This window comes from Anser cygnoides, chromosome 3, assembly GCF_040182565.1.
Source record: "Anser cygnoides isolate HZ-2024a breed goose chromosome 3, Taihu_goose_T2T_genome, whole genome shotgun sequence".
Lineage (NCBI taxonomy): Eukaryota > Metazoa > Chordata > Aves > Anseriformes > Anatidae > Anser > Anser cygnoides.
The window spans coordinates 68278122-68350210 of NC_089875.1; positions in this window are offsets into that span (position 1 = coordinate 68278122).

Here is a 72089-nt window from a genome sequence, read left to right on the forward strand (position 1 = left end):
CTGGTAATCATGGTCTATAATTATGGAACTTGATTTATCCCCCAAAGCCTCCATTTAAAATTTTGAGATCAATGTAGAAAACAGAGAAAAAATAATGTTGAAGGAGATGAGGTGACAGAGGAGAAATTGATATTTTCCCTTTATAAAATTTCAGCTTATGGATAAGTATCTCACCTTCCCACTTTCTTTGCTTATGTTCACAAAGCAAAACCTTCTGCATGTTGCATTTTCAGCCAAGTAATTTTTTTTCTCTACTGAGCAGCACAGGGTGTTTCCCATATTAATTATACCCTTAAAATTCATTCTCTTTGTTTGCAGAGCTTCCCGTCCAAACTCTTGGACTTGCATGAAAAGTCGTTTTTATTGCTTCATGTTGCAGCAGACTCTGTCACATTTGTGGATGAAGACATACCAGAGTGAGGAAACTACCTCTGTTTCTGTTTCCCTGTATGCTGCCCCTGAGAGAAGTGGAACAATAATTAACAACCTGCAGGCATCTGAAAAGCCTTCTGCTTCACTCCTTGCTTATTTCAGCTTCTCAGGAAAGCAATTGGAAGAGGCTGGTCCCAAACCAGCCATTTTCCCCTTTCATTTTCTGCTGCGCGTATGTGCCAGCTAACACCACATCTATTTTGTACTTCAAATCCAGTGCACACACAGTCACTTCTGGTGTTTACTGTCTCCCACACACCCCTGGGGAGCATGCAAGGAAGAACACAAAATCACCAAAACTTAATGGTGTCTGTTTTACTTATTTTGCTTACTGTAAATCGATCCAGGGATTTAACACACACACACACACACACATACACGCAAACAAAAAAAAAAAAAAAAAACACTTCAGGACTTTTACAAAAAATCATCCAAGAATTTCTGGGGTTTCTTCACTTCTGTGTGCAGAAGCAGCATGTAGAGAATCATCATCCCTGTAATTCAAATGAATGTTGGCATTCACTCTTCTTCCTAAAGGATGTTATTTCCAGGGTCCATGTAGGTCCATTTCCAGGGACAGTAGGCAGGTCTTTGCCTTTCACTGGGTTCCAGTGCAGGGATGGATCGTGAGACTCCCTCTCTGGAAATCAAAAGCTATCGAGTTATGTTTCAGGGTTATTTGAAAGTTGAATACTTTCCTGACGAATTGTTTCTGCAGTGATTGCCAATTTTCTGCTTGAGAGGTTTATGATCAAATAGTTTCTGGCAGGAGCTTTTTGTTGGGTTCATTCAACTGCTGGTTTTCCGAGGACATTTGTTAGTGAATGTTCAAATTTTTTCTGCCGTTTCTGTTAACATTTACAGAACAAATTTCAGCACCTGCTAGAAGATGTGAGGCACTGATAATACATAGATGGAGAGGATATGGGATCAGCTGTGGCAGGAAATAATAAATGGAGTACTTTGACTATGCAGCAGTAGATAAAGGTATGAATCCAGTGGTAGATGTTAATAATTTAACATTAAAAATAAAAGTCTTGATATTTATTTTACACTAACTTCAAAAGGGCTCCTCAGGCTGATAGGAGACATCTGTCCCCAATATGATCCCAGAGCAAGTCCATTTCCAGCATAGTTTTCAAGAAGTATATGTTGAGGTCATTTTTGGACATCTGAGCATACCTGTTATAAAAACAAATCTAAACTATGATATTTATGCCGAAATGCACTTGCAAAATCAACTAAATCAATTAAAAATGCACATAGTTAACACACATAAAAAGCTTGCATATGCTGGGAGAGTCAAGATGAACACATTGAATAATCTGATGCTTGCATGGGGCAATATGATAATATTAATAACTATTTTATTCCTCTACTATATGCAGCAGAAGGCTGAGTAAATGAGACTCACTTAAGTTAATACTCGACATAAAAATAAACCATTAAGAGGCCATTCCTATATCATTTGCATTTACAAGGAAAGCTGTTTTAAAATATATGTACTTAGAAAATTGATACTCACCATGGAGACTTGAGATAAGCTGAAAAAAAAAAAAAAAAGTAGTTAGCATTATTCTCTCGAGATAATCCCAGCTGATGAAGAAGTGGGACACCCATTACAGTGGTAAGCAAGCAACTTTATTCATAGCGGATTCTTCTTTTTGTCATTTTTTAAAATTGGTTTTGGTGTTCTTCCTAATTGAATGTAATGCTTGTGAGAGTTGGGCTGATAGCAATTGAAAATTAAGTCCAATATGTTCCTTCCTAAAATCAGCACAGCACAGCAAAGACAGAAACTGTGCAGCCTTGCCCAGCTAAATATGCCCTCTGTGTTCCTCTGTTGGGACCTGGGGGAGAAACCATTAGCTTTCCTATTTTCTGTGATGAAGGTATCTTGATCCAGCAACTGCATTAAAACCATGTATTTACCAGGTAAATATAGTTGTCATTCACTTTCAAAATCAATTACATCTAACCTAGAGATCTATCTCTGAATCATTTATTATTATTATAATTATCAACATTATGTCTATTATTGTTATTATCACTCTCCTCAGAGCCAACAGACTACTTTGTGATGGGCTACATACTGTGTGTATATATTTAGAGAAAAAACACATGGGCCACATTTAAAGACAGGTCCCACACTGAGGTGGGCTGAGACCACAGCTCTAGCATTCTCTGCCAAGGAAACCCATCACACAGGTGAAAGTCCTTTCTCAAGTGGTTATGATTTCCATTCGTGAATGAGATAGGTGACAGATTAAGCAAGACCATTTTAACAAAGACTCAAGACACAAGCCAATAAAGTTAATTGCCAGCACTCATTTTAAAATAAGGACTATCATGCAGCATTTTTGGAGCACCATAAATAGCTATATCTATTTTGTTAGGATCTTTCCCTCTTTCTGTTTTTCTTTCTGTTGATGTGCAGCCCTAATTTATATTGCATACTGTGCTCCTTCTAGGATGGCAACACCTGACAAGTGGGGAGAGTTGGGTAGATTCAAATGACACTGCCTACATCCCCGCACCTCCTCTGTTCTCTTTTGCCTGGTAAGAGTATCCCTACTGACAGCCTCTGTGGGGAGTCTCCTCAGACAGAAAAAAAATCACTCTTTGAACTGTTTTCTCACCTGTGCCTTAGTTAATTCTTTTCTTCTTTCCTTCTTCAATGCACACTTTCATCCTCCCCATGCCAACATTGCCATATAAAGCAGAAACAACTCATTTTATTCACCACCATTCACTCCTTCTTCCTCTTGTTCTGTAGTTTCTCTGCCCACACTATGGAGAGATATATTTTAATTTTCTTGTAGCCATCACTTACTCAGAAGGTTTAGTTTCTGCATCTTGTAGGAATCTGTAGTTATTAGTTACTATACAGTTTCCACATCATGGTGTCTCTTGATTTGTTCAGAAATAATGATGATAATTACCACTACAACCCTGAAGTGAGAGATCCTCTACCTTACTGCAGTTTACATCTTTCCAATATATGTTATGTATTGTTTCTAAGTCTCCATTCACAAGTTTTGTCTAAGCCAAACTGGAAACAAAGATAAAGCAAATTAATGAATTGGCATAAATATAACACTTGCACTTGCTGTGTATCTTTTTAAAGCTGCTGGGTTTTTTTTTGTTTTTTTTTTTTTTTTTCGTTTTTTTTTTTAATGAACCAGAGGGAAGATAACTTGTAAATGCTAAAAGATAATTGGTGACAGGGCAAAGAAGACAGGAGGACACTGAGCTTTTACAGCAGGGGAGCAAACATTCCCTTCCGAATAAAGGCTGAGGCAGTATTTCAGATAATTCCACTCAACAGTGAAAAATCTGTTCAAAATAAGCCAAACAAGAAGGCACTGGGTCTCAGATGAATATATTTATTACATTCTGTAACCTTCTCAACAAAGCTATCAAGGCTAATAGTAGCATTAATAGGAGAATGCAAATCAAAAGCAATCCCTGGAGTAATTTATATCTAGTCAGCATGAGGGAATGCAAGCTGGTCTCTGAAAATTAACACTTTATCAGACAGGAATAATGATGAGAGAAACTCAGGATTACCATTTGGTAGTTAAAACATATATACCAAGACACTCTACTTTTTTTTTTTTCTTTCATTTCTTTTTTTTTTTTTCTTTTTTACTGATTTCCTGTTACAGTCCTACAGCTTTAATAAATGATCAAGTCAAAGGTCTGTCCATGCTAATTGGGATATAGGCACTTCCAGGTCTGCCTGCTGCAAAGAGTCACTAATTCTAAATTACTGCTTTTGAACTTGATGTTGGGAGTCATGGTTACAGCACCACATATGGATTCCAAAGTTTCAGAGGAGAGCACCTATGAAATCTCCTATAATGCACATACCAGTGTGTGTGTGTCGGGGGGGGGGAGAGGGGTGGGGAATAGTACACTGTACTGCATATATGCTAATTTTTTCATAGTTAGATAGACATTATGCCACTACTCATGGGAACAAGAAAAAGAAGCTTCTTAATGGCAGGGGTCTTCTAATAAAACAAAACAGATATGTGTTCTGTTCTGGGAACACAGAGGTGAGTGTCTTAAAATTCATTGTTGCCAAATAATGATAGTTTCTTTTTGAATTAGAAGAATTTATTAAAAGTATTATGTGAAATGCTACTATTCTGGCCATGATTTGAAAAAAGCATTTTGGTTTACATTATAATGAAGTATTCACACTTAAGGACTGGGACAAGGTCTGTAGCACACTGCAAAACTGAGCCAATAATCTGACATAACAATAAACATTCCTGTGTCACGACATGTTGCAACTTATATTTTATGAGACTGCCAATCCTTTTTACTTCTGTATTTCCCCTTTTCTGTAAGTTAAAACCCTCCTTCCTTCCCTTTAGAGAGCTGAACTAAGTAACATTTTCTATACAAGCCTGATTATTGGTATTATTAGTATCACCACTGAAAATACATACTTTCAAGATGGCAATGTGGTAAATCATTCTGAAGAGATGCCACAGGTGCATTTATATTCCATGTATACACAAAATACAGAATTTTTTCTCCACACAGAAATTTTGGCCTATGTCTTTCTATCATAGAATCATTAGGGTTGGAAAAGGCCTCCAAGATCATCTGGTCCAACCATCCCCCTACCACCAATATCGCTAATCCTATCGCTAGTTACTTGTGAGAAGAGGCCAATCCCCAGCTGACCACAACTTCCTTTCAGGTAGTTGTAGAGAGCAATAAGGTCTCCCCTGAGCCTCCTCTTCTCCAGACTAAACCACCTCAGTTCCCTCAGCTGCTCCTCATAGGACCTGTGTTCCGTGCCCTTCACTATCCTACCACTTATTACCACATCCTACCACTATGCTACCACACTGGGCAAGGAACACAATTTTGTCTTCTGCAAAGGTGAAACAACACCTTCATTACCTTCCATGAGGAGATAAGGAAGATAGGGAGATAAGGAACCTCAGCCTTTCTATGATTCCATGAAATTCATATCCACCTTAAAATGCCCCATATTATCTTATGCTATTCATTTCAGTACATACAGTCTGGGCATATTTAAAGCAGATCTTGAAGCAACGTCCTTACACTACCATGTAATATTGTCCAAGCAATATGTTTCTCTGTCCTTACTGGGTCCTGACATTTTTAATTGGATTTTGGGTGTCCAAAATCTACATTTCAAGTAGGAAGGATTTGTAGAAATATCAGAAATATTCAGGAATACAGAAAAGAATTATATTGACAATTCTTCCACTGAATTTGAGGGGAATCAGTGAGTTCTGAGATACGGAGAACAGTTTTCCAGACGATAAAAAATAAAGCTCTTTAAGAACAGGAGTATTTACAATTAGAATGATCATTTACATTAGTAAGGATGGTAATGATTTTATAATAGGTATAGGCCTCTAGAAATCATACACTATTGTGTTAGACATGTTGTAAACTAGAATTAATGTTCAAGTCAGATATGAGTATATCTACACTGCAAATAAAAGAGACCATGGAATGAGGCTGAGCAGAACATACCTGAATTTTTGAAGTACATCATCAGTTACAAGCATACCTCTACAGAATGAAGGAGAGGCATTGATATTCAGTCAGTGCTTTTGACCCCAAAACCGTCCAGCCAAATAAGATGATAGTGAGGAACTGACAAGAAGCTGACCTTATAACAGAGAGTGTTTTACTCATATTGAATCTCATTTAGTGACATGACAAGCTGGATTGAGGCAATTTCAAAAAGCACAGCATGCAGGAGGGAAAGCAAAGGAAGGGGTGGATGAGTGTGGTGGATGTGGTGAAGCTCCTTACTGGGCAGAGAACGCTTATGCTGGGTAGCACTTATAAGCTTATAAACATGACTGGCAGTGTAAGAGTCAAAAGAAAGCAACAGAAAAGAAGGCCCTCTTCTAAGGAAAGGTAAGCACCAGGACACAAGAAACAATAACAGAACCCAGTGTGATACAGACCTAGAGGGTGTTACACATGGTGCACATGGCAAATAAGCTCTGGAAGCAGTTAGCCTTAACTGGTGTGGAGATATAGCACTTAACCTCATTGCCATTGACTGTTTCTATTTTGGCATAGAGGGACAGATTGCCAGGACAGAGAGACAGGGAGATGAAGGAAGAAGACAGATAAGGGGAAGAGGAATAGGGGAAAAAAATTAGAAAAGAAAGAAAGAAAGAAAGAAAGAAAGAAAGAAAGAAAGAAAGAAAGAAAGAAAGAAAGAAAGAAAGAAAGAAAGAAAGAAAGAAAGAAAGAAAGAAAGAAAGAAAGAAAGAAAGAAAGAAAGAAAGAAAGAAAGAAAGAAAGAAAAGAAGGGAAAGGGAAAGGGAAAGGGAAAGGGAAAGGGAAAGGGAAAGGGAAAGGGAAAGGGAAAGGGAAAGGGAAAGGGAAAGGGAAAGGGAAAGGGAAAGGGAAAGGGAAAGGGAAAGGGAAAGGGAAAGGGAAAGAAAAAGGAAGAGAAAAAGAAAAAGAAAAAGGAAGAGAAAAAGAAAAAGGAAGAGAAAAAGAAAAAGAAAAAGAAAAAGAAAAAGAAAAAGAAAAAGAAAAAGAAAAAGAAAAAGAAAAAGAAAAAGAAAAAGAAAAAGAAAAAGAAAAAGAAAAAGAAAAAGAAAAAGAAAAAGAAAAAGAAAAAGAAAAAGAAAAAGAAAAAGAAAAAGAAAAAGAAAAAGAAAAAGAAAAAGAAAAAGAAAAAGAAAAAGAAAAAGAAAAAGAAAAAGAAAAAGAAAAAGAAAAAGAAAAAGAAAAAGAAAAAAGAAAAAGAAAAAAAAAGAAAAAGAAAAAAAAAGAAAAAGAAAAAATGTGGATGCAAAACACAACAAGGACTAATTTCCCCAGTGATGCTCATATGTTTAGAAAGGTGCTAAGTCTTCACACACTTTCCAGTTTCCAGATGAGCAGACAGTGATAACAGGTTGGTTCTCTTTCCTCTATGTCTGTCAAACACAGTCTTCTCTAACCTCTGAAACTGTAATTATGGCCAAAGCTGAAGGTTACTTGGTCTTTTAAGATGTTATCCCCTGTAGGCCAGCTTCCCTGATGTTGCAATTCAGTACAGACCAGGTTCAAAAGACTTCAAACCACGAGGAAAGACAATAGAGAGAAAATGGAAAAATAATGAAGCATTTATAGTGTCAAGCTGAAAGAGCAGGAATGAGCAAAAAGCATGGATATGCTTTTGAAAGACTGCAATACAAATACACAAGTCCAAGTACAACACTGCCTTGCCAACAGACCTACTCAGCAAAGTGTGCTGTAAAGACCTGTGAAGGTATGAATCCTGTTTGTGACTGTGTATGATTCAGTGAGTAGAAGAATTTTTAAGATGCTCCTGTCAGGCAGAAAAAACAAGGCTTAGCAAGAAAAACACCTAAAGAAAAGCATACAGTGCTGGTAAATAAGATTACTGAATGCCTTAAGGTTAAGTTTGTATCTAGCTTAGTTTTTCATCAGTCATCTGATGCACCAAAAAGTCTGGTGTTTGCATTTCATTTTCAAAATTTTGACTTTGTTGCATTTAAACCAGCTCTAACTTGTGCAAACATTTACTTAATACCTACCATAAATTGTGAAACAAGGAGTACTTGCGAGGTAGTTAAAACAGAGCTCCTTCTCTCTAGGGATGCCATTACTTCTGCAAACATGGATTCAGCCTCTCACAGTATGTGGAAAATATGCCAGAGAAATATAGTTAAATGCTAGATTTACCCTCTGGTGACTTTCTCCTGCATATTGTAGGAATAATAGCAGCCACCAAGGAAAATAGAAGAGGTACTAAAATATTTATGTCACTTATAGAGCAGGAACGAAACCTGGCAGCAATTTTATTGCATTATTCTGTTAAACAAGAGACAAACAGAAGTGCTTCATCATTTTTGGCTGCACATGCTGTATTAGCCAGATGGTATCAGATGTGCAGCACCACTGTAGTCCTCATATTGCAATACCACTCTAGTCTAATATTTGTCTGCATTCCATTCACACCTTTATTTGCTTATGGCATAACTTGCTCAAAATGTTCAGTTTGATGTAAATTTTCCAGATTTCACTTTCTCTACATTTAAGAATAGACAAAAGCAGATCAGTCATTTGGAAAGAAGGGAATGACAAATTTCCAATGTTGTGAAAAACTATGTTAAAAATATTGAATACTTATGAATGTTTGATCAGATTTTAAAACAAAACTGAAAAACTAAAAGTTAGACCTTTAAGTGCACTTGCAATGTTTTAAAACATCATTTATATGCATGTTGCTTACCTCCCCAACCCTTGTGTCTAGTTGTGGGACTGGGACTTTCTTTTCTGTATATATCTTTTTTTTTTTTTTGCCATAGTGTCTAACTGTTGCATAAGGGGATTGAAATATTGTGTGGTCCTCTAGCACTCAAATAAACAAACAAACAAAGACATAACGTTAGGCATATTCAAGTTGGGAAACATCATCACCTAGAATAGAACAAATTACTTTAGTTATGGATATTTGGTCTCTAATTACAGTACAGTTTTTTTATATCTAAAGCACAGTGCTTCTGCCAGACCTCACCAAAGCAGCTGAGTGGGTTTAGACGGCTGCAAAAAGCCTCAATGAAATCACTATAGCAGGGCTAATAACAGAAAAATCTCACGTCTCTGTAATTGAGGATATGCCTTGTCATCTCAATCAGTAGCTATACAGCACTGATGTCATCTTAGAGACGCTGGATCAGTGTAGTAGGTAAAATGTTTGGGGTTTGGATGTTATTGTGAGGAATACAGAAAACTGGGAATTGATACGGTTTTTTTGGTTGGTTGGTTGGTTTGTTGGTTGTTGGTTTTTTTCAACAAAGTTTCATTGTGAAGATTTTGGTGTTTGAAACATTGATACTTGAAGAAATTTTCAGTTTTTTAAATTAAAAACTAATTTTTTAGGAGAAAAAAGGTTTTGTGACTTTTTTTCATATTTATATTTATAATCAATGACTAGGGAGAGAAAATATTTCTTGTGTAAAAAAAAATGAAATAAAATGTCTCTATGAAAAAAAAATCATTTTATCAAAAGGAAAGATTTAGTTAGATTTAGTTAGATATTTTTACCAGCTCTACAAAGCACCTGTGTAGATCCAAGTTGATCTTAGTGTCAGTGTATAACTTTTAAATGGGTAGAAATTCCTACCTATAATACTGTGGTCCGTGCACTATTTTGTGTAGGCCAGATATACAGAAGTTCTGAAATGTGAAAACTTCTTAGCTGGCTTCCCTGTGTTAAGCCACACTGACGTGTGGGAAATACTCTATTAGCTGTGCAAAAGTACTGGCAAAAGTTAGCGAGTTAAATTAGTCCCCAAATTAAACTTATCTCCCCTTGTTATACTTGAGAAAGTTGTTCCCAGGAGTTAGAAATAAAACAGTAGGGTGCACCACGCTGTAATACACCACACAGTAATTTTACACAGGTGAGGTCTAAGTAAAAATAAGTATAGTAAGAAATTGGTTCTTTTAAAACTAGTTCATAAATGGAAACAGTTTAATTACCACCCATCATTCAATAATCCTGAGGACTACAAAAAATAAATAGAAGTGAAGAGTCCTGGGAGAAAGAAGAGAAAAATTAAATGACAATATCCAAATAGGTCTGAAGGAGGAGAAAAAAAGACTTAGAACTACATAAATTCAGGGTAATAGAAAATAAATAAATAAATATAAAGGAATAATTAAAACTGAAACGAAAGACAACAACCCATAAGATGTAAGGTAATTTACATAAATTGAAAATTATTAAATCCATAGTTTTTATTGGGGGGGTCTAAATGTACAATCTCAGTTTCTAATCAGTGTAGGTGAACTGAGTTCTTTACATTGTATACTTACCTCATGAATTTTTGTTTTTTAATTAGAGCATTCACTTAGAAAATAAAAATAAACCAACTATTTTTGCATACAAATTAATCCTAAGAGAGAAAAGAGATTGATCAAGTTGCTGTTATTATAAGACAGAGAGTTAAATTTTTTTTCTATTAGTATTCCTCTCACTAACAAATATGTATTCAAAAGATAGCAGATCTTCAGCTAGTACAAACTGGAATTGCTGTATAGTCTTCAGTACAGTCACACTGATATACACCATCTTAGCATCTGGCTTGTTGTTTCTATTACCATTTTTCTATTACTTGATGCTGTTTCAATTTCCTTCAAAACTAGAGAGATCTAATAGGCAGTTACTTATACTATTGTTTGAAAATAAAATAAAAAGAAATGTTCCTAATGGCATTTAATGGGTATGCAGAAAAGCAAAGACAAGCGTGTTACTCTAATGAGATTGCAATCTATGTTATGTGTCAGCTAATACCACCCCCTGTTCAAATTTTCTAGTGCTTCACATTCTTAAGTACTTTACCATTTCTACAAACTGTTTTGCCTGAAATGTTAGGAGGGAATAGCGACCAAGAGCTCTGATGGATCAAGGGCAAAGAGGACTTTGCTGAGTAAGCAAAATTTGAAAGAGACTGGGACTAGGAGCTAGTAAAGGACAGAGTTGCTTGGTTAGCGTAGACAAACAGCTGAAAAATGTGGAGAAGTTTGTTTCTAGAGCTTAAGCAATTTGGAACAACTGCGTAGGAAATGGAGAAATAAAGGGAAGAACTGTGTGAGACATGCTGGGGTTCAGAAATATGACAAATGGACAAAGAGAGGGAGTGAGATTGCTAAAAGAGCCAAACAGGTAGCATGGAGGTGATCTGAGACTGATTAAAAGCTCAGAGAGACTAGGATTGGCACAAACAGGAAGGGAGGTGGACATCAGAAGAGTCAAGAGTGGATTGGCCAGTCAGACTGCAGTGACATATCGACAGAGGACTGATTAAAACAATATAGGCAAAGAAATGGGAGTGGGAAGAACCCAGAAAGGGGAAAATACAGTGACTAAACAGGGTCAGACGAGAGATTTAAGCTCTCCTTGGTCAGCTGGCATTTACAAACCCACTCTGCAGGGGTTGGTGAGAAACATCAACAAACAAAAATTATCCCCCAAATTTTCCCCACTTCCACCTAAATTGTCACTGTGTATATCTCATGCATCCAGAAATTTAAGTTCTGTGAACACAACAGGGAATTATAAACTTTGTTCACTTCTGAACACTGCTCTGGGGAGAGGGAAGTTCTAGACTTTCTTTCTTTCTTTCTTTCTTTTTTCTTTCTTTCTTTCTTTCTTTCTTTCTTTCTTTCTTTCTTTCTTTCTTTCTTTCTTTCTTTCTTTCTTTCTTTCTTTCTTTCTTTCTTTTTTCTTCTTTGTTTGTTTGTTTCTTTCTTTCTTTCTTTCTTTCTTTCTTTCTTCCTTCTTTGTTTCTTTGTTTCTTTCTTTCTTTCTTTCTTTCTTTCTTTCTTTCATTTTCTTTCTCTCTCTCTCTCTTTCTTTCTTTCTTTCTCTCTTTCTCTCTCTCTTTCTTTCTTTCTTTCTCTTTTCCTTCCTTCCTTCCTTCCTTCCTTCCTTCCTTCCTTCCTACTTTCCTACTTTCCTACTTTCTCCCTTCTCTGAAGCTGGATAGTGGTGGATGTACAAGGCTAAGTCTAGAAACAACCTATGGGAAACTCTTTATCACCTCTGCATCTGTAAATAGCCAATACAGTAGCCAGCAGTGTAAACAATTTCACTCTCTCCCTTCCTGATGTTAGCATCATTGCTACTGCCTAGCAAAACAAACAAAATTTCAATCTCTTGGAAAAATAGAAATCCTTTTATATATCTGTGCTCCATCTTAAACTTGGGAACATTTGCAGTTGTGGTCAAACTAACACCTGTGAAAGAGTCTACAAACCCCACAATATTTAAAATGGATCTGTGGGTTGCTTATTACAGCCTTGTAACTATCAGTGTTTAGTGAGCAGCCTGGGAATTACTGTTCTAGTGGAAACAGGAACAATTTTAGAAACCATCATAACAGAATAAACAGCAAGTGAGAGGGAAGAGTCAGTGGGATGATTGAAAATTCATGTGGGAAAAGTGTCTTGACAGCTTACCAGAAAAGTCCATTAAAAAAGATGGCCTTCAGACTAGTTACTTCTACATCCCACTGCTGTGCAACCCATACAGGGATTTCTTTAATTGTCTTTGAAAAAGCATCAGTTCCCACTGAAGCTTTTGTCTTGTTGCTCTGATTTCTTACATTCTTAGAAAATATTACTTTTGAAATAAGTTTTTCTTCTTGCCAGGGGTTTTTGGTGTGCTTTTTGGGTGATAAAAGAAGGGAAACTGGGGACATCTCTGTTTTTTACACAGTAGCTCTGAAATGTTCTCCCCCCAAAATGTCTGATCTGATTGAAATGCCGAGGAGTGGTGTTTGTACTGAAGAAGCGGAGGCTGGCTTGTTATAGCAGTACTCTGTCAGACTCACTTGAAATAGAAGTGCTGTGCTGCCTTTGCAACACCAGTGCTTGAGTGACTGACAAACCTGTCACAGCACTTCAACAAACAGCAGGGAAAGGCACACATTTTTCCTAACAAGAGGATAGTTTTTACAGAAATCTTATATTACAGCCCAATTATCCCCTTTCTTAAAGAATAAGCCCTGTTCTCCAGATATGACTAATACCTCTGAATAGTTTTTGTTTTCTTTTTTTATCTAAAGTTTAATGGCTTCCTCATTTATATTTGCAAGATTCTGTTACATTAATGACAAATAAGGCATCTTCGAGCCACTTGGCATTTGTTTATTATATCAATTTTTAGCTATTTTGCTGTGGAGTGGTGATTTTTTTGGCACAATGTTTCTTGTAAATCCATGTGCAGTCTTTTCATGAATAAATACGATATACAGATGGGCTTGTGTTTTTTTGTTGGTGGTGGTGGTGTTTGTTTGTTTGTTTGTTTGTTTAAAATTACTTTGTGTAAAAAGATTTTATTTGTGAAAGGACTGACTGAAAAGGAGTGGCAGATTAGGAAAAACTGCCATCTCCTTAAAGTGGATTTTTTGGATTTTTGGATGACAGAAGAAAAAAACAGACCTTAATTTCTTTCTGCATTTAAGCTTACTCCTTTTTCTCCCCTCTTTCAATCCACTGCCACAATACTCAAGCCCTCTTGAGTAGTAGGACTACTCTTCTAACAACTCATCAGTCCCTTGCCAAGAAACTAAGGTGGTTTTAAGCTGACATACTTTGGGAGTCTGTTGAATCTATTTGGTCTTTTGACTGCTGCCATGCTGAAAGGAAACTGCACCTTAAAGCAGCTATTGTTTCATAATTCAAAGGCAGTAGAAACTGAATCAATAAATTAAAAAGGTCTGAGAAAAACAGCAGATCACATATTACCCATATGGATAAAAAGTAAAAGAAATTGTACTAAAATACTTTAAAAGATAGGATGGACCTGCTAAAAGCTCTATCAGAGTATCGGAATCTCTCTTGAAATGTAGGTAATAGTGGAAGAAAACTCAAATGACATTTTCTTCTGCATGTAATGAGGACAAGTAAATGGAAGACATCAGATTTTTTTAGTGGTTGGCTGGTTCCACAGCATCTGATGTGCCTAACAACTTGTACAGGAACTTAGGTAGTACTGTTCTTCATTCTAAAAATATATTTCAGATACATCTGATTTTTATCAGAGGAGACTAAGGAAATGTGAGAGAAAAGGAGAATTTAAAACTCATCTGAGGCTTAAAAGTCCACTTTACAACTTCAGAAACCAAGTTCCCAATTGGATTTAGAATAAAATAAGTCAGAGTAAGACTATGTGGATATCAAGATTTCATCCTCTGCCTTTTGTTATACAATGGCAGTCACACGTTTCTGGGTAGACTCTGATCTTCCAACTGTGAGTGGTACTCTACATGTGCATAAAAAAAAAAAAAAAAAAAAAAAAAGAACCTATGGCAGAAGGACCACAAAACTCTGTGTTCAAGATGAACAAAATAATATACGACATGGTATTTTTTCTGACAGAGCACTGGCTTAGGCAATGCCTAGAAAATAGGAAACATGCAACTGAATAAAAGGAACTGCATTATTTCTCAAAATTTCTGAGTACTTGTAGTGCACAGACACAGAGAATTATGGCAACCCTGCTAGCACATAAGAATTCCTCACAGAGCTGTAGACAATGTTCCTGCAATACTTGAGTTGACAGCCCACCGAAGAAGTGAAACAGTATTACTCCCAAGTTAGGTGTTGGCATATAAGTCATCGTGTTGCTATATGATGTTTAGTGATTCTAAAAGTTAAACACTACTGATTCTAGTGATTGTTCTGAACAGTGCAAGAAAATATATATTACTTTTATATATATATATATGATAAAATATGTAACTGCATCTTATCAAAAATATTTTTCCTACTTTAAAATTATGCCAATTATGCCAACACCATGAATGTTCCCTGCGGTACAAATGGTGATTTCAGATAGCTATGAGTCTAGCAAGAGTCTGGGAAGCTAAATGAAGTGATTTTAAAGATGTGCCAGTCCTGAGGAACTGGGACAGAAAAGTGAAAATCCTGGAGACAACAGATGCCCTCCAAGCAGGGTGTTGCAGAGTCTGCTTTCAACACTAATATAAAATGGGTAAGACCACTGTCTTGTGACAGAAGGAATCAAATCTATCAAGGAGTGGTTTGGTGTAAAAACTTCCATATTTGTATATTTGGGTGACTGCAGTTATCTGAAACACAATGAAAACAGATTACCAGTACTAACAAAAGAAACTAGCAAGTTGTCCTAGGAGAGCAAATCTTATGACGTTTGTTGGGGGAAAATAAATAAATAAATAAGAGGACAATTAAAACCACACCACAGAATTGATGTTTTACTCAGTCCTCTACTGAATAGCCATACTGGGGGGCTATCAAGACATGTTTTACATGCTAAAACATAAAGCAGAGGCCAGGACAAGCAGAAGGGTGCATGCTGGTGGTGCCAAACCACAGTAAGTATTGGTACATATACAGGATATGTGGAAAAATGTTTTCATGATTATTATTCAGCTTTCTGTGAAATAGTTTCTTCTGAAAGACAGAGTGACTGTGCCTGTCAAAGATGGTTTATTGTTAGGTGTGGTATACCTGATGTAACAGTAACAATCTACTGATTTAGTGAGCATTAACTTAAACAATTTGCAGTAACATTTATTTAGTTATTTCATGGAAAGGAAATTTCCCAATTTTCATTAACCTCAGAACCCCTGATCTAACAGATTAGTAAATTAAGGAGTAAAAATTGTTACAGAGAAAGATTCAATTTATTTCATTTTTCAGGGGCAGGCTGCATGGCAGATAAAGTGAAGTACTGGTTGCCACCTTCTGACACTCATCGAACATAACATGAGGAAGACGAAGGTCTTTGACTAATATGGGAAAGAAGAATTCAGCATATGCAGAAATGTAAAGAGGAAAAATAAAACACAGCAAGAAGAGTTAGGTCCTGGAAGCAGTGATGACTTCAGGTAAATGATGAAATGCATATTTCCATCAAGTATTGTGACTGCTGGCAATAATGGTTGTCCAATGGCTTGCTCACAGCCTCATGAGGTTGTTATCTCCCCTGGACACATCCTGAGGAGGAACGGACTACTGCACTTTCAGCAGCAAGCAGAAAATAAGAGAAAAGTGTGCTCAAATTTTTGTGCAAAGACAAAAGTTTCAGACATATGGGTAAGTCCCAACACATTATACTGTCAGAACAAATGAACTTAATACCAGAGTCCCAAAAGTTAAGTACTGCAATTGCAAGCATCGTAGAGTCTTGCATCAAATTTTACAACAGAACTTGTCTTTTGAAGCAGAAAAAAAGAATAGCACAAACACAGATGTTTGTTTTAGGTAAGGATGCTGGAAAAGTAAGGATGGGTGAGGTGAAATTAGATCATACATGTACGACTACAAGACCCTCCCTGTCTAAAATAAGATTAATCAAATTAAATTTATGTGCTAATTTTTACTTCAGGGATAAGTGAAGGATAAAACACTGAGATGGAGTCACAGAGCAATTCAGATTTCAGAAGGGAAATATATACTTAGTTCTCAGCCAGACAATTAAAATATATATATATATTAGATAAATACTGAGAAATACTGTTTTGCTGTGTCCCTTTAAAAGAACCACTGTTTTTCAGACATATGTAACACAAAAGGTTAATACATACAAATGCACAGAGGGCTCATTTTAAAGTCTTTTTTAATATTTTCCTTACAGCACTAACAGAAAGTATATGGAGATATTGCTCTCTCACGTAATTCATGGGGTGTTTGGAGGATTAATTAGTTAATGTTTATACAGTACTTTGAAGATCAAAAGCACGGAATAAGCACTAAGTATTATTGTAAGAGGCAACAAGAAGCAGGAAATGAGAAACCTCCATCTCATAAAAGGAAAGAATTTGGTGCTTGTTAGTTATCAAGTGTTCCCCTCATTTGTTAGGTCTTTCATTCAGGGAGACTGTCATTTATTCTTTATGTTGCTAAGGGTTACATTTCAGTGGCTGTGAACTGGAGCTAGTAACACTAGCTCTTCAGGCTGGTAGACAGCTGGGAAGAATATCATAATATTACAGCTACTCAGCTGCACCTTTTGCTTCTTTGCAGCAGAAGGGAAAAGTAGGGGAGAGGATTCAATAACAGCATGTCTTGGATGTTTTAATTCTGCCTTCTATGTAACTATCCAAAAGTCCAAAATTGTGGCAGAAAGTAAATATCACAGTCCAGAAAATGTTTTCAAGAGCACAGTCATCATCAGATAGGGCCTGTAAGTCACAGCTGCCTGTCCTCTGAAAGATCAGGCACAATTTGTTGGCTTCTGAACATGCTGTTTTTTGCCTTTATGGGCATGCTGGGGTCAAGTTCCAGAACTGTGCCTAAGCAGTAACAACAGCTAAGCTTTCTGATCTTTTAGGAAAACCAGATGGTCAGGAAGCTTGTTCAGAATCAGACATTTCTAGGTGGAAAAGGAGAGCTTGTTCAAGCAATCTCAGGTATGGAAGTTTGTTCATTTGTTTTACGCAAAAAGTCAGATTAGATAATTAACATGGTCTAAACTGGCCAGACCTAAGGTCATGTGCCAGTCCTCATGATGCTACAAGAACAGAAATTCATTCACAGGGAACCTTCTCATCAACAGAAACTCAGATCAAGGATCCAAAGCTTTTCCTAGCTTTCTGAGCTTTTTAAATAAAATATTTCAAGAGGTGTCCCTGCTTTCTAATCTGTTCTCGGTGAGGTTTCCCTTTTCATTCTGAGTGTTTCATTCTCCTGGCTCTACTACTAGATATATTATTTTAATTTTATGTGGTTGGGGAAAAAAAAAAAAAAAAAGAATTCATTAACAGCCACCAGCATTTTAGTATTCTGCCTAATTCTGCCTAGCACTACATTCATTCCCAGTTGCATTTGCTACTGGTGGAATTGCAGCCCAGGGTTCTTACATCTTTTATGCTCCACAGTGCAGCACACATACCCTAAGGAAAAACAAAGCACATGAGTTTAAAATGCCTTCAGGGTAGGGTTCAGTACCTCTGTTGAGATATTCCGTTGCTCCACTCGCCTCATCAGAGTACCTCAAGTTGAACTGCTTCCTCTGTAAGTACCATAAAAATCATCACCTTTATCTGAAGGAAGTGAAGATTCTTGGGAAAGGCAGAAGACCATGTGGATCTGACTGACTTTCCAAGTCTCCTAGACTGGGCTGACTTTGGCCTGCCTTAGACATCCTGCATATTTATTTTAGTGCACAAAGTGGAGAATCTGCCAGCCCAAAACCAGTTGAATTCCTGGGGAAAGAGGTTTCTATTTAGCAGCAGAATGGGTTTCTGTCAGGGAAACATTATCCAGAAGCTTCATCACGAATTCTTATTTCACTCTTTACTTCTTGTTTAACAGGATCACTCCAAGAAAACATGGAACTCAGCAGTAGTTATTTCAGTGTTAAGTGAATGGCCCTTAAATTAATCTTTTGAGATACAGGAAACCCTAAACTAACTTGACTGTCATATGCATCATAACTTAGTTCATTAACACAAGAGTATGGCAGCAGAATAGTTGAAGTGGTTTACTTCAGATGTCTGCTTGAGTTCAATAATCCCTGAGAACTGTCAGAAAGACCTACTCCCATTTATCTTGGCAGAAAATAGGTATCTGGTAAATACAGTAGAGATAATTGCTGACCCCATTACTTTTTTGAACATAACTGGAAACAGACACAGTTCTGCTTAACCCATATTAATCTGCTAGGATGACTTGGCTTCAAGCAGCCCACAGGTAGCAGTGAGCCTCAGAAGACTAAATGGGGACTAGGCTCAAAAGTCTCTTTAACTGTTGACTACCCAGTAAACACTGAATTTATAGTAACTGTAATTAACTAGAAAATCTGCAGTGTTTCCCAGACTAAACTTAGATAAGTTCAAAATCTTGTTCAGTGCAGAGATACACTCTAGAAATAATCAATCTTTTCTAATTCTGGAGTTAAAAGACTTAAGGTCTCCTGATCCTCCTCCTCTTCCACCTTCTTCTTTCTTCTTCTTCTTCTTCTTCTTCTTCTTCTTCTTCTTTTCTTCTTCTTCTTCTTCTTCTTCTTCTTCTTCTTCTTCTTCTTCTTTCTTCTTCTTCTTCTTTCTTCTTCTTCTTCTTCTTCTTCTTCTTCTTTTTCTTTCTTCTTCTTCTTCTTCTTCTTCTTCTTCTTTCTTCTTCTTCTTCTTCTTCTTCTTCCTCTTCTTCTTCTTCTTCTTCTTCTTCTTCTTCTTCCTCTTCTTCTTCTTCTTCTTCTTCTTCTTCTTCTTCTTCTTCTTCTTCTTCCTTCTTCTTTCTTCTTCTTCTTCTTCTTCTTCTTCTTTCTTCTTCTTCTTCTTCTTCTTCTTCTTCTTTCAGTAAAACAGGAGCACATCCACCAATTTCTAAAAGCTAACCGAACAACATAAAAAAACATGTTGAAAAGGCAGCTGTGTCTTCTCCCTCCACCCTGAGAAGAGAAAGCTCCTAAAAGGATTAATGGTTTCAAATGGCTATGGGGAAAGCTGTAATCTGTATTTAAATAGAAAGATTACCGAATGCCTGAGTATTCATTTTTCTTTTTATAGCAGGAGGCGTATTATTTTTTATCTGTATATTTTAATGTTAAAAGGACACTGTGGTGCAGGTCTGTGGTTTATCTCACCAGTGCACAGATAGATGGGTGTAACTTAACCTGGCAGAATAATTCTGAACGTTTGTCCTGAGCAACAGCACAAGAAACAAAATATGGCTAAAACACAAAAATGTGTGAGGTTGTTTTTTTTGCAGCTAATATAGGAAGCAAGCATGATGCAGAGGCCAAGTTCATCGTAGCCTAAGTGCTATGGCAGCACTACCAGTATGATTTGGGAATGAGGACCTTGGAAGAGCTGTCTGACTCATCAAATCTTGTCCCTTTCCAATGCAGATGATTCATGCCTTTCTCATATGAGGATGTTACCAGAAAAAAATAAAATAAAATAAAATAAAATAAAATAAAATAAAATAAAATAAAATAAAATAAAATAAAATAAAATAAAATAAAATAAAATAAAATAAAATAAAATAAAATAAAATAAAATAAAATAAAATAAAATAAATCCAGTGACATCTTATTCTAATGTACAGAAGAAATATAAAGTGCAACAAAATCTATGCAATCCCCAGCCAAAAACCTTCATGTGGGGAGGCCACATGAAATTGATAGGCACAAAACTCAAGGGATATGAAAGAATACGAGCAAATTTCCCTGAGTATGTAAAATCCCTCACTGCACTAATGATGAGTTAATATTCAGATAACTATGTCAGGTGAAATTGCTTAATTAGAGCTCTAATTAGTTTCCAACCATTAAGAAAAAAACATTAAGAAGAATCTCCTATTTTAATTAAGCATTCATTTTTGATAAGCAGTTGATTTTATCAGTCACTGACAGCTACACGGAGGACAGCATATTTATGTGTTTATATTTTTGCCTCACTATATATTCACACCCACAATCAGGTTGGATGTGTGACATATTTAAGGCTCAGTTCTGACTGATGCTCAATCATATGAGTAATCCCCTGGGTTTCCAGGAGTAAATGTTTGTGGAGCAGAGACCCATTTAGATTTCATTGCTATTATGTGAATTTCCATTATGGCTTAGGCCCCATGTATCGCGTGTCCTGTATAGACTATGGTTCCTTTCTCTGATGCAATGAATCTCAGACAGCTTATGGGAAGCAAAACTGCTTTTATGGGTATTCTCTGACTGCAGACTACCTGTAATCCTATTACTTATTGCATTATTCTGACAGGTGAGAAATGTGGAGAGAAGTAGTACATGAGCAAGCCTGGCTCTCCCCCTTCTCAGGAGTGTGGTCCTGACACTCTCAGCCAGCCTTTAGGAAAATAACTGTTGCTGGTGCATTTGGCATGGATCCTGGTGCATTTGTTGCTCTTGGTTCTTATTCAATTAGGATCACTTTGGAAAGAAAGGCAGAAGAATGTTTTGCTTGGTACCTTAATTGTGAGCTAGACACAAAACTGTGCAGTAATATAAAAAGCTGATGCTTTTTTGACATGCGTAGTTGTGGTTTAAGCCGGCCGTCAGCTAAACACCACACAGCCGTTCACTCACCCTCCCCCCTCACTCTCTGGGATGGGGGAGAGAAACGAGAAAACTGAAGCCTGTGGGTTGAGATAGAGACAGTTTATTAGGACAGAAAATAAAATTAAAATAAAATAAAATAAAAAATAAAATAAAATAAAATAAAATAAATAAAATGAAATGAAGTGAAATGAAATGAAATAAATAATAATAGTAATAATATGTACAAAACAAGTGATGCACAATACAATTGCTCACCACCCACTGACCGATGCCCAGCCTATCCCCGAGCAGCCGGACACCCACCCCGGCTAGCCACCCCTATATATTGTTTAGCATGACGTCAGATGGTATGGAATACCCCTTTGGCCAGTTTGGGTCAGCTGTCCTGGGTCTGTCCCCTCCCAGCTCCTGCTGCACCCCCAGCCTGCCCGCTGGCAGGACAGAGCGAGAAACTGAAAAGTCCTTGGCTTGGTGTAAGAACTGCTCTGCAACAATTAAAACATCAGTGTGTTATCAGCGCTCTTCTCATCCTAAATCCAAAACATAGCACCCTACCAGCTACTAGGAGGAAAATTAACCCTATCCTAGCTAAAACCAGGACAGTAGTAGTAGCTACACAGAAAATGCCCCCCATAAAAACAAACAAAAAACAGCAACAACAAAATAACCCTGAGACACATTCTATGTTTAAATACCTACTGGGCATGCAAGGAGTTTGTGGCTCACAGTTTTGTATGTGGGTATTTTAGATGACCCTTTAGGCAACTACACTTCTTCTGGATCCAACTTTTTTTTTTCTTTTTTTTTTTTTTTCTGCTATGCAGTACCCAGAAGACATCTAGAAAATGCATTACAACAGTGCTGCAAATTCCCACTCTCCCATTGGTCTTCTTCCCTCCTATCCAAAGTGGCTGGTTTCACCTTCTGAAAAAGCACATCCCAAAAGTTCTGTCGCAACAACTTGGTACAAATTAGCCAAAGTTACTATACTGCGAAAAATAACCCACTTCTAAGTATTAATTTATATGGAAGTCTTACTTTGTATTATTTAAGCTTTCCTTTTTGTTCTTCTAAAGTACAGCATTAATGAAATGATTTAAAAGTTATTCCACTCTTTCCTCTCTTGCTGTTACATTAAATCTGCTTTTGTTAATTGCTAAAACATTTAAAAATCGTTAAAGCAATTAGTTCCTTATTAACAAACATCTGTTATTTCCAAACTTTTAACAGCCTGAAAAATTGGTATATAGTGAGAATGTCAAAGACATTCAGATGTCTTTTACATACATGTTCATCCCAGACCCCAGGCCACCATACAGGCCTTTGTACATGCCATCCTCTTAAATTATTACAGAATTTTCTCCTCCCTGTAAAAGTGCTTTTCCTTCATTTGGAGAAAGTGGTTTCATCCACATTGCTAAGTTTTTGCCTGATCACTGACATGGCAGCACTGAGCACATGTGGGTCAGTATCCCTCTGTAACTGAGCTTGGTGCTTGCAGGTATGAAGAGGTAATGGCAGATGGAGGATTAGACCTAATTACTTTTGTGGATCAATGTAGACTTCAATGGTGTCTGCAGACACCTGATGATCAGAATTGAAGCTTCAAGACATATTCTCAGGCCTAAGAAGAGTTTATGTTCCAAATGCATGGTAGTTTTAATAAATAATTATTAAAATATTAAAAAATCTAAAAAAACTGATTTTAATGTCCATAATAATGAAGGATGTTAGTTTTCCTATAGACAGCAATGTGCAGTAAATGTGCAATTTGAATGGCAGTTAGGTGACAAATTGAGAATTAACTCAGTCTGAAGTATTAAACTAACATTTTACAATAAGCTAACATTAAACCCTCGACTACCACCAGGGTTTGAAGTACAGAAGCTCCAGCTGGGCATTCAAGACACACTAACGTCAAACTTAGACTATGCATTACTACTACTGCATTACTCAGGCTTCTGCCAGAGCCAAAGGAGGGTAAGCATTCTTCTTTCCATTCTGCTGCTTGCAAATCTTCTTTCCATGTTATTTTGTTTTTGTTTTCTTTTTCCGTGATGAAAAATGCTTATATGGGAAACAATGGAAGAAAAGTATAAAAACAGTAAAACAGTAGGTGAGGAATGTAGGAATGACATCAGCCCAAGGTCTGGGCAGATTTTGCTTTGTTGTAGATGAATAGCCACAGTGTTTACTTCAAAATTAGTTTGACTTCAGACCATTCCAAGCGTATGCAATCACATACAAAACAAAATTTCACACAGACACCTTTGCTGTGTGTGAGATGAACAGTAATATTTATTTATCTGTCTCACTGTCCTTGCTAGAACCTCCTCATGTTTACCTAATATAATTCCATTTGGTTGTCAGATCACTGGCCTTCTCTTATCATGATCAGATTACACTTGGAAAGTTTCTATTTTAAAGTCTATTTCATATTTCCTATAACTCTAAAAACATCTCCTAAGCAAAATTTATTTAAGAATTGACTCAGTTTGGAGCCTATCAAGGTGATAGAGCAGTGATGAAGGTGCCAGCTTTGAGTCTTGCTGTCTATGGTAACCTCTGACACTTGCAGCCACCAAGTCTGTGAATTTTAAATTAAGACATGTACTGTGAAGAATGATTTACCAGCTTCTTCATGTACAATATGTATTGCCTGTATATAGGTTGTTTAGTAAGAAAGCTAGCATCCTGCATTGCTCCTGAATACAGCTTGCTAGTTTGCAAATTAAGCCAAAAGAAACAAACGGTATCTCAATTTCCCTACCATTCCTAAGTGATGAAAATGCGAATCTGGCCTTGAATTCTGAATTTCAGGTCAGATCTCTGTATTCTCAGGCCCCAAACACTGGATATCTAACAATGTCATTCACGTATGGGGACTCCTGATAACAGGGCTCATGCTATAATGGTTTTTAGGCCAGCACTAAAGGTCACCTGGCAGGAGAGTTCTAGTTTAGTAGATTTTTTTCTTCTATCCAAAATATAAAGTACTATGGTTTGGTTTTGCTATTTGTCAAACAATCAGAACAGAATGAGCATGTTATTTCTTATCTTCCAATATCTCATAAAGCATTCTGATTGCTGTTTTAAATATATTAATAGCTGTGCTAGATGTTATTACTTTTCATTTTCTGGACATGTTCTCATTTAGCAAAGATAAATGGATTTAGTTCACTCAGTGAAGAACAATATACTCTACAGTTTTTCAAGTACATCACAGATACGCCACATATATGAAATATCTTCATGCTGACTGTAATATACAAAATAGGTTGATTTCCATCTCTTTTACAGTCCATTTATTATTTAAAATGTAAAATGATTAAATTCTATAATGAATTTCTTAGCTTTTATAAAAATCATAACATGTCTATTTTACAGACAGTAATTGGAAACCATATATGAAGTGCATGTAGTCAACAAACAACAAGGAAAATTTTTCCTGACTAACCCACTCTGTCTTTATTATTATTATTATTATTTTTTTTTTTTTCCTTTACAAAGGACAGATTACTGTGCCCTGGGGTAGTGTGCCCTGGGACTCACTTGGCCATGTGGGGACATGAGCTGCAAGAATCAACCACCAATGCAACCAGCTTAGATGGGGTGATCTGATAGTGCAGAAGCCTACTGAAATTACTGCAGAGGTGAATGGACAGAGGTAAATTTTCATGAGTTTCAAGGACTACAAGAAGGGCTTCTTCCAATACATCAGTAGCAAGAGGAAGTCTAGGCCCGCTGCTGAATGAGGTAGGTGCCCTGGTGATGAATGATACACAGAAGGCAGAGTTACTGAATGCCTTCTTTGCTTCAGTCTTCATTGCGAAGACCAGCCCTCAGGAATCCCAGACCCTGGAGATAAGAGGAAAAGTCTGGAGGAAGGAAGACTTTCTCTTGGTCAAGGGGGATCAGGTTAGGGATCATTTAGGCAAACTTGATACCCACAGATCCATGGGCCCAGATGGGATGCACCCACAAGTGCTGATGGAGCTGGTGGATGTTATTGCTATGCCACTCTCCATCATCCTTGATAGGTCATGGAGAACAAGGTAGGTGCCTGAGGACTGGAAGAAAGGCACTGTGTCAGTCCCGTCTTCCTAAAGGGCAAGAAGGAGGACCCAGAAAACTACAGGCCAGTCAGTATAACCTCCATCCCTGAAAAGGTGATGGAACAGCTCATCCTTCTATGATGGAATGACTGTCTGGGTGGATGAGAGGAGAGGAATGGATGTTGTCTACCTCAAGGTAGCCTTCAGCAAGGTTTTTGACACAGTCTCCCGTAACATCCTCATAGGTAAGCTCAAGAAGTGTGGGTTAGATGAGTGGACAGTGAGGTGGACTGAGAACTGGATGGGTGGCAGAGCATTGTGCTCAACGGTATAGAGTCCAGTTGGAGATCTGTAGCTAGTCGTGTCCCCCAGGGGTCAGTACTGGGTCTAGTTTTGTTCAATTTATTCATCAATGACCTGGATGAAGGGACAGCATGCACCCATAGCAAGTTTGCTCATGACACAAAGCTGGGAGGAGTGGCTGAGACACCAGAGGTCTGTGCTGCCATTCAGAGGGACCTGGACAGGCCAGAGAGCTGGGCAGAGAGGAACCTCATGAAGTTCAACAAAGGCAAGTGCAGGGTCCTGCACCTAGGTAGGAATAACCCCAGTAACCCTGCACCAGTACAGGTTCGGGGCTGACCTGCTGGAAAGCAGTTCTGCAGCATTAACCATAAGCCAGCAATGTGCCCTCATGGCCAAGAAAGCCAATGGTATCCTGGGGTGCACTAGGAAAATTGTTGCCAGCAGGTCGGGGGAGGTGATCCTCCCCATCTACTCAGCCCTGGTGAGGCCACACCTGAAGTTTTGTGTCCAGTTCTGGGCTCTCCATTACAAGAGGGACATGAAGCTACTCAGGAGAGCCCAGTGGAGGGCTATGAAGATGATAAGGGGACTGGACTCTTTTATGAGGAGAAGCTGAGAGAGCTGGGCCTGTTAGCCTGGAGAAGAGAAGGCTGAGACAGGATCTTATCAATGTCTATAAATATCTGAAGGGAGGGTGTCAGGATGATGGGGCTGGACTCTTTTCAGTGGTACCCAGCAACAGGACAAGAACCAACAGGTACAATCTGAAACACGGGAAGTTCCAGTTGAATATGAGGAAGAACTTTACTGTGAGGGTGACAGAGCCCTGAAACAGTTGCCCAGAGAAGCTGTGAGGTCTCCTTCTCTGGAGATATTCAAAACCTGCCTGGGCGTGATCCTGTGCAGTGTGCTGTAGGTGGGCCTGCTTGGCAGGCAGGGTTGGACTAGAGAATCTCCAGAGATGCCTTCCAACCTCAGTCATTCTGTGATTTGCAGCACCCAAAATATTAAAATCTTTATAAACAACAACCAAAATGTTGGGAAATGAAACATGCTTTTTACCTGTGAAGGGACATAACCTTCCACTCATTTACATATTCCACCATCACATATCAATATCTGATTTCTTCCCTGATGTGGATGACAGCTTATTCCTTGAGCTCTAAGAATATTACATGCTGGATGTTGTATACTCTGGAGTTTAGTAAACCCCGGTTGAGATTAACAGTCTGTTAAAAGCACTTTTACCACAGCTTGTGTTGAAATTTTCCTTAAAACATTTGATTGTTTGGTATCAAATTGCTATACTCCAAGTGGATATAAGGCTTTGCCTTGTCTTTTAAACTTTGGTATCTGAGTCCATGACTCAGTATGATCTGTTGGAAAAGGAAGTTTTACGTAAGTTAAAAACATATGCATGTTTTATAACAGTGATAACTTCTTATGAAAAAGTGATATATTTTTATTATATAAGAGACACTGCCAGTTCATGAGAGACTCACAATGCTCAGTGATTCAATGCCTGAAATGTACTTAAAATGTTTTGTGGAGTACTTCAGTATGTTTGCCTAAGAAATAAAAATTGCTGTAAAAATGTAAGTTGCAGTAATGGTGTTATTGTAAGACATTTTTGCTAGCTACAATGAATGATTTCTAAATGCCACACTGTGATTAAGCAGTAAGGCACAACAAGTTATATTACAGTGTGAAGCCCTAGGTGTGCTGAAATTACCTTTCAACAGCTCACACGGGAGTATCTGTGGGAGATTATAACATGACAACTTTAACGTTTTCTAAAAATGAATAAATGAAGTCATTAAAAAGCATTTTTTTCCCTGATAAGTGAAGTGCCTTCCATCACCCAGTGTGCAGTCATTAGATGTAATGTGCTTTTCTGCAAAAATTTTTCAAAATGATCCAGGGTTCCCTTCCTCGCAATTGAGGCAATGGGAAGATTTGTTATGGGGATCCTGGTTCTTTCTGAACAAAAGATGTATGCATAGTTACACAACATGCCCAACAGCCAGATTCTGTAAAACTGCACTACCAACAGATCCTCTGTGTTTTCTAAAACAGTTTTGCTCCAAAGCACTTGCTATTTCAGTCTATACATTTTTCTTCCCCATTTCCTTCTTCCAAGAACAATTAATACTAGAGACCTCCCTAACTGACTGCCCTATAGTGTGTCTGAACTCTCAGGAGTTGTTTTCAGTGGACAGCTTTTGGAAAGCTCACAGCAGAAAACTCATTAAGTTTTCATCTTTTTTTTTTTTCTTTTGTCTTTTTTAATTAAACAATGTGACAGACCGGTCTTCCTTTTGCTTTGGGGAATACACACTCTAGGAAAACAAGCAGAAAGCATAAACCATTCTTCTATTCACTTGTATATTGTTTACACATACAGACATCATGCTGCAATGATTCCAGTCCAGCAAACTGTAAGGCCCTTGCAGAAGGTAGGTGACAGCACTGTAGCTCTTTTGTGATCAGGACACCCTGCTATAAACCCACCAGCACAGTACAACATCGACATTTAGTTCAGGTCTCACCAATGTTCCTTGGGAACTACTGAGCTTTTCCCTCTGCTCCAGCACCACAGCACTGCTATCTCTGAGCTGAGCTGAGACCGGAGCCACTGTGGACTAGCAAGCAGCCCAGGTAGTGATCAAACCTCCAACATTGCTTCTGCAGCCTCCAGCCAACCTGGGGCTATACTTAACCCTCAGCAGCCCTGCCAGAAACATCTGTCCTCCCTGCAGCTCCACCATGAAACATCTGTCTTCTCTGTCACTTCACCAGAAAGCAGCCAGCAGCTGGGGAAAATGTGAAGATAAGTTATTTGAGGTAAAGGAAATGATAGTTGAAGGTAAAAGCAAGCTAAGGGGCTGCATATAAGTATGGGAAAACCTAAAGCACCAGGGCAGTAAGTTTGGAGTCTTTCATTAAACTTACTTAAAAAGTTAAAGTCCATCAGGCTTCCCAAGTTCTGCACACGAGATAAACCACAGTGCTTCTATAGCTTCCCTGTCACTGCTTTTTGATCGTCTCAATTTTCATTATACCTGCACGTCAACTTTTAAGAAGAATGCAAGCTCCTAAACAATTAGAATAGTGTGTGTGTGTGCAGTTTGTCCAACACCAGGGAGGTCCCAGGGCACCCAGACTATCTAATGTAACGAGCGATCAGCACAGAGGCAGGAGCGTGGCACCCCCTGTGGGCTCTTGCAAACATGTCCTAACTGGATTCAGTGACCCGTGATTTCTTCAACCCATGTGCAGGGTTAGAGGTACATGGGGGTAGTCGCCCACAGTAGCTATACCTTTTAAACTCAGGCAAATACAACTAAAGTAAGAAAAGTGAAATATATAACACAATCACTGCTTGCACTGTTTCGTTAACCAAAGCTGTGGAATGTTGGCATTTACTTTACATGGTTTGTTCTACAGGTAAATCCATAGTGTTAAAAAACAACCACTGTCTTTTCACAGTACAGATGGCAAGAGCTTATCCTTGCATTGGTGTCAGAATGGATCTTACTTACTGTGGATTGTTTTGATGATGCTTCCCTGGTGACAACACAAACTCCATACTCATTTCAGTCCAAACAAGTTTTTATTTCTACTCTGCTAGGAGGGCGGTCGCTGCAAGCATTTGAGATTTTCTTGCTACAAGAATTAAAGCTGTTTAGCTATTTTCAAAAATCCCTAAATCATCTCCTATAATACTTCCTTCCATTTTACTTGGAAGATATTCCAATTTAGATAAAATGAAAATACTGCTCTGATACAAAAGAACAGCATATTCCATAACACAGTATGTGAAAATTAATGAGACTTTTTTTTTTTTTTGGTCTCACTGTGGCTCAAATGTTGTTGCTAGAAAAATAAAGGTAAAATTGTCTAGAAGCAGAATAAATTTATCCCACTATTAACTACATTCCAGACTTGATTTTGGAAAAATAGAGTTTAGAGATGTTGAAGTATATTACCATATGCAGTTGGATTTGATCATTCTGAAGAACTGTGCCTTTTCACAATTTCTTTTGGCATCTGAATCTGATTGAATTATTTGTTTTGATGGAAAAAGCTGCAAGCAGAAATCCCTCCACTGGGAAGAAAAGAGCTGCCATAAAATTAATGGCATATATGCAGCTCGTAAGTGGAAGCATTTAGTACATTATATCTCTCCCTCTCTCAAGTGTTACAATGTGAGCCCAGTTTTACTAGACATACTGTATAAGCAAAAAGCAAGTGTGTTGTAGCTGTCCTAGACTTGTGGAATTTAGATCTGGAAATGACAAGTTCCTTTTTCTCAGCTGTCCTTCACCAACGCAGACCTCTTCCCTTTACTACTTTCTCAAATGTTTTATCAGACTAATTTTTAAATGGTTCACTGCTGGAGTTTCTACTGCTTCCCTCTAGAGAGTGTATCACTCTGATAGATGTCACTGTTACAAAGTGCATCAGCAGCCAGGCTCAAATAGCTTTTGTCCAGTTTCATCTCAATACAACTTCATGGGCTACATTAGAGAAATCGTCTCCCGCTTTGGCATCCACAATGCTCTTACTTGCATTATTCTAGTCTCTGGAAACTCACATCAGGACTGAGGTCTCTTTGAACCATGTTTCTAGTATAAATGTTTTATAAATTATTGCTTCACCTTGACAGCTTCCAGTCTCTCAAGACAAGTGACTTGGCAAATGTGAAGTGCTAAAGAGACAGACATAATATAAAAACAAGCTTATACAAGTGTTTAGGTACTTATAGACTGACAAGTGCACTGACATTTAACCTACCTTTCCCTCCTTTAAATGTTTGTTTCTCATCAGCCATCACAGGCTTGTTAGTTGCAAATCAGCCAAACTGAAAGTTTTCAAGAGTGATTGACATCTTTCTATATGGCCAGCTGCTGTTTTTTGCAAATATTTTTCTTGTGCAGAAGTACGCAAACATATGTATGTTATATCACATGGTATTATTCAAAGACAGTAGAAGAACCTAAGTTACCTTTTTGATTCCAGTGAAGCACCTTTACAGGCATTTCAGTATAAGTCTTGGCTCAATACGCAATGCTTGTCACAAAAGTTACGGTGGTAGGATAACACAGAAAGGACTAAAAAGCAAGATGAGAATTATAGGGTGCCATTAAAAACCGGTAGTGTCTTATCATTTAGAATCCAGAATCCAGGTCTAAGGATCTCAATGAAGGTAGCCAACGAATTAAGGACAGGAGAAAAATAAAATGCTCAAGACACAGTGAAAGAGTGGTAAAAGATGAACATAAGCAAGATAGTTGATTTTGCAATAATATGGGTAAAATGACACAAGGAAGGAATGAAAAATTCTATGGGGTATAATCGTTTTCAGCCAGAGGACATCAAGGATAAGAGGTCTTAAAAGGCAATCAAATGGTCCTACAGGACTCAAAAATGCATTGCAATTTTAAATTAGTGAACTTTTGTTCACCTTTCGCCACACATCCTTGCTCTTCAAGATCAAGTATTTTCTGTCAAAATCTCAAACTGAACCAAAAATATATGACATATGGCTTTGACAACGTTATCATGGATGCACGTTTTTCAGCAAAAATATAATGGATGAAGTGAAAAATATTCTGAACGAAGGTTTATCAGCCCACAGGAGTGACTTAGGATCATGTCTGTCCTCTTTCATTCTCTAGTACATACAGAGATTTATTTATATATTTTTGTTAATAAAAGAGTTTAATGAGTATTAGAAAAGCCAGCTGAAATGTTTGATTCTAATTCACCAGATGTGCCATGCTTGCAGCAGATTCTCTCAGGATAACAAGAGAAGAAATTTGTCGGCTTGTTTTACCTAATTAAGCAGCAGATCATGCACAGCAGCCAGGACAAGGGTCACTATGGTTGCCACCTGCCTGGGAAAAGCCGTCCCAGAGACCTGCCTGTTAACACTCTAGGGCAGAGTGATGATGGCTTCTCAAACTCTCTCACTGAAGCTCTTCAACCTCACATGAAATTATTAAAGATTCATTGCACACAGATATTCCACCTCTCTAGCAAGTACCCTAGCTGCCACAATGAAGCACCATTCCCAGGGACTCTCTGACCTGATTAATACTTTAAAAAACTTATTCAAAATCAAATACCTCCAGTAAGTGAGATCAAGGAAGACCTGCACTTATGACCCCAGAAATACATTACTGTAGACCTCTCCCAGGGGCTTGGGGATCTTCTTTCCCTGCTCAGAATCAGCCTAGAGTAAATCTGAGCTGGCCTCTCTTACACAGATGTCCTAGCTGCCAGCTTAGGGAGTCATTGATATTCATTTCAGTCAGTTTTGTGTGAGAGTGTCAGTACTTTATACACACTGGAATAAGATCAAAGGGAGACTGAGGGCACTTCAATCAGACCATCCCTCCCCTGAGGCACGGAAAGTGAATTAGAGGGAATATTAAAAAGTCTGGGCTGATACAACCAACAGCACTGTGGGTTTGGTCTCCAGATAAAGTAGATATTGTCTTTCCCAAACCAGCCAATAATTTCTGCCTGAGCTGTCACCTGCACACCCATCTCTAGGGGTAAGAGGGTAGCTCTGGCTTCAGCACCAGTTTCTTGTGACACTGCTTTCCCTCAGTGCCACATAGTGCTGGCTGTGTCAGGTCCTTGGTCTGCACCCTCATCTGGTTGCAGCTGAACTTAAGACTCTAGCAACATTTGGTGCAGGCCACAGAACCAGACCCAGCCAGCTGATATCACCCTAGAAAAAACAGCATTTAATCTAAGGGTTAATGAATTCAATGCAAAAAGAGATCTGTCACTCAGATCCAAATAAGATGATAATTAGGAAAAAAATAATATTTTTTAATAAAAAAATAACCCTTTCCAAAGCTAAATAACTCAAACACAAACCTTAAATACTTCAGAATGAAACATATTGGTTTTGAAGCATTATACTGAACTGATGCAAACAGAAGTTATTTCCAAATGACAAGTTTCTTTCTAACTCTTGTACTCAGAGTTCTTTGCAGGTGAAAGATGCGGTAACAATTCAGTCACCTTCATCATCCTTACACCAAACCATATATGTGGACTCTTAGATACTTTTTTTAAATGCAGTAATTGCAACGGTATTTGTATTACAGCTGCTTTAACTACAAGTTATTACAAGAAAAAATATATAAGTATATTCTTTAAAAAAATTTTTTTTGAAGAACTGTGAAATTAGAGCTACTTGGTGCTATGCTCCACATGATTTCAGAAGCACTGAAGCATTTTTACACAAGCACATCAGAGCTTATAGGAAGGACAGTCTGCTTATTTAAAAAAAAATGCTTTGGTGCTGAAGATGAAACTGACTCATTTGCCACTGACTCATTTCAATGTGGCATGAGGAAGCCACGGGAAAGTAAAAATAAAAACATCCCTACTCTAGGGATGTTGTACTCCCGTACAACAAACTAGTTGTATGTTCAGACTAGAACCATGGATATTTTTGCTTTTATGTGCCTAAAGCTCTATCTGTGTCATCAGTGCCAAAAGATTGCTTTTTGTCATGGTGGATAAACTCCTGCAGCAAATACACTGACAGCTTCCAAGTAAGAGTTAGAATATTCTCTTCTCATACTCTTACTTGTTCACACAGCTTTCATCATTAAATTATCTTCTCCGTATCTCAAAAACCTAGGAACATAACACAGTAAATCAACAGTTAGTTTATTAACCTATTTTGATTTCCATTATTTTCTGTATTTATTTCAGCCTAATAATTTCAGTTAACATATTATAGAATAATTATTTTATTTTTTACAGCAGCTATCTATCTACGGTACATAGAAGATATAAGGTTGACATATACTGCCAGCAACTTCTTATATTGTGCCTTGGCAGAAATTACTGTTCAGTCTGCTTTGGATTGTCTAAGACTCAGTCTTTAGTTCAGCCCCAGCCTGGGCTGTGAGGATGAAAGGATTCAATTCATCCCATTACTCCTCAAAGTGTTCCTAGCATCATCTGTGTAAATGCTTTCTGTTTGATTGCCATAATATTTTGGGGATGTAGAGCAAGAATGTGTGGCCTGAGATTGAATTCATTTTGTAACACAAAGATGAGCACTGTATAGTTTGGAATATACAGGCCATTGTTTTTTTCTTTATTCACACAGGCTAAAATGCAGTGTATTGTAATAACAGAATTGTAGCTTGGATAATACTAGTCTAAACTATTATCTTATATCACAGATTATGGCAAAATATGTTTCAATGAAGAGCTTTAATTAAAATGTGCTTCTCTGGGTTACTTAAGCTTTAGTGATCCTGTCATATGTGGTACTCTGACATTAAAAGTACTTTATATTGTCAGTCAGAAACACTGATGTCATATTCAAAAGTGCTATAGGTGAAAAATTGTTCTCCAGTTTCTAGATGAGCTTTTTGCAAGCATGCCTCAGAGCAAAATCACAAGCTGGATTTCACTGCCAGAGTTTTTCTCCCAAAATCATATCTATTAGTCCACATATAAAACCATGCATGAAAAGGAGCTGACAGAGCACAGTGAGGCATGAATTTCAAGTATATTCCAGCATCAAAGGTCAGAAGCAGATTTCCCATTTGAGTAGCAATTATAAATAGCCATCAGAGGTGAAATAGGATTGCGGTACTGGGTTATGTTGTGCTTCCTGTTGATTTTGAAAGGTTAACAATATGAAGAAAAGAAGAAAAACCCCTATTCCACATCTTAAAAAAATTAAATGCTTTCTAAAAAGAGTAGAAATGTGGTACCAGAGCACAATTTTTCTTCAGAAAGGTATTCAAAGACTGAGTCCAGAAGGAGAATCCAAGGACGTCTCCCTGTTCATGTACTATCTGTTTTCTTCTTCCACACTAGATTCCTCAATACATGCTGCATACCCCCAAAAAACAGACTGCCTAGACTAAGCAGCAAATGGCTGCCGAGGCATAGCCCATGACCGTGCTCTCCTGGTCACTTACAACACAATGAGGCCATGCAAAGTCCTCTGTCCTGAAAGCCTTGTCTCAGAGTAGTCAAATCCAACAAGGACTCAGGAAGAAGGATCTCCAGGACCACAGATTTCCCCAAACATGTACTGCTCTTCCAAGACATGTCTTCCTTTCTGTATCTCTTAAAACACAATCTTTTCAGCTTCTTTTTCCCCCTCCATTCATGGGTAACACTTGATTTGCACACCCTCATGGCAGCTTCTCCTTGGACACCATTCCTTGTTCTCTTTGTGGTCTTCTGTTTCAGCACATCATCCATAATGATATCCTTGTTGTCATCTCCATCCTTATTTCCCATGTTCTTTCACTTACACAAAATATACCCAATTCTACTCCCATATTACCTAAACTCAATAATTATTGCTAGAGGGAAAATAAAAATAAAAACCACTTGCCTGCTCCCAGTACATATTTGGTCGTGTTTTACTACTTTTCAGTGAGAATGCCTGGAAATATTTACAGAACTGAAGAGATAAAACAAGTCAGCAATAGGGCTCCTATTTTATGTGAAAATCCTTGTGATTGTGGAATGTTTCATTAAACATCTGCTGTAATTATCCTGTACTTTAGCATTTAGGAGAAATATCACATAACTGCTTTGCTTAAGCTGACTTTGCATAGACAAACTATGAAACACATCTTTATAAATTAAATGACTTTGACAAGTGACAATCCTCACAGCTACTTTGGCCTAATGCTCTCCATGACGGTCTCTGGATACAAGGTTTATCTAGGTGACATCATCAAGAAGCCAAAGAAGGAAATTAAACATGTCCTAGGTGATTTCCTCTGAACAGGCTTTATATGAAAAGATGATAAATAGAGCTCTGCATTTTGAACAGGAGGTTGCAGCAGGGGCAGTGCTGACAGGCTCCAGGCTCTTCGCCAAGGTATTTATTTACTTGTTGTGTCATGACAACTATTAAGCCACAATCTGAAGTCTTCCCGAGCAGCTAAACCTCAGAGGGGCTGGCACAGAGGATCTTGCTGTGTCTGTGTCCCCTCTCAGCAGGGAATAAGGAGTCCATGTGTTTCATTAGTGTGCTAAACACAAGGGTTTACACTTCACCTTAGGGACAAAAACTATTGCCCTTTTGGCAATGAATACCCAAAGTGCTTCTTTTGTGACTGTCAGATTTGCACTATGCTCCACATTTCTGGACAAGTCCAAAGCAAAACAGTTTTGATTTAACAACAGAAAAATATGTTTTAAATGGTAAGAGTCTGTGTTTGGAAGCAGTACTGGCTTAGATCTCTGCATATCAGGAAATGGCGTCTATCAGACATTTGCTAAATAGAAAATGACACAAAATTTCACAGAATGTTGGTAAAACTGCATGAATTACTACTTAATTAAATGGTTACAGACTAGTGACTGCTGACGTTACCTTTTACTGAGAAGAGCTTTCTAGGTTACAAGAGCAATAGTAAAGAACGAGAATTATAAAATAGATACTTAATGAAAAAAATGGCTATATTCATTTAAGATAATTTACCACTTGTGTTTGTGTAGGCACTGAAAATGGTTTCACTTGGATGCTATAAAAGCATAATTTGGTATGTAAGTTATCAGCCAGTACAAATAACATCGTTCCCATCTTATTCAAGATCTGAACAGTACTCACGGCAATAATAGAAAGGCTCCAGCATTAGGCAGACTCTCAGAAAAAAAGCTTATTTGAGCTTCTGTACAAATCACTGCAAAAGCGTGCACTAAATGTGGCTGTGAGATGAGGATGCAAACTTAAACCACCACTGAAGGAATACAAAAGTGGCTGGATCCAAATCACATTTGTGCACATTATGTACTCAGACACTGGGTCATGAAGCAGTAATTGAAAAATTATGTGTGGCTTTTTTGCCCACATTTGATTAAATTGCCTCTCTTAGTCACTTCAGTAATAGCTCAGTGATAGACTCTGCTACCCTACTTCAAAAGGCTCTGTTTTCTCTCCCTGGTCCTTTGCTTCTGAGTCTGGGAGAACAGTAAGCACCACAAGATGATATTTTGTGAGCCTGATTCTCCACTCCTTCCCCAGTGGCATAATGGTAATATCCTGAATTAATTTTCCTAAGCAAAAGGAAGAAGGAATCAGACCTATTGTCTTCAAAGGAAAGATCTTGTTCCCAGCACCTGCTAGTAAGATACATTTTACAACTTTTGAAGGAACTGTCTCTGTGCCCTAGATGAACACAAATCGTGACGTTTCAACTAATACTTGAAAGAAAGTGAGATTTGGGCAACGAAATTTGTTTTGCAGTGCATAAGATTAAAGAAGGCCCAGGACAAGAAATCAAAAAGCAGCACTGTTGTTTACAGTATCCATAATGCAATTTTCCCAGTCTGAACATAGAGGCTTCGCACCTTCCAATACAATATGAAAAGGCACCCACTTTCCTCCATAAACCTATAGTATTCAGTCTTGGAGCTAGTTTGGATGTTAATCTGCAAACACTATGAATTTGCATCTGGAGTGAGTACAGAAAAGCACAAGGTTGGAGGAGGCTGGCACTTTCAGTAAGGAGCTACAGGGTAGCTGTGCTGCCCTTCTCACTAAATTGTTGTCTCTGCCAGGTAATGCTGGAAGAGAATTTAAAAACTATGAAAGAGCAGAGAAGTGGGGAAATAAATAAATAAATAGAATTAAAAAAAAAAAAAATCCAGCTACAGAGCCTTTGTTGTCAAATGTATTCTGACACTGTTTTCATATTTACAGGAAAGCCAATAGCAGAAGAAAATTTTAACTTTCTACCAGCAACAAAACATCTTTGAAGATGATAACACAGCTGCCTTCACAGTGAACACTACTGTTTTGCTACCTGAATTTCAGTATGCATTATTGTATTGGTCTTCTCCATCCTTTTCCAGGTTTCATTCCAGAAACACTTGTTCAGTCAGTAACCTTCAATTATCTGTGATAAAAATGCAACTTGTGCTATTGATAGTCTTTCACTTGAAAATTAACCCTAATTAGGATAAGTCTTGTCTCTTCATCTGGTAGTTTCTTCCCACTTTAAACATGGAAGAATTGCTTAAAAGTAAACAATCAAAAATGTGCTGTTAGAGATAGGTTAAGACTGAAGTACTGAAGCTTGAAAGATACCTCTGCTAATGGCTACCAGGAATCAGTTGATCTCTCAAGATCTAGGACTGTATGTTTCATAGAGACTTCACTATTGAAACAATTTGTGAGGATTTAGGAGGAAGAGTCTCACAACTGTGTGTGGTAGAAATGTAAAAGTATAGAAATGGAAAAATGTCATTCAGAGGAGATAAGAGATGAGTGAAATTAGGCAGCATTACTGGACTGTGGAGGAACTGAAAGCACAGTGTAAAACTCTCTGGCTCTTATTCTGTGCGTGACAGTCTTTATATTTTAAAATCGAATTTTTAATTCTTGTACTCTTTTATCACTTCATTATAACAAGCAAAGTGACGTGGGACTTAAAGATGATATATGACAAGCCAGTGCCGTCGCAAAGCTGCTCATGATATGGCTGTGGCTTGTCCTGCCAAGCTGTGGGCTGCAGTTTCCATCTCATGCTTGTCCAAGTAAAGGAAACAACATGTGCCAGGCACCACAGATGGGTCAGCAGCTGGCACACGTGATGTTTGTGTACTCCCAGCCAACGAGATAGTTTTGGAAAACATTCAGGGGAGGCGTTAGAAAGCTGTCCAGTGCCATTGATAACAAGAAGAATAATGCTCTACAGAAGACTTGCTGACAGAGCAAAACGTTGGCATGCAATAAATACCACAAAACTTGCAACTTTTTCATTGCTAGCTCACCAACCAAATGCGAACCAAATCCAAGGAGGCTCTCACAGCTGTTTTATAAAAATAGAAAAAGACCCTCAATAAGACTAATAAACTCCCTCTACAATAGGCTCAGTACTTGAACCAGAGCCAATGCTAACAATCAGACCCCAAATCTGACCCCATGTCTTAAGTCATTGTCAGTTTTGATAACATTTTCCAGCAGAGAGTAAGAGGACATTTGCTGTGAAATTTAAACACACAACAGCAGCAACATTCTCCATGAGCTTGCTGCATCTTTTTAAACCATAAAAGTTTTCTGTCACCAACTCACTCAGTATGTCAAGAGGCAGAGAAAGAGGCCAGTGCCATTGTAGGATTATTCAACACTGTCAGTAGCTTTTCTGCAGACATATTAGGTAACATTGAAAAGAAAAACTGAAAACCCAATGTCCTCAGTCTCCAGGACATATGTAAATGCTGTATTGACTGCTCCCATGAGGGACTATCATCTTCAGGCACTTTATTTCATTATAATCTATTAGTTACTGTTGAACACAAGGACAATCTTACCAAAATACTTTGAAAGTGAAGCTAGTGAAGGACACTAGCATATGCATATATCACAGCATATGTTCAATGGCATTTTTCACAAAGTCTGTGTATGGTCCCATGCGCCTCTGACAAAACATTCCTGGGAAGTCTTCTCTGACACAGTCCTCAAAACCCAACTGCAGTTCAGCAGATGAGTCAATGCAGTCACTTTTTTTCTCCACACTGACCACCACCATCTTGCATGTTCATGTACTGCACTTTCCTCCATTATCCATTCACTGCTTACATCTTGCATTTGGCAATATAACCCTTAGAGCAAGAGCCAACCCCTTTGCCTTGCACAGTAGGGCTCTGGCCTCTAGGTGTTACCATAATACAAAGAATAAAAAAAAAATCTATTTTGGGATAAGCAGCCATTTTTCAAGCACAAAGTAAGGGTCTATGCTAATAATATGTAATTACTTAGCATCATTTTCTACAACAAACAGTAGTGGGGTGCTAGGCCGATATGAACCATAGGTTCATATTGCTTGTTCCTGAAAGTGTTTAATTTAGGAGTGCTGGAAGGTTCTCTTTATCACAGATTTTTTTTTTTCTTTTCTTTTTAGGTCAATAGCATGACAGTGGAAATTGCCCAAGGTTGTAACAGAGCCCTAATATAATTGAGAGGGGATGATACAGAGTGTTCTGACAAAAGGTCTTGAACTCCAGAACTTGCTTTTCCTATCCTTCCATAAGGCTTGAATTAGTTGACCTTTAGGTCATGCTATAAAGGATACCTTTTTCTACCAGGTTCTTTCTGGGAAAGCAGGATGAGTGGATTGTGCTGGATGGTGAGCAAGACCTCATTTTCAATACTTTCAGTCCACTTTTATATTATGGCATTGATTTTGACTTGTGTTTTATTTCATGCACTTCCTTACACTTTGGATAGACTTGTTTTTCACTAAATTAAAATAATAAATAATGATGCAGTAGAGTGCTGTTGAAACTGCAATACTTACTTTTACAATAGCTCTAGTAATTTCTGAACAGTTTGTTCCAAACAGAAGTAGGTAGGAGGAGGAGGGAGGGACAGTCTGTCACTCACTATTGTGGTTAAACACAATTTTTCTTCAGTTGCTTGCCCAGGGTGACACTGCAGCTACCTCATGTTGTTTTAGTCAACACCATCCCAGTAGTGCTCTCCAAAGCTAAAGCAGTAATGAACTTGGGGTCACTTTACACACCAAGGAAATTCAGGAGAGAAATCCATGGGAGGTCATATCCAGAAAGAGCTTCAAACAACGTCATTTGTTATACTTCAGTCTGAAAAGAGGTCTGATCCCAGGAAAGTCATAGCTTGTCCTCAGCTCCTAATAGTATCAGTGGGAACTGAGTTGGTTCAGTTTCATCTGCATCCTGAGGCTGGTTATAGTTTGTCTAAGTTGGTTGAAAAAATGCAATTGTATCAGGTTTGCTGGATGAAGTCAAAAAAATTAAGTGCAATAGGTATCTTGCCAAACTGTTTTTTTTTTGTTGTTGTTGTTGTTTTTCAAGAAGAGTTCAGTTAAGGACAGATTACTTTGTTGTGAAACCCACAATGAAGGTGTTTAAATGCCACAGATCTTGAAGCATGTTTTAACGTGTAGGCATCCACTTGAAAGAGCTGAGGAAGCCAGCAAGAAGAGTCCAACATCTTTATTTTATGTAATCTAACTCCCAAACAACATCCATACAAAATGAGCTCTGAAAGGAGTTCATTTTTCTATTTTTTTTTTTTTTGGAGCTTGCCAAGACCACTGGCTAGTATGGTCTTTCCCAAAGACAGAATAGGTTTTTCTTTGTGAAAAAATTAAACTCTATCTAAAATGGTTTGCAATCCCACTATATAAGTGACCTTCTAAACACACACACACACACACACACCTTTTTTTTTTCTTAGGCTGTTCTCTGGTCTAGGGCAAAGCTGCCAATTGCTCTATACATGTATTACTTTAGAGCAGCTGGCACTCACCTCACTGGGAATGACATAATTCAAAAATATGACATGAAGTACGTCCCTACTTTTATTGATTTTACAGGATGATACACTGAGCCAGAGTGCTTGGTGTAGTTGAGACCTATATGGGCAGTGGAAAACTTTTGTCCCATACCTCAAGAGAGAGACTTCCTCCCTCTGCCAGTTTTTACAATACCTGGTTATAACCAAAGAAGATTTCTAAGCTTTTATCTGACTTGGGGTCCTTTTTCTTTTTTTTTTTTTTTCTCTTTTTTTTTTTTTCTTTTGTTATTTCAAAAGTTTCACCTTCTTCAGTCTGTGTTTGGAAAGAAGAGTCAAGCGTCATCCCTTCCATTTCATTTCTCTTTTTATTATGTGCAGGCCCCCTGCTTTAGTAAGAAAGCTATGCGGAACCCTCCAAACGCCAAAATAACAGATTTTTAAGTAGAGCTTTTAGAACAAAAACACATGTGTATCATCATCAGAAACATTAGGCAGAAGACCTGAATTTTTCATCTGAGTAATTGAGCTTACAGATTTTCATGCTATTTGATACGTTGCATGGTAACAGCAATGAGGAAGATATTTCTCTTAAGCTAGGATGCTGCTGGAAAACCCTGGCCCAATTATGTTGATGCAATTGTTGAAACCACAGCCATTTCTTTCCTTCTGGCATCACCATCATCTTTGCCCCAAACTTCTGAACAAACTAGAGTTAAAATTTCAGCACCCAGCTGACTTGTTCTATTTATGTGGTGGTCTACAGCAGTTCCTCATTTTGTTGTGACAAGAAAATACTGAGCCAAGGATGGTATTTATTAGACTAGGTTAGACTCCTAGGAAGAAACCAGTAGCATTTTTGCTACTGGCATTTTAAACAAACAAAATATATTTATACTTGGGGGAGGCTTTAAAGGATTTAAAGTCTCAAAGTGACTAGTCTCAGTGCAACTGGCACCTAACTGAATAAGACAGACTACTTCACATCGCATATCCTACTCCTTGGGAAATTGCTGCATTATATCTGTCTAAGGCCTGGCCTACATAAATGAAAGGCATGATTCAAAATGTATGCTTTTAAACTAAATCATCTTCAGTGAAGCCAAAAACCTTCTACTACACTAAAATAAGAGTACACAACAGCAGCTTTCATTGGTTTTCATTGACAGTTCTGTCATTTAAGGAAACTCTAGTTAAATTGACATAGTTTCCTTGTATAGAATAAGATCATACAGCAAATGTCATATCATCAAGTTATAGGAAAGAGGATCATGACTTTTCCCTCCCAACTTCCCGGTGTCACTAAAAGGTGAGGCAGCTCCAGGAATGTGTGGAGAGACCCCATCCAGACTTTTAAATGCCCAACCAGACTCTACATTCCCCTGCAAAAAGGAGCTGACTTTTGTATCACTTCACAGTGAAACTGAACATTTTATAAGACTTCTAAGAAGAGAAAATAAACCCCCTTCGGTACATTTCTTTAGACATAGATTCCCACGTAAGTCAAGCCTCAGGGCATGGTGTGAGTTGGTTTCTCAAGAGGGCAAGACTCATGAAAAGAGGAAACAACAGAGAGAAAAATAAGAGCACAGCATTCCTCCCACATCATCAAGCACCAGCCTTTGCTTCAAACAAGGATCAACACATCACTGTGTGAGCAATAAGAAGTATGATAAATTTACTACAGTGTAATAAAATCGATTGTAACGGTAACTACTCTACTGCTCAGAAAATGTTAGGCTGGTTTCCTTTGGTTGTGAATCTAACCAAGACATTAGTCTCTAGTGTTTTCAGCTACTGAAGGCTGGCAAGATGGTATGAACTTATCTGAACTAAAAATAAAAATGAAAACTTTCCTTGAACAGTGGCAGTGGAGCACAATCTCTGCTCACTTCTGTCTTTACCACTCTGTGTCCACATTTGCCCTGCATGGTAAAAAGTGTTTGGGGGATTTAGAAACCCACTGAGTTATTGAGTTCTATTTTCTTCTTTATGAAGATATGATTTCTGGGATTTAAAATATTACCTTTGGGACTTGTGAATTTTGAATATGTCTGGGAGCAGAAGTAAAATTTTAGATAACTGCAACTTCACAGAAAAAAAAAAATACATTTCATTGGAACAATACTGCTCCCCAAAATAAGAAAACTCAAATATTTGGGTTGAAGAAAAATAGAATGGATTTTATTAAAAAATATTTGTTAAATTAATTATTATTAATATTTATTATTATTATTATTATTATTTACTAAAAAATTCAAGATTAAAATAGTTATTTCCAGCCCTTTTAAGACTTTTTGTAAGAAAAGAAAAAAAATCAGTGTTTTCTTTTAAATGTAGTAGTTTTCATTTCAAAACTTGATTTTAAGAAAAAAATTAATTAAATAGCCTATGATATTAAGAACAAATTTTTGCATCAGGTTGACCTAAAATGTAAATTTGTTTTTTTTTCTCTGTTATACAAGAATTTGAACCTTTTTTTTTTTTCCCTGCTTTCAGAGCAAATAGATTTTGCTCAGCTATATTTTCTGGTTTACCCTTGAGTCCCTTAGCTATAAACTAAAGCATTTAGGAAATCTCACAAATGTTTGCTACATAATCTGTTCTCGTAAAAAAACATGTATACAACATAGCTCCTTCCACTTGCTGGCTTAGACATTCAACTTATCCCACAGCTGCCTCTGGATCCCAATCTCCCCAGCTGCTGGCACTGGGACACTGGAGACCCCAAGGCCTCAGCCGCACTCCAGCTGCTGGTATTCAGACCTACACACACACGCTGTAGATCCCTGGACTAACTGCTCATAGACATAGAGACCACCCAGTAGCAGCCCTGGATCCTCACTCTCCCCCTGTGAGACACACACTTAACCAAGTGCGTCTAAGCTGACCCCCAGACCCCGTAACCTCTCCAGGATTTGACCTGGGCCTTCTGGTCCCAAATCCTCCAGTCACACCACTCTGAGGCACACACGTAGACCTGGCTTCCACGCCACCAAGCTCATTATTCACCAGCAATCACACGCACACCCTCACCTGCTGCAGGTGCTCTGGCTTCTGTGCCCTGTAGTTCCCTCCCCAGTGCCTGTACTTAGGCACCTGTACATGCACATGCACTCAAGGGAGCCCCTCACCCAGGAAAAGAATTACAAAAGGGATTTAGTAAATTTGGGGTATTAAACAACTGCACTGGCCAGCCACCTGTTTACAAACTGTTTCTCTGTTACCCCATAATGAGCCGCCCACCCTCAGCAGTTCCCCTGTCTGTGGTGATCTCAGGACAGGGTCTCCTGATGATGCCGGGTGGTGGGTGTCACCTTGATGCACTTCCAGGATACCCTGGCGTGGACGGGACTCAGGAGGGCTTGTGTCTCTGAGTGGGTTATTGGGATTCCCTCAATGGTCACTGTTCCTCTATGCTCCTTTGTGGGTGTGGAGACCAGATTCTCATCATATTTCCTTACAATACTGAGTGTAAGAGGCTGGTTTGGTAGAGAGAGAGTTCTTGGACTCTTTACCCTTAGCGGAGCTCCTCTTTACTCACATTCATGTCCCTCTCCTTGTTGCATTTTTTTAAGCATTTTGAGCAGATGCTTTCTTTGTAGGGTTGCTTTGAGAATGACTGTTGCTAGCACTGACTTATGATAATGAACAAAAGGGAGGGGGGAGGGGAGGATTTCTGTTTGTGGCTCTAATTGAAAATATTCATCCGTCAGTTCAGGAAAGAGGGAGGAGATTAAAAAAAAATGCTTATCCTTTGAGATTTTGTCAGTTGCTGATGTATCAGAAACAGATGGCAGTTGACATGACAAACTTACAAACACCCTTGGATGGTGTGGTATAGGTATACAAAGAGCTCTGAGTTCTGTCACAGAAGATGCACTCTGCCATACCACCCCACGCTGGAACAGCTTTGAACTGCTGATTCTTTATAAACTGTTCCTGCAGTTCACTGCAGTATGAAAGCTATCAGTCAAGATTTTACATTTCAAGAGGAATCTTCCATTCCTACAAATTCTCTCTTTTCTTTCTTTTTTTCTTTTTTTTTTTTTTTTTTGACAGCTTTTAATTTCTTCCAGTCCCTTTTGTAATACCCAAGCTCTGTTCTTCCACGTTTACTAGTCCATCTGCTGGAGACACACATTGCTACAAGCACAGATGATGAAGAGTTGAGGTAATTCTTCTTTCAATTCTAAAAAGAAATCAAAGTCCTGCTTCTTTTGCTTTGGCAGGATTTCAGCAATTACTGCAGTGGCTGGCCACTGAGCCAGGAAAATGAGGCAACTGTGGGAAGTGGGTTGATGTGATATAAAATGAGAATTGTCAGGTGATGAAGGCATTCATTGGCCAACTACAGAGTATGGAGTGGTGCCCCGGGCCTCCAAAACAGCTGAGAGTTCATAGTAATTCAAATCCAGTAATCAGAAAACCCAGCAGAAATTTCCAATATAGAAAATAAAACCTCTGGTGGTCCTACTTGGGGTAGCATCAAGTTCTGCTCAGGACTAGCAGTAGCAGAATGTAACCCTGCATTTGGCATCAGCTCTTTGCACTGTAGTCAAACTGAATTTTTTTTCCTTTTGCCTTAGTCTTGCTTATTCATCTTTTCCTTGGTTTGTTCAGCATTTGAATAAGGATTGTTAATTTCTGTACTTATTTAACAGCTAGGACTGCACTGTGGGCTGAGGCAAGGTAGGACTTTTTATACGTACTCTAAGATCTTTTGTGTCTGAGACAAAGTCTGAGATCTTTTGTGTTGCCTGTTTGGATCCTGCAACATCTGTGTAATAGTGAAGTTTGGAAAAAATATGTGGTTTTTGTTGTTATTGTTTTTAGTTTTGTTTTTAAACACCCAAAGGAGTTTTTACAATTCCTAGCTCTCTTCTAGAGAGTTGGTTGGCAAGTGAACCGAGAAACAAAAAACGTTTAATCTAAAACCATTAACCCTTGCTTAATGTCTTCAGTCCTTTATCCACTTCAGTGATTACGTCCTCCTTTGGAAGGAAATGGTCAGTCTTACATAGATAAGCGTATTTTGGTATATTAGTACTAACAATGCTGTTCCCACATAAGTGGGAGTTAGAATGAGTTAGAAGATTCTAATATGAGTTCCAACATGAGTTTGAAGTTACTTACTGAACTAAAAATGGAGAACTGATGCACACAAGGTAATGCTGTCATAAGGTAAGGTTTATTAGTCCAACATACTTCACACCAAAGGTAAGCTCTGCACAAATGATCACAAATATAAATGCTGCATTTAACCATCTATACTTTATAATTCCTCAAGAAAAATCTGTTGAAAAGTCTGGATGGTAAAAATGCATAAAAAGTGTAAGATCAAGTTCATGTAATTCTTTACGTTGCACTAAACAAGGCTCAGTCACCTTATCTTGCCACGCGTTTTCCTATGACACCCTGCATCAGGCAATAATATCAATCTTTCTGATCAAGTAAGCCAATATTGGCATTTATAAATTAAAATACATATGATTTAGTATATCCTTTCTGATCTGAAGGAGGATCAGCTTTACCTTCAGTTAAATGGCAGCCAGGCTCTGTTTTTTGCTCACTTTACAGTCTGGGCCAGTGCCCTGTCTCATAATCTTCATGAAAGATGATGTTCACTGTTTTCAATGTGCAAATCAGTTTTATCTCTTATCTTTTGAGTTCTTAGCTCTTTTCCTTATATTAACTCTGTACATTGCAAGGCTTGAGCCATAGACATGGTTACTTCCATACATATAAATTAGTATCAACCACTGTTTATAGATAGCAAAGGTACCACTTTATTTTACAGAATCTATATGAGTATGTATCTAACATATATTCTGGAGCTTTTTTATATAACCATGAATGATCATTTTAAATAATTCTCTGATACTGCTTGAGAAAATACTGGCTTATAGTTCCTGCAATCTTTCCTCACATTTCTTTTAATAATAAATTTAGTACCTTTGCCACAGTGCAGGAGAATAGCTGATTATAATGAGGCTGCAAAGTCTGATGACAGCCAACCCCATTACAGAGAAGAGCTGATGGATGTAGTAAGACACCAACTCCATCAGGAGCTCTTCAGTGATCAGGAAACAGGGGTAGGGGGGAGGGAAATGTACACAATGGAAACAAGGACATATTGCTAAAAACCAACTTAGAAGAATAGCACATGATGGAGGGATAAACATAGAAGACTATGGCACAAAATGATATACAGCTGGAAAAAAAAAACAACACATAAAAGGCAATCAGGAACTGCTCTGAAATGCATTAGATACAATAACGAGATGGGAGAAAGAAGAGCTTGTTATTTAAAGGTGGAAAGTGAGCTATTGCAGGTGACAGACAAAGTTGAAGTTTTCTTGTTTCACTTTGGGTGCTTTATTCTATATAAAGAGGTTAATTGAGATCAGACACTTAACATGATTATAATTGATAACAAGGGATGAAGAATGCTGGGGATATTAGGGAAAGAACAGCCTAACAATATTAAGATGAATTAGATCTTTAAAGTTAACTGTCCCTGTTGAGAATCACTTAAGGCATCTAGTTTAGGCAGTTTTCTTGGAAGACTCATGAGGACTCAATGGACTGAAAGCAGGGAAACAACTAGTACCCATCAGTGGGGAGAGAGAGAGGAAGGGAGAAAGATTAAAGTAGGTGTAGACTCAACAGTATATACTGATGCCTGGAAAAACATTAGGTGATGCATCATAAAGCAATCAATTTGTAAGCACCTCAAGTATAATCAAGTAATAATGAACTGCCAACATTTGTTAGTCAAAAACAATTTTTAATTAAAACAATCTTCCTTCCTCTTAATAGGACAAATTTCCTAGAAGACACAGAGAAAAAGGAGATGACTTTATTTTCACTTTAGTAATGCTTATGATCTAATTTGGTATAGCAATCTCAAAAGCAGACTGGAAAACTTACTAGAAGGAAAATGTATGACTGGACAAACAAATACTTTAAAAAGTTATTGAGTTCAGTGTCAAAACAGAGAGAGTATTTCAGCTAAAACAATGGTCTCGCCTATCCAGTATTTATTATCTGATTATTATTTATGACAGTGATATAAACAGTGAAACAGAAAATCACGCATTTCATATTTGACATGTCATCAAACTAGAAAACAAAGATTTTGTAAACATAATAAGAATTCAAATTATATTGATATGAAATTATTGGAAATACAATAAAATTCCAAAATTGCAAGATCAAAGCACTATATTAAAGAGGGAAAAAAGTCTAATTTTAAAATGTCAGACAATAGCTATCTTGACACCAGAAAAAGTTCTGACACTTGAAGTGGATTGCACACATCACAAGTCAATAATGTGTCATTGAAAATAGGACAAACATCATTTTAAGAAGCTTTACTTAGAGTTTTGTATACATGACAAAAGGAAAGGAATTATACTTTTTTCACTCAACCCTGCTAAGATTTCTAATGAAAGATCATACCCAGAAAAAATGGAGAGAAGTGTAAACAGCCTTAGAAAATGTGGTCCATGTGGGAAAGTTAAAACAAACAAACAAAAACTTGTTTTGTTTGGAGGAGAGACTAGGAAAGAGGTAACAATATGTAAAAGGTTACTCTAAAGAGTACAAAAATGTCTCCATTGTCTACATGCATGGACTTAGGAAACAACTCATGGGTCTAATCTAGAGGACAGGAAACTCAGGATAGATGTAGGAGAAACTGTCCAGGTATAATAATGGTAAAATGTCAGAACAAGTTTTTCAGAATGGTTTCATACCAGAGATTTACAAACTATTGGTCAACATCTGCCAAGAGACATAAAACTACACACTGATTCTTCCTCGAAGTATGCACGTTGATTAAGTGAACTCTTCAAAGGCTATTACTTTACATTTCTTTAATATCAAAATCAAGCATTTCTCCAATCCATTCAAAAAACTATAGTTAGTGACATCTCATCCTAAAACAAATCTGTACTAATTGGAACAAAGCTAAGACCACAGTATATTCCAGTGCATACTGTTTATTTTTCAATACTGATTCAATCTTATTGCGTAAATCACCACTTTCTAGTAAAGAAAAGTGAAAAAAAATGCCCTTCCACCTGACTGAAAGTTCAAGCTGATCTCAAAGGAAAATTTCTCCTTGTATATCTTAACACATTTTTCCTTCCTTGGAGGTTTGAATGAGAGCCAATTCTACACTTACTTATAGTCTGTGCCTTAACTCTTTCTTAAAAGAAAACAAAAAAGGAAAACAAACACTCAACAATGACAACAAAACCCATCCCAGTGTACACAAAAGGAAATGAAGTGTTAGTTCTGGGCAGAAGAAATGGGATGTTTATCTGATTGTGTCTTTCCACATCCTGTACCCTAAAATGTCAAGATGAGTTTTCAAATGTGTGCACTTGACCGCAAATCTACTAATATTAAAATCTGTGCTACCCAATACTGTGCATCAGCTAGAATTTTCAAACCCAGTAGCACGAGCTGTTTGTTTTTGTCCTGTGAAAAGATTGTCCTTGCCCGACTCCAGTGCAGCAAACCTGTTTTAAGAAACAGAACACATTTAAATCTCCTAGAGACTGGAAACTGTATGATTATTTGGTTTTCTGGTGGTCTCTGAAATACCAGCTTAGTTGAGAAGCTTTGCAAAATAAATCATCAGATATCTCTTAAATAAAAAATAATAATAAAATAAAATAAAGGTTACAACCCCACTCTTCCCCATCAACATCATAGGAAAGGTGAACTCAAAGGAAAAATATTAAGAAAGTTTCTACACTGATTCAACAAAACACATTTTGTTTGCTTGTCCTATGCCTTAGAAATACAAAAGACAGTACTTCTCTGGCCTCCATTTTCTGGGAAACAAAGGAAAAAATGGGGATGTTGGACTGAAAGAATATACTGGGGATGCAGATAAGATCATTCCATGAATTCAACCAGAAACTTCACACAGTCACTTTAGAAAAGTTCATTGTCAACAGTCAGAACTGTGGGGTAATTTTTCCTTCATCTAGAATTAATCTCAAATAAGCCACCATTTCAGAGAAGGAGGATAGACCCAAAATGCCGATCAGACAATTACTTTGTTCATATTTGAGTAGCTGGGCAAAAATAGCATTTTTGCAAAGCAGAATGCACATTTTTATGGTATCATTCAACAGCATCAATGAATATTTATCTTTTAAAAGTATAATTGGGCAGGGAATGGGACTAAAGTATCAAAAATTAACTGAAGTGGAAAAATCTTTCTTAATAAAGACACGCACAACAAATTTATAACTCTAGAGAAAATTAGAACTACTTTCATTTCTTCCTCTCCCACATCCCAAAGAATGTCTTGATGTTCCAGTTTTATGTATGATTTGTTTATTCATAATTTTCATTATTTTATTTTTTAAACTGTTTATTATAATCTCTCCCTTTTTGCTTTGACAAACAGCTATCAGCATAATAGTGTTTGGAACTGAGTGAATGCCAGGGAGCAGATGTTTGAAATGAAGTTTAGGCAACTAGAAACAGAGAACAGTATGTTGCAGCACAGTATTAGCCATTTAACTTTCTTCCCAACAAAGCCATGATTCATTTTCTTTTTCATGCAGAAGTGTTAGCTATAGGGATTAGTACCATGAGGTGAAATCCAGTGACCCCAATTTTGTGAGATCAGGATATAACTTGACCTGCAGCCAGTGGGCTGGGTTACATAACTCTAAGGTAAATGCTGCAAGAGATTTTTTGTCCCCAGCTTACGTCAGCTGATTTTGACTCCTGTGCTGAAAGTCTTTGCTCCAGTGATACCACATCAAAGATTTTCACTGGCCACTCCAGAAGAATGGACTTAAAACCATTAAATTTGGTTTTAGTCTACTATTATGTCTCATTTCACTTCACATGCACTAGAATCTACCACATTTTTCCTTTTCTTCCTCTCTTTTAATTTCTTAACAAAGCAGATAAAGGAATGATAGTAGTTGCTTACTATAAAATACAACTGCAGTTGGAAACTTTCCTCTTTTAATCTGTCAGCTGCTTTTAGACAAAAATAAGAGATTTTGCAACATGTCTTGAATAAATTCTGTTCACTCAGTTACTATGAAGGCAACTCATCCCACTCGGGATCTAGTTATATAGTTCCTTTTTCTTGTGAGGTTTTGAATAGAGGGCACAGAGGAATAAATAAATAAATTTTGTTCTGTCAGAGTCCGTTAAGAACAGACCACCAACAAAATAAACCACTATTTACAAACATCCAGGAGAATAAAAACAACATTTAGCCACTTCAGCATTTGTGCCCTACCTGAAGCTGCAAATATAATGCTGCTGATATAATTATTTCTGGTCTGAGAGTAGGCTTGCGTCATTCCTTTCTTCCATCTCACATTGATGAAGCTTAATAGAAACCCAGTTAAGCCTTTTTTGCATCACTGCTTTTGCAGTCTTAGGGAGATAAAACAGTTGCAAAGCAAGCACATAAATAACATTAGAGGGGTTCTTTGGAGGCAATCTATTTACTGATATTTATTTATTTATTTAAATAGGCAACTTTAAAACAGAAACACTGCTTCAATTTTATCTTTTTAAGGGATTTGAAAAGAGCAGGAAAGTTACATGACTATCACTTGAAAAAGATAGATGGACCCTCTCCAACTCGGTCAGGAGTTTTTTTCCACACAAGTCCACGCTTTCTGTTGCTATGTTGAATGGCTGGTCTGATTCACCTGTAGGACTCTCCCTACTCAGAACATTTCCTTGTGAGCAGTAAATATGCTCATTAACTTGTATGAAGATTTTCACAGGTCTCAATGCATCACTACTAGCCTTTCATGAATTCCAATTCCCACAAGAAAGTACATGACAGCCTGTTTGTCTTGCCCAGAAACAAATATAGGATGAGTATGAGCAAAATTAGACACTGGCATTATACACTTGGAACATTCTAGTGCCTTTTATCTCTTTCTCCATTTAACTTTAAATGATGACACCTGTTTATAAAGGCTTGGCCTTCTTCCCTTCTTTTCAGGCCTTCTTTTACCTTCATCTCTCCCACAAATCAGCAATTGATGATAGTTGTGGTCATCTGGGGAAGCAAAATCCTAACTTGTAGAGGAGGCAATACTGTATGAATACAGAACATGTAATATAAAACTTAAGACAAATTTCTAGTTTTGACAGGTGCAAACTTTGTACCTGTTTACAAACTTAAGCAAAAAAATATATCTTGCAAAATATGCCCCCCAAAGACACATCCTTCTGTCTCACTATGAGAAGTGGAACTGGATTCTACAAAAGTCCCATGAGAAAAGTGAACAGAATATCACCCTGTAAGAAAGGCATGAGTAAATAAATAAGTTGTTCATATGTGAGTAAATGAACACAAAGAGTGGGTTGTCCTTCCAAGTCACCAATAAAACAGCTGTCATTAGAAACAGCATCTAGATTCTGAGTAACATTACTATGCCTGCAAAGGTAGGATGGGGTACAATGGCTCCTCCTTTCCTGGACCAGTAGGATCAAAGAGGTTGACCACTTGTACAGAGGAGCAGGAGCCTTCCTGCATAAACTGTTCCACCAGTTATTTGAATATCAGAATATTGCAACATTTGGAAGGTGATCATCTGCTTATTCTTCATGTCACAGGAAATATCTGAAACTCAACAGGGACACAGATGGTGTGAAGCTAGTACATTCTTTAGAAGTTTAAGAGGCAATCCGAAAGACTAGTAGAAGTTTAAGAACTAAGAAGAGCACAGTGATTCCTTACTATCCACACACAGTTCATTCTGGGAAAAAGTAATGAGTTTAGCTGCCAGGAGAAATACATTCTAAATTATAGGGACAGTTAAATCTTCTACTATATTTGCCATCAATTTCAAATAGACCAATTCATTAGTTCAGACTCTCTGAAGGAAAAGTAAAGGAATCCCGCTTTGATCTTAAAGCTTAAATTACTTGGGTGTGCCAATATTAATAAAATATTTGATATTGGTCACTAGGAATTAATACTTTAAGCACAAAAAAAAAAAAAAAAAGACAGCTAACAATGACCCAGCCATACTCGAAAGTTTGGATACCACTGGCAAGAACACATTAATTTAACATATTTTATCATGGATATGTTGTTTGGTAGGACAATTTAGTTCTTAGATCAGTAACTTAAAGTGAACAAATAATTTTATGAAGGAGGTAAGCACATGCAGCCACTGTTTGTAGGTGATGTATCTGGTTTTGCAATTTGGAGTACCTTTCAGTTTCAAGCAGCAGCTCTAACAACATTAGCAGCAGTAATGAGAGGCTGCTAAACTGTCTAAAATTTGTACAAAGTGTCCAAGGGAAAATATGGATTTCCTTGAATTTTATTGAAACCATTTATCACAAATGACCTAAATCAGCCTAATTCTGTTTATATCCATCCATTCTTCAGTTAATAAACACATCCTTGGCTACATACATACATTAAAAACGTGAATAAAACCAAAAAATCAAAATAAAAAATAAATGAAAATAAAAAAATAAATGAAAATAAAATATTTGCATCGACTAAAATACTAGTAAACAACATGGACAAAAGGAAAAGTTGTTTTCCTGTCTTCTACATCTAAGAATCTAGATGGACTTCCAGCAACCACATGATGCAGAAAGGAAATGAAATTTGGTGTGACAAAAATTGAAATAAGAACACATGATTACCATTTGTGTTAATTTACAGCTGCAGAGTCTTCTCCATAATATATGCACACTCTACTTAGTCAATGAGAAGAAAAAAACAAAAAACACCCTGAGTCTTAAAATTAATTCCAAATCTTAGCTGACAGAAGATTAGGGCAAACTTCATTGACACCAAGAAAAGCCCAAAGCAGGATGAGAATGCTTGGTGCAGCTACAGGGAGCTTTGCCAGCCTGGAAGCTGAAACTGAACTGCTTTCTCCATAGATTTCTTTTCTTTTTTTTTTTTTCTGCAGCACCTTCCAACTTAAAGAGACCCATCCCAGATATTAAATACAGCAACTAGCTAAATCCTACCTGTAACTGTAAGACATCAGGATATAAGGAATTTCCTTTTACTACTTCACTCACTGTAAGACTGCTGCTGCAAACATTATCAATTAATTATTTTCTTCTTTTTTCTCCTTCCTCCTGTTCCTAGACCATACCATAAATGAGTAAAACTCAGGCAATGCTAAAAGTTCAGTAAAACTCAACTGAATTACCAGTCAAGTCCCGAGCCTGGGTGCTCGCAGGTCTGGTTGTCCCTGCCCAGTGCCTCCTCCACCATGTCCATAGCCCAGGATCCCACTTCCCTGAGTCCTACACAGAAATTTCTGCTCCTGAGTGTAAAGGGAGGCTATGTCCTCCTGATGCCCTGAACCAGCTCCATGGTGCAGCCTCCCCTGGGACAGGATATACTCTGAACCTCCTCCTATCCCCACCTCTGCTCTGACAGCCCTGCTCCAGGGGTGCCTAGGAAAAAAGTCCTAATCAGGACTGATATGAACTTAGAACTAAACAGTGATAAAAACAGCATTTTATTCTCTTATGACTTATAAAATGGACTGGCACTTCTCCTTAAGTAAGCTACAGAAAAAAGCCTTACTCAACAGGCACTTACTAATAGCTCAATTGAATATACTACAATAGGTGACAGGTAAAATGAAGTGGGATCAGGGGTGAAGAGGAAAGTTTTGATGCCAGTACAACTTTTCTTAACTGGAATCCACACTGAAAATTCAGGAAAGAGACTAAATGAAAAATGGAATTGAAACTACAGTCTACATCTGACACACAAGGGACGTTTCCCCAAGTAAAGGCTGAGCAAACCAGACCAGGAGGCTTTTTTGAATAACAGTTGCTCATGTCATCACTACAAATGAGAGAATGAGAGAAACTGAGAGAAAGAGAAAGGAGGGAAGGAAGAGAAAAGAAACAGGTCAATCAGGAACGCTAGTAACGTTTTTGTTTGCTTGCGTTTTTTGTGGGTGCTAATGATTATGCTAGGAAGAATTACAATATTGGTTTATCAGTTTGGGACACTTCGAATTTAAAACAAACAAAACAACAACAGTGTCATATCTTTAAAAGAAAATGAAGTATTTTTTTTTTAAATATGACCAAGATTCAAAAAGATATAATTAATTTCCCTCACTCTGTGATTTTGTTCCACAAAAGGAACAGTTCTGCAGTTTCTACTTAAACTCTCCCTTCTTTTGTTGTCTTCATCTCTTCCTATTCCATCTCTCCCCCATATTACTCCACAGTACTGTTAGTCCCACTCCCGTGTCTAGGGGAGTGACACATTTTGACACAGGTGTTTTTTTCCCTTTCCTCCTGGTACTTTTTTTGTCCTTTTGTCATCTTATTTTCCTTACATTTCCTTATCTCCCTCCCTCCAGGCTTAAGCATCATTTCCAGCTCCATTCCCTGACTTTGTATTTTTCTCCCTTCTCTCTCCATTGTTTCTTTCTGTCATCCTAGAAGCGAACTTCTCATCACTTTTCCACATACTTTCTACCTTCCTTCCTCATTTCTTCTTTTCCTCCTCATGCCCTTCATCATCCCCATCTGTACAATCACTACATGAGGAAGAAATGGTAAGATAAAGAAGAGAGAAAAGTCATACCCTGTATGAGACCTGCCTCTCTCCCTTCTTCTTGCTCTCAAACAGCATTACTAATCCAAGAACTGCCTTTTTCAAAGGGCAGAAGGCATCCATCTCCTCCCTGGGGAAGGAAGGGGGGGAAGAACCACTGACATACCCCTTCCTTTTGCTAGAGATGAAACTGATTTTGTTGCCCCAGGAGACAAACGAAAAACATTTGCCTGGAAACCAGAACACACAGTCTCAAATGCTGTTGATATTTCCCATGTTTCCAATCATGTCAGGAGTCCCAGAAATTCCTTTCAGGAATAGGGTTGACAGCTTCAAACTATCCTGCTGCTGACTCCTCGCTTTTAAAGCTTCTGAGAAAGGTGAGTTGCATTATGAATGAGCCCTATTTTTTAGCTGGGCAAAATTGTCAAACTGCCTCAGCGGGGAACAAAATAAAATAACAGTTTTAAAATAGTGCCCACACTTTTCTGCCATACTTCACTTTCAGGCATAGCTATAACAGAGCTATGATGCAGCCGTTCTACTAACACCAATGATCAAGACCACTGTGTGGGCACTCTCATCCCCAACTTCCAGCTAAGAACATCCGAATCTATCTCCTCATAGAGTACATAATGTCGGCACAGTAGGCACTTCTGAGCTGCATGGCGCTCATCAGCTTCATTTTTACAGACTTCCTAAACACTCATTAAAACAGAAAGACCCCCTTCTTTAGAGCATGGGAGGGGAGATATGTGTGTTTTAATTAGGAGGTCCTCCCTCCTGAGAGCATTGCACCATGAGAATATAGAAATATTCTCACTTACTTCCCACTCATCACTGAAATTAATGCAAGAATTTCTACTGACTTAAGGCTTGAATAAGATCCAGTGTAATTATATTACTGTACTTTATACTGTTAAAATTTTATATTATATACTGTAATTACACAGTATAGAATTAATTGCATGCAAATACGCTAGCACATATTTAATAAGGTTTTACAAGCATTCTTCAGGTAAATTACAAGAAATTATCATTACATGGTAAGGATGCAGCATGACATATTTTTGGAACACCTGAATGGAGTGTTAGGGTTTTTGTATTGTTACAGTCATCATTATGCCACCTACAGCAATACTCTGAGTTGATTCAGAAGAGCACATGCACACCTGTAATAGCTTAGCCAAAATGCACAGACATCACTGAAAAAAAAGTGTGTTCTCAAGTGCTGCCTTAAGACAGGATTTTTTCTTCACCAGGCCTTAAGCTTTCCATGTCTCTGCATGTCTGTCTACAGGAAAGTGTAATATATTGTATACCTTAGGCATGACGGAAGGCTTAATCTTGAACAATATAAAATGTCTACAGTTCTAGAAATATCTGAAAAAACTCACATTGGTTGCTAATATTAAGAGAATAAATCTAGAATATTTCATCTTCCTATAGTGCTTTAATGTGTACCTCAGACAGTTTTTATGCTGTGCCTTACTGTGCTCTCTAATGTCTTCTATCAGAATCCAAGATTTTCATGACAGAGACTGCTTTTCTTTGTGCATTCTGTAGATTACCAGGCATGATTCTGGTACTTAGTAAAGTATTGGGTCAGAAAAAGTTGAAATGTTGAAAACAAAACAGGGAACATCCAGAATAGGTTGCCTGACACACTGCTGCATGGGGCTCTCTCTGGCTGCACACTCCAGACAATTGTGGTGTGGTTTTTTTCACCTTGCAAGTACAGTGAATTATCCATGCCTTTAAGGGGCAATAATGTTTTCCTCTAGTAATTTAATTTATCAAAAAAAAACATAAACTAATACTTCTTGAAATTATGTCTAGCAAAGTTCTTACGAAAATCCTTACTGTCAGTTCAGAGGAGCTTAACATTTGCGACAACTCATTAGAAATATTAGCTATGAAATCGATGCCAGGAAACTCGATAATATGTGTATTAAGGTAAGAATAGAACACACAGGTTTAATCCCCCAGACTCACATATTTAAATGGGTTCCACTTATAATTAAATTTCACACTGTTTCTGACAGGAAGAAAAAGAAATAGCCTCAGTTGCTGATAATGTACTTGCCACACAATTTTGGCAGCTTTGATCAGCTTTGTCATTTCAGGCATCCGGTAGTTTTAATATTGATTCAGGCATTAATCAGAACACATTTTTATTTCAGAATTAGCATACCAAAACTGTTTTGTGAGTTATCATGCTAATATGTTCCATCAAAGACTAAATTAACATTTTACTGCTGTTAACCAGAGGCAACATTTCATATACAATTCAGATGACGTTGCCAAACTTTTCATATTACCAGCTGCTTAAATTTGAGGGTGCTTAATATCTGTGGACATAAAGATACATCTTCTCAAAATAACTGCACAACAAAGCTCGCCGAAATCTACTACTGGTATTCCCAGAGCTAACGAAGCTCCATGCTGTTCTAAGGTTTTACCATGCTTACAGTGGTGAGGTAAAGCACAATGCTCCAAATACCACTATGTAAAATCCCTTTCCATCTTCACCTTCCTTTCATTTTTTCAATCTTCTTTTAGTCTCAATGATAATATGAAAGAGGATAGTCTTTGTCAGTCTCACCTCTGTCCCTGGAAAGGTGTTGGAACAGCCTGTTCTGGATGCCATCTCCAAGCAATTGGAAGAGAAGAATGTTATGAGGAGTAGGCAGCATGGATTCACCAAGGGGAAGTCGTGCTCGACCAACCTCATTGCCTTCTATGATGGCATCACCAGCTGGGTAGATGGGGGGAGAGCAGTGGATGTCATCTACCTTGACTTCAGCAAGGCTTTCGATACTGTATGCCACGATATCCTAATAGCAAAGCTGAGGAAGTATGGGATAGAGGAGTGGACAGTAAGGTGGGTTGAGAACTGGCTGACTGGCTGAGCTCAGAGGGTGATGATCAGCGGCGCAGAGTCCAGGTGGAGACCTGTGACTAGCGGTGTTCCCCAGGGTTCGATGCTGGGTCCGCTCTTGTTCACCATCTTCATCGACAACCTTGACGAGGGAATAGTGTCTGCCCTCAGCAAGTACACCGATGACACAAAGCTGGGAGGAGTGGCTGACACGCCAGAAGGCTGTGCTGCCATTCAGCGACACCTGGACCGGCTGGAGAGATGGGCAGGAAGAAACCAAATGAGGTTTAATAAGAGCAAGTTTAGAGTCCTGCACCTGGGAAGGAACAACCAGACGTATCAGTACAGGCTGGGGGACGATCTGCTGGAGAGGAGCTCTGAGGAGAAGGACCTGGGGGTCCTGGTGGACCACAGGTTGACCATGAGCCAGCAGTGTGCCCTAGTGGCCAAGAAGGTCAATGGGATCCTGGCGTGCATTAAAAGGAGCGTGGCCAGCACGTCAAGGGAGGTGATCCTCCCCCTCTACTCTGCCCTGGTCAGGCCTCACCTGGAGTACTGTGTCCAGTTCTGGGCTCCCCGGTACAAAAAAAAAGACAAGGATCTCCTGGAAAGAGTCCAGCGGAGGGCCACAAAGATGATATGGGGCCTGGAGCATCTTCCCTATGAGGAAAGGCTGAGAGACCTGGGGCTGTTCAGCCTGGAGAAAAGACTGAGAGGGGATCTCATCAATGTGTATAAATACCTGAGGTGTGGGAGACAGAGGGATTTGGCCAACCTCTTTTCAGTGGTTTGTGGGGACAGGACAAGGGGTAATAGCCACAAGATGGAACACAGGAAGTTCCGCACCAACATGAGAAAGAACTTCTTCACGGTGAGGGTGACGGAGCACTGGAACAGGCTGCCCAGCGAGGTTGTGGAGTCTCCTTCTCTGGAGAAATTCAAGGCCCGTCTGGATGCCTACCTGGGCAGCCTGCTCTAAGGAACCTGCTTTGGCAGGGGGGTTGGACGCAATGATCTTTCGAGGTCCCTTCCAACCCCTTCAATTCTGTGATAGGAGAGAGGAAGGGAGAAGGGAACTGCAAACCCACCATATGTGAACTGTTTTCCTTTCCTGGGAGTGAAAGAGAAAGGCAAAGTAGTAAGACTTTCTTTTGCTTCTCTCCAGTTTCTTCTCATGAAAATTCCTAACCTTCTTTTAACACAACTGCTTAATGCTGACAGTTACCATGATGTGTTAGTGTTTTGCTGGCACAACTCTTGGCTCTCAACCCAGGGGTGTCCTATGGCAAGTGTACTAGCTTCAGTCTACATGTAAATGCACAGATTATGCATGCAGATACTAACTGCCAGGGAGCATCCACATGATATAGGTCAAACTTTCTGGACTTCTGTGAGATCTGCATAGTAATATTCAGCAGGATACCTGAGAAACTGTGTCAGTAGCAGTTTATATCTTGCAGATATAAAAAGAATTTTTTGCCAGGAGTCTGACAGCAATGGATGAGGGTAAATGGAAGTTTTCACTTTTCATCTATGAATGGCTGCTGTTCACTATGGGGAATATTGCTTACCTACTTCATTCAGACTTAGAATAACAAACCCACAAATTTGTCTTGCTCCCCGTATTTTCTGTCTCCTTATCATCCTTGCAACATGCTCAAGATTATCCAAAAGACTTTTTCACCATGATAAGGACCACCAGATTTGGGCAATGCAGACCATAGACACCAAATTCCTGACTTCTAATATCATTTTAGTTAATACTGCAAAGAAATACCAACTGCAGCTATAATGGACGGAGAAAAAAAAAAAAAAAAGGAAAAAAATGGATTATTCCTCAACTGTTCTTCACATCATTCACTCTGACATCCACAAGAAGTCTGTAGAGACTCCTGAGAGCAACCATGTTCCCATCAAGCTTCACTCCCTATAATCAAATTGCTGCAATTCCCATTAGTCTCTCTCTAAAAATGTCAAATGTTTAGCAATATTTTAATTTTAAAGGGAATAAGACTTGGATGCCACTACCAACGCCTGTATCCACAAAGAAAGGTCACAGCTCCTTAGCCAAACACCAGTAATTCAAGACTATTTGGGATGCCACTGTGACATAATTGTCAAACAGCAGCTAGGAGTTTATAATCACATCTAAACTGTGGGTACTGCTAATGGCAGATATATTTCTTCCTATAGAGGAGCTAAGATTACTTCCTCTTTCTCCTCTGGCTACTTTCCCAACCTGTCATCACAATCTCAATTAATCTGAGTTGAGACTCAGCCAACTAATTCATATCTCTGCTGTGGTCTTCTTTGCAAATTGAGGTGTTGTGTCACCCATCGTGGGTGGAAGATATAGATTAATACATGTGTTCTTTGTCAACAGAACAAAAATAATCAGATCCCTTCCTTTCTAAGGGTGGGTTTCCTTCATGTTAACTTTTATCCACCTGAAATCCAGTCCACTCTTTCTTAACTCCCTACAAAGTCAAAAGGAAGTAATAAGCAGAACCAGAAGGCAAGCTGTTTGATTTAGTGTAAACTTATCCTGCTTTCAGTGCCTGTTTCTCTCTTTTGATTGTGAAGCGAACCAAAGTTTCTAGCTCAGACTTCGGACCAGAGGTTTTTTGACCCCAGTTAGATCCCATTCTAACTTCTGAATAGCTCCTTTTCTGTTTGAACGGAAGTGAAAAGAGTGAAAAGAGATACCAGTGTCCAGCAGCATCCACACTAGAGAGGAGTTTGGGGGGGATAAAAAGTCACCCATACTTATCTGCTGAAACCTGTCTAAGAGGAAGAAGGAAGGTACTGAAAAAAAACAGCTTCATCTTGCTCTGATCAGAGCATACGAATAAGCCACAGTCCTTCACAAGAAACGCCACTGAAAACAGCTGCAAGGTTTTCAATGACAAAAACACCAAGTTATCAAACACTTCTTGCACAGATGCTATCAACCACCTCAATCTCTCTGGCACAACCATCCTCACTTCTTATACGCTACCTCTTTAAGTCCTCACTCTTACAAGCTATGTAACCATTCACACTGTCTTCAGACAGGCTGCAACCTCAGTGAAAACAATGCAGGTTTTCATTAGCTTCATACTAGATTTCTTCCAAAGACCTTCTTAAATTATGGCTTTTTTGGAAAAAAAAAAAAAAACAAAACAAAACACTCACACTCGCTTTAACCCCTTAAAGATATAAAAGCAAGAATAGCTTTCTTGTAATGAGTAAATGACACATTTGAAAAATAAGCTTTTTACATACAAATATTTGATATTAAAAGATATTTGATATTTTACTCTTAGTAAACATTCTCTTTTGGAACACAGTCTTCAAATCTTTAAAAATGAATTTCTTACTTGTGTTGATTTAACAGATCAAGAAGAGACCACACTTCTTAAAAAATACATTTAGCTTTTTAGAATCGGAGTTCTGCAATGAAGAATTTGCAGATTTATCCTTAATATTTTGATTGTGGCAATACAGCAAGATTTACTGAAGGGTTGGTGTCTAGCATAGCAAAGAGGTAAATAACGCTATTTACTAACACAGCAAGCTGCTTCTCTTTGACTTTCAAAAGAATACCTGTAACCTGCAGAGAGAGTTTTGAAGACCTTACTGCCCACTTTCTGCACCTTTGGGAGACCAACTGCCATTGAATCTCTAGGTCTACATATTTTCTAACACAAATAACAGTATCACTGTAATTGCCACTCAATTATGAAACAAGTACAAAATACTACTACAGCACTTCACATATAAGATGCAACACAGCACACAAGGGATCAATAACTAAGCACGGAGTATTTGACTAACGAGCCACCAGCCAAGGCTGCTTACTCCATCATTAGCGTGAAAGAAACCCTTGTGGTAGTTCAGTGATCTCTGCATCAGCTCATCCCCCACAGCACGACATGGCTTGTTGAAGAAGCAGAGACCAGAGACTTGCTTCTTTTCAGCCTACTGAGCCATTTGTATCAGCATTATGCTTTCAGAGCTGCCTTTTCCTGGGAAGTAATCAAACTCCTGTTTACAGAAGGAATCTGTTTTTATACCAAGACTCAAAAAAAAATAAAAAATTAATCAGGGAGTCACAATAGTTAACCCATTGGTGATGCAAGATGGGGTATTTAAAAAGGTTTTCTTTAAGCCAGGAAAGCAAATGTCCCAGAGTTCTCTCTATAAAGCAAAAATGGTTTCTCTGAAGGGCAATTGAATGCAGGTTCTGAAACACAGGTGATCTGACTTGCCCACTAAAGGAGCCTGTTGATTGTAAGTCAGCTTTTCTTAAGCTCCCTGCAAGCCTGACCTTTTCTAGTTTTCATAAACCTTTGTAATATCCCCGTCCCCAAAGAGGGGAAAAGCTACTACCTTTGACAGCAGCAGCTCCTCTCCTAGGGAGTAAGGAAGGCAAAAGCCAATATAATTATTGGGAACAACTTTGTTCATTTCCCCCCCATCACACAGGAGCTAAGCTGATGCTTGTAATTCGAGGTTGTTAGCTGTTCCCTGAATGGCATAAACAGTAGTAACTAGCAGTTGCAGCTGCTTTGTACTCCATTACACAGGAGAAATTGAGCTGCTACTAGTAATAAATCAACAGAATTTAGTTTTGATTTAACATGTATCCTTTCTTGTTCAGTAACTAATAATATTTTGATCCCCTTTTAAATGTTCCTCTCTCTCTTTCGTCACAGTGATCGCTTTGACAAACTCTGCTGACGACAGGCTAAAATTTACTTTTAAAAATACCTTTTTTACCATAAACTTTCCATCTGTATATCATCACAATATCTCTTCTATACAGCTAATATATTGGTGATAACCACATTCAATGACCAATATGTTGCTCACATTTTTTGTTTCACTTGTCTTTCTGTAGCATCTTGGGGCAGGGGGAGATGTACAGTGAAGACAAGCTGTAATAATTACCTGCAGTTGTAAATATGCACATCCAAACTCTGGAAGTGAGTCACTTCTGTCATAAAAGTTATGTAAACGTTTGAAGTCTGTAATGACAGCTTGTTCTCATTTCCCTGCTTACAGAAATTGGACTGCTGGCTACTATCAATTAGCATGTCCTGATACTTCCTAGGACTGTGATTACCAGTGACCATTGTGATTGTTCATGTGTCAGGATAGAAGCTGTGTGCATCTGAATGTCTTTTCCTTGGCTCTCCTAAGCATGATAACATCTTGTGTTGCTAAAATTCTCAGTCTGGCACTTCACCAAGCAACAGCTTGTAATAATATCTTCATAAAAAGCTAAGAAACTTATAATAAATGGAATAAATGGAATCTTATTTCCTGCTGAAGAGTATAAGGCTACACTAGAACAAGACGTTTTTCAGCTTGATCTCTTATCCAGTACCCAACTCCTAAACTAAGGAGTTAAAAGTAAGTCAAAATCTCACATTTCATTTATGAAAAGCACAGTGGTTTTTTTTGTTTTTGTTTTATTTTTTTAGGAACTCTTGGAAATAGAAGAAGAGAAATACCTATGAATTTTTAAACAGTCTATGTAACTTAGTGATTAATGATGAAATATGGGACTAGATAGTTTCTGCCTCTTCTTTAAGGAACTGCTTAGATGCCTGAGAACCTAGAAGTGAACAATCATACTTTACATCTTTCTTGTATTTGCTCTTGTATTTTCTCTGGATGTTTTCAATAATTAAGCTTACGCTTCCTATCTTACTGTTTCCTTAAAAATTTCAGCTGAAGTGTTTTGGTAGTGGTAGGATGCCTTCCCTTCAGAAACTTTAGCTAATAAAAGCTTATATCATGCTAATGCTATAAGGAGACATAATTGCCTGAGCTGAAAAATTCAAAGATCAAAAGATTAAGTTTCTTAATAAAACCACATTAGAAGCGTAGCCAGAAGTAGGACTGATATCAACAGAGTGAAAATCATGTGTTTTAGCTGCAGGAACATTTTTGCCACCTCCATATTTTGTATGAGATAGTTAGATCTGGAAAGGCTATAGTTAGGCTAAGCTATTACCACTGCAGCTTGCGTTCCTTGGTAGTTCAGATAATCTAGTGCATTGTTCTGTGTCATGAGATGCAACATCACACTAAATGCTGAACAGTTACAAAGAACTACCAAACACACAACCAAACATTCCTCTTTTAGGGATTAATCTTGTTGCTCTAACTCATGTCTATTTCAATTTACATGTGAATTTAGCCATGGAATACATGTGAGAAATAGGAAAATTAATTCTCCGAATTGTGCCCCCAGTAGTGAATTACCAGAGAGTCCAACCTATATGACAAAAAAAGTCAGCTGCATTTAAACAAGTTGTTTATTAATTGCAATCAGTTTTGTTCTTTCCCATCTGTTCTACAAAAGTCTGATTTCTGAATTAGAGGAAAGTAACAACCTATTTGCAACCAACTTAAAGCCTGCCTCCTGCTCCTTCATTCAAAAGAAGGAAAGGGGTAAGTTGTCTTTCTTTACTGCCACATTGTTATACATTCAATTCTTTGAAATAAATGGGGTTCTTTGAGCATGCCAAAGTATTTCAGTCAGTTGACAAGATCATTACCACAGTATGGATTTGATTTAAGATTATCTGCCAGACTTAACATTCAAAATACTACATCTTATAGAGCAGTTTTAGAAAGCAAATGGCTTAATGTTTGTTGCTTGTAAGTTTAGCAACTACAATACAGTAGGTTTTCTTTCATTTTATCAATTCTTGTCAATAAATATCTACCTCATTGAGAAGAGGACAGTTTCAACCATTTTCAGTTTATTTGAAAAATCAGGTTGTTTCAAAAATTTTGGTTGAAATTTTATTTGCAAGGTGCAGAGGAGGAAGGAATAGGTTCACAGAACTGATGAAGTAATGGAGTTAGCATGCTAGCTCCTTTCTAGAAATCCAGATTCATTTCTTTCTGGAGATCTGAGTCTACATCTCATCATCAAAAATTTGAAGTAGAGAATTTTATTTAAGCTCATTATATAAGCTAGTCAAAGAGTGGGTCTAAACATCTACTCCTGTCCTGATTTTGGTTGAGATAGTTAATTTTCTTCCTATTAGCTGGTACAATGCTGTATTTTGGATTTAAGATGAGAATAAGGCTGATAACACACTGAAATTTTAGTTGTTGCAGAACAGTGTTCACACAGATCCAAGGACTTTTCAGCTGTTCATGCTGGTCTGTCAGTGTGGTGGCTGGGCGTGCACAAGAAGCTGAGAGGGGACAGAACCAGGACAGCTGACCCAAACTGGCCAAAGGGATATCTCATAACATATTGTGTCATATAAATAAATATCATCAATAAAAACGGGAGGGAGTTGGCTGGGGGGTTTGGCTTCTGCTTAGGGACAGACTACCAGTCAGCAAGTGGTAAGCAATCGTATTGTGCATCACTTTCTTTGGACATATATATTATTATTTTCCCTTCCTTTTCTGTCCCACTGAGCTGTCTTTATCTCAATTCACAAGTTTTACCTTTTTTTCACATTCTCTCTCCCATCCCACTGGAGGGTGGAGGAGGGGGTGGGGAGTGAGTGAGTGAAGGGCTGCATGGTGCTTAGGTGCCTGCTGGGTTAAACCACAACATCTCGGCTGACTCCAGTAATCCAGTAACACCCAGGACAATTTACAGGAGGTATTTCTCACTCCTCATTGATGGAGCTATGCTATTTGGAGTAATTAGTCACTATCCCAAAAAAAGGTGCTCCAGGACAGGAGGAAGGACGCTTATGGACCACCACCCACAGAGTCCACTTGTTGGTCCTGTAGATACTGCCATTGTTCTATTTTCTCTAGGTAATGCTGTGGGGAAAAAAATATGATCCTATCTATCCCTTAGGATCTTGAGAAAAAGAATACATAGAAACAAAATTCCTTCTAGCAAATGAGGAGACTAAACATCCCTATTCCATATTGTAGTTCCCAATAAATTCACATTTTTCTGTAGAAATAAAGGTGAAGTTCTATCAGAGACAAAGCTAAAGTCTTGGTATCACCAAATTAAGGAGTTGACAGAGAACTGATAACATTTGCCTGTAAATGCTAAAAATGTGCGCAGGAGAAGAGAATGAAATACTTTTTGGGTTAGATTTGTAATGAAATTTTCAATCCATGGTACTTCTGGTAGCTCTTCACAAGCTCTCTAAGGAGCTGTCACTCATCAGATGAAGAATATTAGTCTACATTAATACTATTCATCCAGAGATTTTTTTTTTAATGAATAAACATCTCTGAGGCCATCCTGCCTTTTCTTTAGTGCATACATCCATGACAAAAGCAGTACAAGTAAACAGCTTACAACTTCGCTTTTTTTTTTTTTTTTTTTGTTTTGCTTTTTGCACGGTAAATGTGTTTGTGAAAACATCTTACATTCATAAACATCCATTGCTCTGTTCTACACAAATTACTCATGGTTAAATTTTCATGTTAATGGCATTGGGGAGTAGCAGAGAACAAAGCCAATGCAATGAAAGAAACTTATAAAGAAAGGCATCTCTGGGCCTTCTGGTTCCCTGTGTTATCACTGCTATAGCCTAGTCAGCTGCACATCCTAAATTTTGTGATAGTGTAAACCCAGAACCTCTAACTGGGAATGCTCTGGTTAACTCAGAGATGAATCAGAAAGGCTTGTGATGAAAGAGAAAAAGAAGAGAGCAAAAGTCCCATTGGACATGAGTTCTCCAGAACATTTTTATGTGGGTTTCTGATTTGTGTGTATTCTTAAAGGATCTTAATGCTCAATAAATAAATAAATAAATAAACAAACAAACTAATGTGAAACATGTATGGAAAGGAAACATGATCAGAAACATTTCTGAGTTTTAAATTGCTTTGAAGGAAAACCATGTATTTAAGAAGATCTGGGAAACCTAAAATATGATCTCGTCATGTCAGAATGATAACAACTTTGGTGGCACTGTAGATGTGAATCAATATCAGAGTGACACAATGTCAGTACAAGTTATCCCACTATAAAAACAAATACACCAAGAAATTTAAGACCCGGTTACGGTGTGTGCAGAAAGGGAAGCCTGAAGCAACAGATACAAAGATGAGGGAAAGGTGGTGCTCTATCAGTAAATCTGAAGTCTAAATCAAGCAGAAAAAGAAAGACAAATGCTGAAGGAAAAGGAAAAGGAAGAACACACATTACTTCAGGGCCTCCTCCTCTTCTGAGTGGCATCCACAACAAAGGAAAGCACCAATTCTCCTAGACAAAATAACATTCACCACAAGAATGGAGACAAAAAAAAAAAAAAAAAAAAAAAAAAAAAAAAAAAAAAAGGTTATAACTTTGCCAGGCCAAATTTTGGGACTTCCAGTCTCTCTGACCTATGTAAAAATCAGAGCCTCATGACAGGAGTACTTCCCATTGTGGAGATCTGCTGACTTAATAGCACCTTTATACAGCCAAAAAAGGTTAAGAAAAATGAAAAAAACAGGCCTGCGATGTGCAAATAATACAGGACAAGTTGAGAGTTAAGATCCTCACACATAGTAAAAAAAAAAAACTTTTATGCAATAGGTAGCTCATTCTTGCTGAAGAGAGTTACAGCCAGCAAGGGCAAATGAGACCTTTTGGCACAACAACACTCTGAAAGGACTTCAGTGTTTAGAGCTATGTCTGAAAGGCCCACGCCCAAATCCAGCTCACATGCTCTGATTATCCACACGCTGGCACAAGAGCTCTGCTCAGACCCAGGTATACAGTGTGGTTGAAAACAACAGAGGCCACAGATGAATTTGGGTGGGTACATGGGTCCTACCTGAATGGTTACCAAGAACAGTGAGAACATGACCTACAAGATCAGAAACCAACATCTGCACAAAATGTTAAAATTGTGAGAATTCAAAAAATGCGTTACAAAAATGCTCAGACTGCATCAGTGTTGCTAGGTTAGGGGTATCCCTGCCCATGGCAGGCAGGTTGGAACTAGATGACCTTTACGGTCCCTCCCAACCCAAACCACTCTATGCTTTGAGAAAAAGACAAGAAGCCTGCTGGACTGAAAAAACTAAGACTCAGTCTAAATGTTATGTGCTACAGAATAATTAAAGCAGGTTAGAAAACCATTGGAAGGAAGAACTAAAGGAAAAACTACAAGGTATATACTTTTACCAATTTTAGTAGTTCACAGAAGTCCAAATATAGTGTTTCAATACTCAATAATTGAAAGAGAACACAATTTAGGAACAGATAGTTGTTGCATGAATGTTATGGAGCTGAATAACCAAACCATCAGTAAGTGCTCTGATATATTGCAAAAATCACAGCAAAAACAAAAACACCTATACAAGTTTTTAGTATCTATGCAAAGCTTAATTAACCTGAATTCAAAAATTCATGCTAAAGTAAACTATTCAGGCCTTGGGTTCAAAATGTACAGCCAAGTTCTTACACTTATTTCTCCACAATGCTCATTTTATTTTCCCTTTCTTTCTGCCTCCCACTGTAGATTCTCATCAGATTTTAACTTGATTTTTCACTCCAGAACTTAAATTTGCTGTTTTACAAATGAAAACAAAAATAAATAAATAAATCACTTAGTTCCACAAGAATGCTATGATGGCAAAAGCCCGCTGATTTTCTCTTATTGCACTCACAGGCGTCTGTTTAGTAAAAGTTTCCAGTTCAGGTAGGCATTTTTAGAGGGTACTTATTAAAAGAGATTAGCTTGGAAGCTGTAGGGAAGTTTCACCATTTGGTATACACAAATTACCAACACAATAAACTACAGGTCATCATGTCATACTCCTGTATCATGCATACCTCATTGCCCCAGCTTGTAGCAGAGGTCTGAGTTAGAAGACATGAGATAATGCCTATATGACAACTCTCATTCTCCAAATAGTCCATAGCAAAATTTATTTCTAAGGTGTAAAATGAGGTTGCACATAAAATCTTTCTTGAGTAGACCAGATATTGACCTCCTCCGTTCCCGAATGGTTTCCAGGTCCAGAAACATGCAAGTGACCCAATGCAGAAAAGTAAGAGTACTCATATGGTCTTTAAATTTCCTCTTGAAGCCTCAGCTCTCTGACTCAACAGGTGATTAACTATTGCCCTGCAATGTAAGTAAAATACAGTCCAAGTGCTCATAAGGTCTTTGCACTACCATACATACATACAGATGGTACAAAGTACCTGGGAGTCTGACCTAGAAATCTGTCTATTCTGAGGTCCCTTTAAATCCTTTGCTCACTCTCTTTGGAGCCCTCACTGAAAAGCTTTTTGCTTCCCTTCTTTTTTAAAAAGTAACTCCATTTTTAAAAGTCTTTTTGAAAAGACTACCAACCACTGTTAAAGTTTCACACAGTGAAGTACCTAAAAACACTCTCCTGAAACTCTGTGATTTGGGAAGGAGGCAAAAGAGAGAGAAACAAGGAAAGATGGAAGGAGAAAGAGAAAGACAGCTCACTTGCTGTCTGAAAAAGAGCAGGAAGGTGGGATTAAAGCATTAGATGAAACAGTACAGACACAAAAGCACAAGTGACAGACAGAACAGGTTCATCACACATCTGAGTGGTGGTGTCTGCAGGCTGATTTTTGGCAGCTGCTTCTGCAAGCACAGCCACTTGCTGTAACTCTACCAGCCAATGGCTGAGAGCAAAGCTGAGCATTCATCACTCCCACAAAAAGCACTCTACCATCCAGCAGCAGGAATCCTTGTGCTACAGATCTGCAGGGCAGAGGATGAGCGTTATAGTCTGTTTATTCTTAGCTAAATTGCATAATTTTTAGGTATCATTCACAAGAAAGCTGGTAGGAGAAAGAAAAAAAAAAAACACAGGCGTTGGTTCAGCAGTAATGAGGTCTGCAGGTATGAGCTTACATAAACATATGCCTTTTACTTTGTCTGTTTATTTTGATTTTTCTACCCTTTTAAATACCTGAGTTGTCATCATTCAATTTACAAATGTTCAAATTGCCGTTCTAACTCAAAAGGCACACTGTAAGCCAATATGGGATGCAATTATAAACCTTTAGTATCATCACAAAGTTAAATGATAGCTTTTTATGAACTTCCAACTGAAAATGCTACATAGCTGGTAAAAATATACTATACTACTTCTAAGTGAAGCTGGAAACAGGACCGGGTGCTGACAGGAACCAGTTGCAAATGTAAAATTGATCACCAGTTGGCCAAAACTTCACAGACAATCAAGCTAATAAGAGCTAATCAAAGTGTTACAAGTTGAACAAATACATCCTTTCCTACCAGTCCCTCCTTTTCTTTTAATACCCTGCTAGCTCTGAAGTGTGAATCCACTCACTGGTCATTTAACAGAGCAATAGTTTTTAGAGTCCAGCCTTGCTCAAACTGAGACCGATTTCATAAAATAAAGCCTTCAGTGCTGGTGACTCCTGTCACTGCACATTACCTCCTCAGCTGTACTGGCACAGCTGGCTGATAGGCTTTCCTGTGAACCAGACCAGGAACTGATCCAGCTGGAAATAATCCCATTGATTTTTTTTTTCCCTTCTTCTTCAAGCTAAATCACTTTCCCAGTCTAGATCACAGCAGAAGTGGAAATGTGCAGGGAGGTGGCAGTTGTCCCTGACCTGCCTTGCTGCTGGGTACTTCAAAAGTGCTAAGCCACACCCTAGGAACTTCTTTTTGAGGCCTGCTTCTTTCAAACAGTTACAGATTATATACAAAAAAGCAGTCACAAATATTTGGTATTAAAAGCAGGTCCCAGAATCCCTGGACTCTAGTAAGGCGCATAGTGCAGCCTGTAGCACAGCTGCCCTCCTAATCTGTGCAGGACTATACCTCCGGGACTGCATTGCATGGCATTGACATTACATTTTTTATCTTCCATTTTCTTCTCTACAACAGCAAGTTTACAGCAGCTAAGCCCAGAATGTTGGATGTCCTGTGCTCTGTCAGCACTTAATGGAGAAGAAGAGGCTCAAGAAAAGCACACAAGTGTTTTCAGTCTACTTTGCCAGCTGTAGCCCCAAATCAAAAAATCTGCTTAACTTGGAAAAGCTGAGTTGTAACAGACTGTCTCACTCCACCTCAGTCTATCCAGGACACTTCAGTGAAAGCTTACACATGCAATTAGCGGCAGTCTTGTGCAAGTTCTCTGTTTGCAGAGAAATCCAAGCTTGGGTTCAGATGAGCAATACATGCAGGTTGGAGGATTTATAATGTGGGGTTGTGAGGAAATCTGTCTTGGCAACATGCACTTAACGGATGTTATAGACATGCTGAGTGTTATTCTGCTGAGAGCAGTTTGTTCCTGCAACATTCATTTATTGCTTCAGGGGACTTTAAATATTATTACCTGTTGCCCAGATGATCACAGGTATTCAGGCGCATACAAGAAAAGTAAGCTTTCCACTGTGCTGTTTTACTGAGACACAGATGGAGCAATATGATTTATCTGAAGTCACCCAGGGACACAACAGCAATCAACCTCACCAAGCCTATTCCCAAAAGCACAGCCAGCCTTCATAATAGATGCTGACTAAGAACACAGTAGATGTTAGGAGTGGAAATGGATTTGTCAACCAAATTCCCTTTATTGCTATAAACGGTTTACATGGATAACAGCTTGTTGGGTTGTTGATAATTCATTAAGATGTCTTACTAGGTCATCCTTTGGTGAAAAGAGAAAGTCAAAAGTATAACTCGGTCTGCTGTTGTGACAAGTCTGTGAGGTGGCTATATTTTGGCTAACTTGTTGGCAATTAAAACACAGGACTTCTAAGCCAGAGCATCAGACTCAGTGTCAGGTGACAGACAGCCACACAGAGAGGCAAGAGCTGTGGAGAAACACATAAAATTGTCATCTGTGAGTTATGCTTGTGGTCCAAAGTTGATGTGACATCACTGGAGCCATGTACACAATGTTTATGATGTCTCTACTGTCTGGCATTATCTGCACTTGTTCTTTTAAGTCTAGTGATGATGATCTCAACCCAAGTTCTCATTTACACAAAGATCATTTATATGATTTGACTGTTACAAAGGTTGCATACTTTTCATTGACACCTGCTGTAA